Genomic DNA, 72,089 nt, shown 5'->3' with positions numbered 1-72,089 from the left:
TCAATGGGCAGGGACTATCTCTATTTGTTGCCGATTTGTACATTCCATGCACTTAGTATAGAGCTCTGCACATAGTAAGCGCTCAATAAATACTATTGAATGAATGAATGTCTGTTGCTGCAGATCCTGGAGAACCAGTTTGGTTCAACACCAATCCAGACTGTGTTCCTTGTTCGATCCAGGATTCCTGATCTACTCCAACCTGCTGCAGAGGGGACCTTAACCTGCAGCTTAGATTTCTGAACCATCCCAGACTTCCATCAACCAGTAGATTTCAGAACCATTCCAGACTTCCCTCAACCAGTCAGTCAATTGTATTAACTGTATACCATACTAAGCACTTGGGAGAGTACAACATAACAGACACATTCCCTTCCCAAGATGAGTTTGCATTCTAGAGCGAGAAGACTGGCATTAATATAAATAAATTATAGACATATACATAAGTGCTGTGGGGCTGGGCAGGGGACGATGTATGCAGGGAGCAAGTCAAGGTGGGGCAAAAGGGAATGGGAAAAAAGGAAAGCAGGGCTTAGTTATGGAAGGCCTCTTGGAGGAGATGTGCTTTCAATAAGGCTTTGAAGGTAAGGCCGTCTGGAGTCCCTCGGGCTGGGGTTGGCAGTCTTAAACAACAACCCCCAACAATGGGGAATAAAATGTTTGCCAGCCCCCATGAAATATTGGTTGGGGGTTGTTGCTTAAGACTCTTAGAATCTCTATCCTCTGCCCTTGAATAAATACAATAGAAAGATGATTTAGATCTGCTTTGTGGGAGGCAAGGTCAAAGGAGGGGAAAAATGTTTAAAACTGGAAGATGGAAAGAAAGATTGCAAAGAATGATCAGAGCAAAGACCAATCAGGTTTTACCACATTTGGTTCCAAGAGACTGAGAAAAGAATTATCCTGTGACTCTCTGATGACATCAGTTTGCACAGATATACAAAGATTGTATTCCAATAATCATTCTGGCATCGCAGAAGATCAACGGTCCTAAGGAACATGATTTTCTAAGGCAAAAATGGTCTTGGTCAGTTGAGGTTAAATCTACTTAAATATTTTACTGTCCAAGGAAATGCCCCTAAGGAATTCCCCAGATAAGGAGAATGACATGTAAGAGAACTACAACAATGGGCTACATCGAGATGAGTTACATTATGTAGCTAATAAATTGCACATAAGCGGCTTTCTCTCTGATTCAGACTTCTCCTATCTTGTTGCAAGATAAGTGCTTCTATTTCAAGTTGTAACAAAAAGTATAATCATTTATCATTTATTATCATTTATTCTGAAATGTTCACAGTGACTTTTTTGAAAAATTTCAACTCAGAATCACTCATTATTCTCCTGAGGTTTGGACATAGACATCGTCCTGCTTTCTTATGCAGCTAGCAATTAGTCACTGACCGTGACTTACTGCTCACATTTGGATAGAAAAAAGCATCTTAGATCCTGGTGGACTAAAAGCATTTCCAAGAGCTTTCAAGAAAGCTTTTCAGGTTTCTTACATTAAAAAAAGAAAAACTTCCACACTGAGGAAAAGTCTTTTGCATATAAAATATCTATAATGCACTTTAGTTTCATCAAAAATATTGCTCTGGTCTTTAAGACTGCCAAACTGTCCCCAAGAAAGTAGAACAAAATTTGGATACTATATCTAATGAGAATTAAGTGGTCAAATGAAATACAATACCAAACAGTTGGTATGAATGAAAACAAAAATCTTGATAGAATAAATTTAGGCTAAAACTAGTTATTGGAGTGGGGAATACTTTGTCCATTCACAGATCTACTATAATGTCCCACAATGAATCTTGTTGAAACTAATATCAGAAAACTAAGATTTGACCTGTTCTTGGACATATCCCAGAGGTGAGAAAAAATTACAATCCTTATTCTCATTTTGTTTTTGCAGTTGATTCATCTCCTAACTGTTCCTTCACTTACTATTTAATGCAAAATCCAGAAGTGATTTTTATCCCCTTAGACTGTGAGCCTCATGTGGGACAGGGACTGTATCTTACCTGATTGTCTTGTGTCTACCCCTGCTCTTAGAACAGTGTTTGGAATCTAGTAAGGACTTAACAAATACCTGTTAACAAATAACAAAGAAAATTGAAAGGAGTTGAACTCTCACAAAATATATTTACAATTTGTCACCCATTTCGCAAACAGCAACACCTAAGCTTTTCCTGTCTTTAAGATCTTTCAAGGGACCTCAAGTCTTCTCCCATTTATTCAGAGTGACTCCAGGTTCATGCCCTAGGTCTCCCAACTTTCTCCAGCAATTCATGAAAACAAAAGAGATGTATTCTCACTTTCATTTATCCATAGTGACCCTCTAAAAAGCCAGATTTAGCAGTGGGACCATAATGAAGCAAGTTCTTCTTGGCACAATGTCCCAAATTCTTGCCACAGCCTTAATCTCTTTACTTCTCATATTTTCAACATCAGAAAAGTTACAATAGTCCTCATTCAATAGTATTTATTGAGCGCTTACTATGTGCAGAGCACTGTACTAAGCGCTTGGAATGAACAAGTCGGCAACAGATAGAGACAGTCCCTGCCGTTTGACGGGCTTACAGTCTAAGAAGATTTTAGATTTTAGGAACAAAGGAGTGAGATCTAGGTAACAGCCCTAAACCAAACACCAAGTACAGTGCTCACCACGCAGTAAATGATCACTAAGTAGCACTGACTGATTGATAAGTGAGCCACTATTTAAGGCTCTGCATCAAATCTTCCCATCCTTTAAGTCAACTGTGAGGAGTTTGGATTTGATGAGAAAGAAAAAGAAGTAACTTGTACTGACACTGAAATTCTGCATAACTAGAAAAAACCCAGCATCAGTAGTGCAGAAGGACTCACAGACCCAAAGCTAAGCAAAGGATCCATTTGCCAGGTTGTACCAATCTAAGTGCTAAGTGCAGTTGCTGGATCGATCATATTTATTGAGTGCTTATTATGTGCAGAGTATGAAGCCTCTGGGAGAGCATAATATAGAATTAACAGACACGTTCTCTGTCCACAACAAGCTTAGAGTCTAGATGGGGAGTCAGACGTTAATATGAATAATTTACAATACCTGCGTGGATACGACGCAAGAAGTAATAATAATAATAATTATGTTGGTATTTGTTAAGCACTTACTATGTGCACAGCACTGTTCTAAGCGCTGAGGTAGATACAGGGCAATCAGGTTGTCCCACGTGAGGCTCACAGTCTTCATCTCCATTTTACAGATGAGGGAACTGACGCCCAGAGAAGTTAAGTGACTTGCCCACAGTCACATAGCTGACAAGTGGCAGAGCTGAGATTCAAACTCATGACCTCTGACTCCCAAGCCCGGGCTCTTTCCACTGAGCCACGCTGCTTCTCTAAGAGCTTGGATGAAAAATGAAATGGTTCGGTTGCCAAGGGCACTAGCCAATGGAACAGATTTCTCTCCTTCAGAAGAGTCGACCGTGGAGCTGCCGGAATTTCACGGATTTTTGTTTAGGATGGAGAAGAGGGGAAAAGTATCTCCTATTACCAGCAGCAGTCACGCTGGAGCAATCTTTGCTGCATGGTGATCAATCCATCAATGCTATTTATTCCTCTTTACTTGCTATTAAGAGATTAAATTAAAAGTGACACCCATCTAAATTCAGAATAATCTTCCCCATTATTTCTATCTGAGAACAGTAGAATCCTACTCAAACTTCCCAGTGTTGAGGATTTTCAGTAAATACTGTGGTCTATGAGTACAATTTAGGTCTTAATTCCATTAGTTGTGTATAGCTATGTTATCTCCATTACATTTCTAATTTTATTTTCAAATTTGGCAGAGATCTAACTATTCTCAACCATTTACACATTTTGTTAAAAGAGGTAATGAAAATAACTACTTTGTTTTCTCAATGAAATACCCATTACATTAATGGTAAATGAATACCTCTCCAGAATTCTTAAAGAAAGTAGTATCTAGTTACAATTAAAGCTCGTTAGAGGTATATTGGAGGACGAGTGATGCCAGTTAGTCAAAAATTCCAATTAGCTAAGAGCCAAGGTTGCCCAGGATAGTAAACGCTTAACAAATACCAACATTATTAGGATGCTGTTCCCAGAGTGGAAATTGCATAATCATACAAATAGCTAGCTAATGCTGCAAGATTAGGACTGCAAGCACTTGTAATCAATCAATTGGTGGTATTTACTGAGCGCTTACTATAAGCAGAGCACTGTACTAAGCATTTGGCAGAGTACAATACAGCAGAATTAGCAGTCACGTTCTCTGCCCATAATGAGTTTTATAGGCTGGCAGAAGAGACAGACATAATGTAAATGAACAAGTAATTTATAATATATAATTTAAAGATATGTAGATGGGGAAAGACTCTTAATAATTAAGCACTTAGTAAAATGCATTGTATGCAGTAAGCACCCAATAAATACCACAATTGCTACTATTACTGCCATTACTATTACTACTAGCATTATTAGTGCTAGTACTGCTCCTGAGGCCTGTTAGTCCAGGGAATCAATAAATCAATGATATTAATTAAGCAGTTATTCTATGCAGAGCACTCTATTAAGAGCTTGGGAAAGTACAATACAACAGAATTTGTTGATGTCATCCTCGCCCACGAAGAACTTACAGTCTACAGGGGGACACAGACATTGAAACATTAAATACATTAGGGATAGGGGAAGAGTAAAAGAATGTTTACAGAAGTGCTGTGGGGGTATGGTGAGTATAAAAATGCTTAATTCAGGGGTACACAGCCAACTTCATCAGACCTGCAGGAGTAGGCATCTTTCTTACTGTTTTCTCCTTGCAGAAGAACTATGAGGAACAGATATCAGTAAGAAAGCAGTTTCTGATTAACTGACTACCTGGTTAAAATTCAGAAATTGGATGGCCACACGGTTCCCTTAACCCACCATCAGCCATGGTAGCTGTTAATGAGAGAATAGTTAACATATATCTTCCTGTCTGACTATTCTGTGCTATGCAATATAACTCTGCAAGGACTCCTGGGAATAGCTTTTCCAAGGGACTGTCCCAGGAGAGGGCATCCAACTTGACTTTACTTCTGATCACTGTAAATTTCTTCCCCCACTGTCAGTATTCTCACAGATTTGCTCGTAAATGAAGAGACATCAGAGATGACAGTTACTAGATATTTCCCAGTCAATCAATGGTATTCCTTGAGCGATTACTGTGTGCAGATCACTGCAGATCACTGCAGATCACTGTTTCCCTTCTTCAAAGCCCTACTGAGAGCTCGCCTCCTCCAAGAGGCCTTTCCAGACTGAGCTTCCCCTTTTTCCTCTGCTCCCTTTCTGCCTCCCCTTCACCACCCCTCAGATAAGCCCCCTTTATCTCCCCTTTCCCTCTGCTCTCCCCCCTCTCCCTTCCTCTCCCCTCAGCACTGTGCTCGTCCGCTCATTTGTATATATTTTTATTACCCAATTAATTTTGTTAATGAGATGTACATCCCCTTGATTCTATTTATTGCTACTGTTTTTGTCTGTCTCCCCCAATTAAACTGTAAGCCCATCAATGGGCAGGTATTGTCTCTGTTGCTGAATTGTACATTCCAAGCGCTTAGTACAGTGCTCTGCACATAGTAAGTGCTCAATAAATACTACTGAATGAACGAATGAATGAATGAATGAATAATAAGCACTAGGGAGATTACAGTACAAAAGAGTTGGTAGACGCTCTTGGTAGCCCGCACTTTGAAGCCCTGTCTTCAAAGAGTTTACTGTCTAGAGGGGGAGAGAGACATTACATTTCCCCAGTGGCTCCTTCCCCACTGCTTTCAAGTATGTCAATGTACCACCTATCCTAAAAACAAAACCCTTCCCTTGACCCCAAAACAGCTTCCAGTTATCACCCCATTTCCCTCCTACCATTCCTTGTCTCCACTTGTCTGCTGTGTGATCCTGGGCAAGTCAATTAACATCTCTGTACCTCAGCTACCACATCTGTAAAAGGTTTTTTTAATTTCTTTAATTGTATTTGTTAAGCGCTTACTTTGTGCAAGCACTGTTCTAAGCTCTGGGGTAGATACAAGATAACCAGGTTGTCCCTTAGACTGTGAGCCCCATGTGGGACAAGGACTGTGTCCAACCTGATTAGTGTATATAATAAGAAGAAGAAGAATTTTGGTGCTGTTAAGTGCTTACTATGTGCCAGGCACTTCGATTAGACTGTAAGCCCGTCAAACGGCAGGGACTGTCTCTAACTGTTGCTGACTTGTTCATTCCAAGCACTTAGTACAGTGCTCTGCACATAGTAAGCGCTCAATAAATACTATTGAATGAATAATAATCTTGGTATTTGTTAAGCGCTTACTATGTGCCAAGTACTGTTCTAAGCACTGGGGTAGACACAGGGGAATCAGGATGTCCCACGTGGGGCTCACAGTCTTAATCCCCATTTTACAGATGAGGTAACTGAGGCCCAGAGAAGTTAAGTGACTTGCCCACAGTCACACAGCTGACAAGTGGCAGAGCTGGGATTCGAACTCATGACCTCTGACTCCAAAGCCCGTGCTCTTTCCACTGAGCCTCGCTGCTTCTCTTAGCCATGCTGCTTCTAGTACTGGGGTGGATACAGCAAATCAAGTTGGATACAGTGCTTTGCAAACAGTAAGTACTCAATGAATATGATTGAATAGGGACTGCCCTGTCCCACATGGAGCTCACATTTTAATCCCCATTTTACAGATGAGGTAACAGAGGTAAAGAGAAGTTAAGTGACTTGCCCAGGTTCACACAGCAGAAAAGTGGAGGAGCTGGGATTAGAACCCAGATCATTCTGACTCCCAGGCCTGTTCATTCATTCAATAGTATTTATTGAGCGCTTACTATGTGCAGAGCACTGTACTAAGCGCTTGGGATGAACAAGTCGGCAACAGATAGAGACAGTCCCTGCCGTTTGACGGGCTTACAGTCTAATCGGGGGAGACGGACAGACAAGAACAATGGCAATAAATAGAGTCAAGGGGAAGAACATCTCGTAAAAACAATGGCAACTAAATAGAATCAAGGCGATGTACAATTCATTAACAAAATAAATAGGGTAACGAAAATATATACAGTTGAGCGGACGAGTACAGTGCTGTGGGGATGGGAAGGGAGAGGTGGAGGAGCAGAGGGAAAAGGGGAAAAAGAGGGTTTAGCTGCGGAGTTGTAAAGGGGGGATGGCAGAGGGAGTAGAGGGGGAAGAGGAGCTCAGTCTGGGAACGCCTCTTGGAGGAGGTGAGTTTTAAGTAGGGTTTTGAAGAGGGAAAGAGAATCAGTTTGGTGGAGGTGAGGAGGGAGGGCGTTCCAGGACCACGGGAGGACGTGACCCAGGGGTCGGCGGCGGGATAGGCCTGTTCTTTATCCATTATGCCAAACTGCTACCCATTAGACTGTGAGCCCGTTATTGGGCAGGGATTGTCTCTAGCTTTTCCTCTCCCGCTCTCTCCTCCTCCTCGCCCTTTCGGAAACGTGGCTCTCTCCCGAAGACACGGTCTCCGCCGCCGCTCTCTCCAGCGGAGGCCTCTCCTTCTCCCACTCCCCCAGACTCACCGGTAAGGGAGGAGGCGTCGGCTTCCTCCTCTCGCCCCGATGCCGCTTCCGCACTATCCCTCCTCCCCCCTCCCTCTCCTTCCCCTCCTTCGAAGCCCATATCATTCACCTCTACCACCCACTCCAGTTACTTGTCGCCGTCATCTACCGCCCTCCCGGTCCCACCTCCGACTTCTTCAACCACCTTGACCCCTTTCTCACCTTCCTCCTCTCCTTCTCTCTGCCCACTCTGATCCTTGGAGACTTCAACATCCATACGGATGTACCCGACGACTCCTCTGCCGCCCGCCTGCTATCCCTCCTCGACTCTGCCGACCTCCTCCTCCACCATACCGCGCCCACTCACCGACTCGGTCACACCCTGGATCTCGTCATCTCCTACCGCTGCACTATCTCCTCACTCACCAACTCTGAAATCCCTCTCTCTGACCATAACCTTCTCACCTGCCTCATCTCTCACACTCCCTCCCCCTGCAAATCTTCGCTACTGCCCCACAGAGACCTCCGCTCTCTCGATCCCATCCGTCTTTCCAATAGCATCTCGCCTCACCTTGCCGCCCTGTCCTCTCTTCCCACTCTCGACGAGCGGGTCTCCGCTCTCAACTCCACCCTCTCTACTCATCTCGACTCTCTCGCCCCCCTTTCCCTCCGCCGCTCTCGCTCCACTAACCCACAGCCCTGGATCACCTCCTCCGTCCACCTCCTACGCTCCTATGCTCGAGCTGCTGAGCGCTGCTGGCGAAAGTCCAAGCACCGAGCCGACCTCACACACTTCAAATTTATCCTTTCCTGCCTTAACTCTGCCCTCTCCTCCGCCAGGCAAAGCTTCTTCTCCTCCCTCATCGACACCCATGCCCGTCACCCCCGCCAATTGTTCCGGACCTTTAACTCTCTCCTTAGGCCCCCTGTTCCTCCCCCTCCCCCATCTCTCACCCCTAATGATCTGGCCACCTATTTCCTCACGAAAATCAACACGATCAGGTCTGAGCTCCCCAAAGTCACCCCTCCGCCTCTCCCCTCCCCCCCAACAACCCCCTCCCCTACTTTCCCATCCTTCCCTGCAGTATCCTCAGAGGAGATCTCCTCCCTCCTCGCAAGTGCCACCCCCTCCACCTGCGCCTCGGACCTCATTCCCTCTCACCTTCTTAAAACCATCGCCCCTGCCCTCCTCCCTTCCTTAACTTCTATTTTTAACCACTCGATCTCCAAGGGCTCCTTCCCCTCTGCCTTCAAACATGCCCACGTCTCCCCCATCCTAAAAAAACCCGCTCTTGACCCCACTTCCCCCTCCAGTTATCGTCCTATCTCCCTACTACCCTTCCTTTCCAAAATCTTAGAACGAGTCGTCTACAATCGATGCCTAGAATTCCTTAACTCCCATTCTCTCCTAGACCCCCTCCAATCTGGCTTCCGTCCCCTCCACTATACCGAGACTGCTCTCTCTAAGGTCACCCATGACCTCCTTCTTGCCAAATCTAATGGCTCCTACTCCATTCTGATCCTCCTTGACCTCTCTGCTGCCTTTGACACTGTCGACCATCCCCTCCTCCTCCATACCTTATCTCACCTTGGCTTCACGGACTCTGTCCTCTTCTGGTTCTCCTCTTACCTCTCTGGCCTATCATTCTTGGTCTCCTACGCTGGAGCCTCCTCCCCCTCCCATCCTTTAACTGTTGGAGTTCCTCAAGGGTCAGTTCTTGGCCCTCTTCTGTTCTCCATTTACACTCACTCCCTCGGTGAACTCATCCGCTCTCACGGCTTTGACTACCATCTCTACGCAGATGACACGCAGATCTACATCTCCGCCCCTGTCTTCTCCCCCTCCCTTCAGGCTCGCATCTCCTCCTGCCTCCGGGACGTCTCCACCTGGATGTCGGCCCGCCACCTAAAACTCAACATGAGCAAGACTGAGCTCCTCATCTTCCCTCCCAAGCCCGGTCCGCTCCCAGACTTCTCCATCACCGTGGATGGCACGACCATCCTTCCCGTCCCGCAGGCCCGCAATCTCAGTGTCATCCTTGACTCGTCCCTCTCGTTCACCCCACACATCCTATCCGTTACCAAGACCTGCCGGTTTCACCTCTACAATATCGCCAAGATCCGCCCTTTCCTCTCCACCCAAACGGCTACCTTACTATTACGGGCTCTCGTTATATCCCGGCTAGACTACTGTGTCAGCCTTCTCTCTGACCTCCCTTCCTCCTCTCTCGCCGCACTCCGATCTATTCTTCACTCCGCTGCCCGGCTCATCTTCCTGCAGAAACGATCTGGGCATGTCACTCCCCTTCTTAAACAACTCCAGTGGTTGCCTATCGACCTCCGCTCCAAACAAAAACTCCTCACTCTAGGCTTCAAGGCTCTCCATCACCTTGCCCCTTCCTACCTCTCCTCCCTTCTCTCTTTCTACCGCCCACCCCGCACGCTCCGCTCCTCTGCCGCCCACCTCCTCGCCGTCCCTCGGTCTCGCCTATCCCGCCGTCGACCCCTGGGTCACGTCCTCCCGCGGTCCTGGAACGCCCTCCCTCCTCACCTCCGCCAAACTGATTCTCTTTCCCTCTTCAAAACCTTACTTAAAAATCACCTCCTCCAAGAGGCGTTCCCAGATTGAGCTCCTCTTCCCCCTCTACTCCCTCTGCCATCCCCCCTTTACCTCTCCGCAGCTAAAGCCTCATTTTCTCCTTTTCCCTCTGCTCCTCCACCTCTCCCTTCCCATCCCCACAGCACTGTACTCGTCCGCTCAACTGTATATATTTTCGTTACCCTATTTATTTTGTTAATGAATTGTACATCGCCTTGATTCTATTGTTTTTCTATTGTATTGTTTTCTATTGTTGCCATTGTTTTTACGAGATGTTCTTCCCCTTGACGCTGTTTAGTGCCATTGTTCTTGTCTGTCCGTCTCCCCCAATTAGACTGTAAGCCCGTCAAACGGCAGGGACTGTCTCTATCTGTTGCCGACTTGTTCATCCCAAGCGCTTAGTACAGTGCTCTGCACATAGTAAGCGCTCAATAAATACTATTGAATGAATGAATGAATGAATTGTACGTTCCAAGTGCTTTGTACAGTGCTCTGCACATAGTAGGTGCTCAATAAATACTATTGAATGAATGAATGAATATTTAGTACAGTGCCTGCATAAAGTAACTTAACAAATATCAAAAAAATTCTTTCCCCTCCTTGACATTCCCATCAGTGTAGACAATACCCCTAAACTCCCTGTCTCACCTCCTGTAACCTTGACATTATCCTCATCTCTCTAACTCGACCTGCATATTCAATCTGTCCTCAAATTCTGTCATTTATATCTTCACAATATCTCTAGAATTCACCTGTTCCTCTCCATCCAAAGTGCAACCTTGCTTTAAAGCACTTAATCGCCTCTCCCCTCCTATTTTACTTCTCTGATTTCCTAAACCTCACTCCTCACACTTTTCACCTCTAACACCAACCTATTCACTGTACTTCAATCTTGTCTATCTCGCCGCCAACCCCTTGCCCACATCTTCCCTCTAGTCTAGACTTCCTTCACCCCCATATCAATTAATTAATGGTATTTAGTGAGCACATACTGTGTACAGAACACTACACTTAGCACATGGGAGAGAGTTGGTAGACACATACCCTGCCCATAATTAGCTTATTATTAGTAGTATTGGTAATAATAATAATTATTATTATCATAAAGGTACTTGTTAAGCACTCACTATGTGTTAAGCACTGTTCTAAGCACTGAGGGAGATACAAGGTAATTATGTCAAACATAGTCCCTGCCCCACATGGGGCTCACAGTCTAAGTAGGAGGGAAAACAGGGATTGTCTCCCCATTTTACACATGAGGAAACTAAGGTACAAAGAAGTTAGGTGACTTGTCCAAGGTGACACAGCAGGCAAGTGGCAGAGCTGGGATTAAAACCCAGTTCCTCTGACATCCGGGCATGTAAGCCTTCAGTATAGAGAAAGAGACAGAAATATAAATAAATTATTTACATATATACATTCTTATGTAATATATATAGGAATAATTGCCATTTGCAAATGATATCCTGTCAAAATCTTCCTTTAAAACATATTTTACAACAGGATTATTGATTGCCAGAAGTTTTCATTTTAACTTCACCTATAAAACATCCCATATTTATGAGGGGTATGTTTGATGTGAATTCTGACCATGCCCTAGCTTTAATACCATTTCTCACTTGCCATCAAAGAAGAAAATAACCCTAACCCAAGTTGGAAGTACCAGAAAGGCATATATCAGCTACCATGATATACAAATAGATAGTATTATGATGAGTATGCAGAAACATTCCATTTTATGCTATTGCCTCATTTTTGTATTTCTAATCAGTCATATACTGCATTTCCTCACTACATGCCCCAATTATTCATTCTTTCATTCTTTCAATAGTATTTATTGAGCACGTACTGTGGGAAGAGCACTGTACTAAGCGCTTGGAAAGTACAATTCGGCAACAGATAGAGACAATCCCTACCCAACCACAGGCTCCCGGTCTATAAATTAGTATATAATCTGAAAATGTGCATGATTATTTGCACTGGGATAAAATTTTAATCGCTCATTTTTCTAAGGATCCATACACCAGCCAAGAAAATAAGCACTGGCCCCAGTTACAGGGACCTAAAAGGCATGAGAGAAGAACTGATGGAAACCAAGAAGAAGATCTAACAGAAACTTGACACTGTGCCTCTCATCTTTATTCTTTTGGTTCATTTCCTTTGGGATCTATATTTGTGGATGCTCCCTAAGTGTGTTTGGTGTAGACAAATGCTTGTGTTTTTGTGTCCTAGTAACACAGAGAATGGTGGAGGAATAACACATCTTAAAGAGGGAGAGGGTTGTATTAACGTTTGCAAGCAAGACCAATTACAGCCCGATCTAAATTTTAGAAGGCCAAATAACTTACGAAAATCATAGTACTTAGAATCAATAAATCAATCAGTGGTATTTATTCATCCATTCGATTAGTCATATTTATGGAGTGCTTACTGTGTCCAAAACACTGTACTAAGCCTTTGGGAGAGTACAGTGTAACAATAAATGGACACATTCGCCGCCCATAATGATCCTGAGTTCCTATTCATTCATTCATTCAATAGTATTTACTGAGCGCTTACTATGTGCAGAGCACTGTACTAAGCACTTGAAATGTACAATTCGGCAACAGATAGAGACAATCCCTGCCCACTGACAGGCTTACTGCCTAGTTGGGGGAGACAGACAAAAACAAGACAACTTAATCGCAATAAATAGAATCAAGGGGATTCATTCATTCAATAGTATTTATTGAGCGCTTACTATGTGCAGAGCACTGTACTAAGCGCTTGGGATGAACAAGTCGGCAACAGATAGAGACAGTCCCTGCCGTTTGACGGGCTTACAGTCTAATCGGGGGAGACGGACAGACAAGAACAATGGCAATAAACAGAGTCAAGGGGAAGAACATCTCGTAAAAACAATGGCAACTAAATAGATGTACACCTTATTAACAAAATAAATAGTGTAATAAAAATATATACAAATGAGTACAGTGCTGGGGAGGGGCAGAAGGGAAGGGGGAGGAGCAGAAGGAAAGGGGGAAAGGGAGCTTAGCTGAGGGGAGGTGAAGGGAGGGACAGAGAGGGAGCAGAGGGAGCAGAGGGTAAAGGGGAAGCTCAGTCTGGGAAGGCCTCTTGGAAGAGGTGAGCTCTCAGTAGGGCTTTGAAGAAGGGAAGAGAGTTAGTTTGGCAGAGGTGAGGAGGGAGGGCATTCGAGGACAGCAGGAGGACGTGGGCCAGGGGCAGACGGCGGGATAGGCGAGAACAGGGGATGGTGAGAAGGTGAGTGGCAGAGGAGCGGAGTGTTCGGGGTGGGCAGTAGAAAGAGAGAAGGGAGGAGAGGTAGGAAGGGCAAGGTGATGGAGAGCCTTGAAGCCCAGAGTGAGAAGTTTTTGTTTCGTGCAGAGGTTGATAGGCAACCACTGGAGGATTTTAAGGAGGGGAATGACATGCCCAGAGCGTTTCTGCAGGAAGATGACCCGGGCAGCTGAATGAAGAATAGACTGGAGCGGGGAGAGACAGGAGGAAGGGAGATCAGAGAGAAGGCTGACACAATAATGCAACCGAGATATAATGAGAGCCTGTACCAGTAAGCTAGCCGTTTGGATGGAGAGGAAAGGGCAGATCTTGGCGATATTGTAAAGGTGAGACCAGCAGGCCTTGGTGACAGATTGGATGTGTGGGGTGAATGAGAGAGCTGAGTCAAGGATGACACCAAGGTTGCGGGCTTGAGAGACGGGAAGGATGGTCATGCCATCCAAAGTGACAGGGAAGTCAGGAAGAGGACAGGGCTTGAGGGGGAAGATAAGGAGCTCAGTTTTGGACATGTTGAGTTTTAGGTGGCCGGCAGACATCCAGGTGGAGACATCCTGGAGGCAGGAGGAGATACGAGCCTGAAGGGAGGGGGAGAGAACAGGGGCGGAGATGTAGATTTGTGTGTCATCTGCATAGAGATGATAGTTGAAGCCGTGGGAGCGAACGAGTTCACCAAGGGAGTGAGTAGCACTTGGGAGAGTACAAGAGAGTTGGTAGACATGTTCCCTACTCACAATGAGAAGATTATTGTCTGTTTTATATGAGCTAAATTAATCTAAAATTTAGTGGATGTTTTATCCATATAGGAACCATAGAACCATGTCATGAAGCAACGATAAAGAACATTAAACCCCAACCCCTGCTTTAATTAGACTCTTTGGAAGTAGGAGAGTACTTCCATAAAAAAAATCAACCTCTTAGGTTGGGAAATTGTAAACTGCAGTCTAGAGCCTAAGGAGTTTGGTAATTATTGATCATTCTTCACCTTCTTCTTTCTCTTCATACTAAAATCTTCTTGATATATGAAAATCAATTATGGCAGGCACCTGCATAAAAAAACCATGGAGTGAATAAAATTTGTGGCTGTAAATACTTTAATTCTATTTTGGAGTGCTGCTGGTTCAAAAATTTTTGTGCATTCCAATTTCCTATAGCATGTTTATATACTTCTGATCATTATGTTGTTTTTGTGTTCCTAGTAATTCTCATGTTGCAATATTGCAGACACATCCATTTACTGATTAATTGCTTGTTTTGTATTTGTCCTATCTGCCCCAGTTAGACTCTAAATTCCTTGAGAGGAGAGACTTTATCTTTATCCCTTTTCTGTGGCTCCCTCTCTGCTGTGTCTGCTGTGTGACCTTGGGCAAGTCATTTCACTTCTCTGTGCCTCAGTTACCTCATCTGTAAAATGAGAATTGAAACTGTGAGCCCCATGTGGGACAAGGACTGTGTCCAACCTGATTTGCTTGTATCCACCCAGCACTTAGTAGAGTGCCTGGCACATAGTAAGCATTTAACAAATACCATAATTATCATTCATTATTATTATTAACCTCTCAGGACCTCACTTTCCTCATCTATAAAATGGGAATAAGATAGGTTGTGAGGCCCATGTGGGACAGAGACCATGACAGAGAAGCAGTCTAGCCTAGTGGAAAGAGCATAGGTCTGGGAGTCAGAGGATCTGGGTCTACCTGGCTCCACCACGTGCCTGCTGTGTGACCTTGAGCAAGTCACTTAATTCTTCTATGCCTCAGTTTTCTCATCTGCAAAATGGAAATTCACTGCCTGTTACCCCTACTTAGACAGTGAGCCCCATTACCCCTCCTACTTAGACTGTGAGCCTCATGTGGAACCCAATTATCTTATATCTACCCCAGAGCATAGTACAGTGCTTGACACATAATAAAGAGCACAATAATAATAATAGTAATAATGTTATGTGTTAAGTGCTTACTATGTGCCAAGCACTGTATTGAGCCCTGGGATAGATACAAGCAAATCAGGTTGGACACAGTGCCTGTTCCCGTTTTACAGATGAAGTAACTGAGGCCCAGAGAAGTGAAGTGCCTTGCCCAAGGTCACACAGCAGACATATGGAGGAGTGGGGATTAGAACTCATGACCTTCTGACTTCCAGGCCCAGGTTCTATTCACCACACCAAGTAGTCACCATCACAATCACTATTACTGTTATCTCATAACTTTGAATCCATCCCAGCATTCAGCACATAGTAGTTGCTTTATAAATGCCAAAAGTTGTTCTAAGCACATATGGGCTCCTAGTTCAGGGCTTGAATAATGGTCTGTGCATATACCCATTAGACCTTGGGAATCACCTGCTGATGTTAGGGTCAGTAAGGCTGCTGCTGAGCTATTTTCATCCCCAAAGGGCTGGTGAGTTCCCCTAGGCAAACACTAATGTGACTCATGTTCTGCCACTGGTTAAGAATAATAATAATGTTGGTATCTGTTAAGCGCTTACTATGTGCAGAGCACTGTTCTAAGCGCCGGGGTAGATACAGGGTAATCAGGTTGTCCCACGTGAGGCTCACAGATAATCCCCATTTTACAGATGAGGTAACTGAGGCACAGGGAAGTGAAGTGACTTGCCCAGAGTCACACAGCCGACAAGTGGCAGAGCCGGGATTCCAACCCATGACCTCTGACTCCAAAGCCCGGGCTCTTTCCACTGAGCCACTCTGCTTCTCTGAAGAGGCTTGAAGAGGTGGGGCTCTTGAGAGGATTTAAAGGAGAGGCCTTCTGGGGAAAGAGGGGAGGGAAGGAGGGAGAGAGGAGCCATAAAAAAAGAGAAGCCATGAAAAAAGATGAAAGTAGGAGGGAAAGAGAATTTTGTGGGAAGCAGTGTGGCTTAGTGAAAGAAGCAGAGGCTTTGGATCTAATTCCCACTCCACCACTTTCCTGCTTTGAGACCGTGGACAAATCAAAACATCTTTGCTCTTCAGTTTCCTCTTCTGTAAAATGGGAACTCAAAGCCTGTTCACCACAGAAATTATGATACTTGTGAAGTGTTTACTTACTGCTTTAAGAGTTGGGATAGCTGCAAGTTAATCAGGTTGGACACCATCCCCATCCCACATGGGGTTTACATTCATCCCCATTTCACAGATGGGGTAACTGAGGCACAGAGAAGATAAGTGACTTGCCCAAGGTCACACAGCAGACATGTGGCAGAGAGGGGATTAAAACCCAGGTCCTCCCAACCCCCAGGCCCGTGCTCTATCCACTAAGCCATGCTGAGAGTTAGTACACACTCCCTGCCCACAAGGTGTTGATGAACTAGTGGGGGAGACAGATTTTCGGATCATTTAGACAGCCTTTCCAGGCCAAAGAGTAGGTCCCCCTGACATGCCAGCTGAGGGCCCCAAAGTACACAACCCTCACTGTTGCTTCCAGCCTGGCCTGATGGGGTTGGCAGCAAAGGGACCCTGGAGCTTCAGGCCTCTCCTTCAACAGTGAGATCCCTGGTGTTGGGGATTCTCTGCATCAGTGATGGATTGGTTTCGCTCTCCTTGACTATTCATTTTTATGCTAGGCTCTGGTTGAGGAGATGTGGCAGATTCTACAGTGTTGAAGAAATGGTGTTGGGAAAAACAAGTGAACCAATAAAATTGCCTTGTCTTGGACTTTTCTGCTCTCTGTACTTCCAATTTGCATTTGCATCAGAGAAGCAGTGTGAATCAGTGGAAAGAGCCCAGGCTTGGGAGTCAGGGTTCATGGATTCAAATCCTGGCTCTGCCACTTGTCAGCTATGTAACTGTGGGCAAGTCACTTAACTTCTCTGTGACTCAGTTACCTCATCTGTAAAATGGGGATTAAGACTGTGAGCCTCACATGGGACAACCTGGTTGCCCTGTATCTCCCCCAGTGCTTAGAATAGTGCTCTGCACATAGTAAGCACTTAACAAATAGCAACATTATTATTATTATTATTATTATTATTATTAATTCTGAGTACCTTCCACCAGTGATCCTGATAGCTCCTGTTACCGGTTTTTTGCCTGCTTCCCAAGAGAAACGTACATCTTTAAAGAAGCACAGTCTATCAGAAAGGCAAACAGTTAACATTTGCATCCTCAGAGACTACAAAATGTATCTCACTGACTCTAACATTTTAATTTCCCTCAGAATAAAACAGTGTGAAATACATTTAGTTAAAAGCAAGCAGACACACTAGCCACATTTGGCTCACTACCCTGGCTGTGTTCTGGCTATCGGACTTCAATCTTGCTGTAATGAATATTGGGTTGTTTTGGGATTTTTTAATTGCAGAAGCCTGCAGATGGATGGGATAAACACTGTACTTTACTAGCGCAAAAAGGGGCATACCTTTCCAACTCTCCTGATTTCTGTGCTTCGCTCCTGCCCACCACCATCCAGGGACACGCTGCCTTTAATCGTTTTCACTGATAGTAGCCATCCCGGGGAGGGAGATGTGAGATTCATCTCGTCCTCTCTCCTGCTTTGACTCTGGATGCTACTGCAGAGGCAGGGTTGCCAGCAATGTCTCAGCCTGCATTGCTGCTTTCCAGAGCCACAGAGCCGTTCCGCTGAGACAGTGTACCTAGCCAGAAAGATTTAGGGGAGGCTGTTTCCTAAAAGAGTGATAGCTGAATGGAGAAAACCAAATTAAAAAAGAGCTGTTTGGCCGCATTCCTCCAATGACTAGCATAATTGTACAGTGCAGAGAGAGTCAGCCTGTAGGAAGTTAGGGCAAGGGGGAGGGGGCATTGTCATCTTTGAAGAGTCATTTGGAGCAGTTCAGTTGGGCATTAAAGTTTGTGTGGGAGTGTTTTCCCTTTGTCAATAATTAATCATTAGGCTCAGCCTAACAGGAGCTGGTTCTAAGCAATAGAGGCTGGGGTGGAGCTGTAAGAATCCTAGCTCAGAGACGGTCAGCAGCGCTCTATGCAGTGAGGAGTCACACAGCTCAGCAGATACAGCTCACCCTACCCAGAACAAGAGGTAAGTGCTTTCTCCTATTTATTTGGATTGTCTGATCCCTTGAGAGGACTAGCTTTGGGTCATTAAAAGTAAAACACTCTTGCTTCTATAAAATAATTTAAGAAGCTTATTCTAGCTAACTGATTTAATTAAGTGATGAAAAGATCATCTGGATTTTTCTTTAAAGATCTAGAACCATTATTTTCATTCATTCAATAGTATTTATTGAGCGTTTACTATGTGCAGAGCACTGTACTAAGCACTTGGAATGTACAAATCGGCTAAAGCAGAAACCAACCTAATATGCTAAATGCTGATACTTTATCCAAAGGGAAGATGCTAGAAGGGTACCTCTAAGCATTTCTACTTAGATATGAAGGGTCTCTTTCCGGAAACAAAAGTTGGTTTACTATAGCTTTCTGAGGAAAAACAAGGCAAATAAGGCATGTATTTGAAATTCTCTGGTGAACCTGTAATACTTTCTGTTGCCTTGTATGATTTTTTTTAGTGACTTAGGGAATACACTGGTGGCAAAACTTAAAAAAAAGATATTTCAGAGACTAAATTTCAGGATGCTCCTGTACATTGTTTTTGTTTGTTTTTTAGTAACTTCAGGTAATACACTGGTGGCAAAACTTAAAAAAAAAAAAGAAATTTCAAGGACTAAACTTCAGGACTTTTACAAAGTCAGTAACATAGTAAGCCCTTTGAGAGGCATGTCTACTAACTCTGTTGTATCTTCCTAAGTGCTTAGAGTAAGTGCTCAATAAATACTGCTGATTTTTTTTCTCACAATTTTCTGGTTAGGATTTGTCTTTAGGGACTGTAATTTGATTCAAAGACTCCAGGATTGATTAGTTTCTAGGTATCCCTTTGCCTAGCTCTATTACAAAGATAATTCAGCTGGTTGCCACTCTTTGTAGTGGTTCCACTGAGCCACCCATTGACTCCATTTCACACTAAGTTGTCTGGATGGTCATTCTGCAGGTTATCTGCTTAAAAGTTAGCAAGGACATATTGTCAAGAAGTCTACAGGAAGATGTTGTGATCCAGGAAACTGTTTTCAGCATCAGGCTTCTCTGTGTAGTTAATGTCTGGCGGACTCCCCATCTAAACTGTAAACTCTTGTGGACAGGAAATGTGTCTGCCAATTCTGTTGTATTGTACTCTCCCAAGTGCTTAGTAAACTGTTCTGAACATAGTAAGTGCTCAATTAATACCACTGATGATGACGATGATTACAAGACCTTCCTTCTTCCGAGAGCTCTCCCCCTGAATTTGTAGATTGAAGAGGTCTGCCTAATTTGGGACCAGTATCTGAATTGTTTGAATGCTTTCTTAAATTTATTTCTGACTCAGGGAGTACTGCTGCTGGGAAAACTCACTTATTCCACTATCAGTAGTCAACAAGCTTGGAGATACAATTCCAGACTCACTAATGTTCCGTGCATTAACATATAACCATTTAGGAACAGTGAATTCAAACTTTATGACCAAACCAAAAATGAGAGAGGAAAATTTAAGTACTGTGTAATTTATCATTACTGTTTGTGATTGGAAAGAACAAATTAAAATGAGCCCAAAATTGAGGCAGTAAGTCAGAAAGGCCTTGTCCACTAGCATAAGTATTTATTTATGTGAATATCTCATTCGTAATTCTTCACCACACCCAAGCAACATACATAGGTATTAACTATCTTGCAGATGTGGCAACAAAGAAACAAAAAGATAAAAGCATCTATTAGCCCAAAGAAACACTGTAATAACTAGAAGAGCTGCCAGTAGAATTCACTCTCAAAATCCAGCATTTAACCTATTTAACTAGATCTCTGTTTGGATTCTCCTAAAAGCCCTAGGGCTCAGGTGTTTGAAATACAAGATGGCCACAGATGTGCCCATCCAAAAAGCTGTGAGAATTTGCATCTACACACTCAAAAGCATGTAGTCTTTCCCCAGGCAATTTTCAAGTTAAAAATCTTCTCATGGTTTCCCTGGAGAATGTTCTTTACTCTTTGCTATTATTTCTCACCAAGAAAAATGCATTTTAGTACCCTGGGGGAATCATAAAATAGCATGACACTTTTCTCAATGAGATAGCCTCCAGGGAATCAATGCTAGGCCATTGAGTGTCTAAGGCAAAAACCATCAGTGTGGCTGATGATACAAGGATTCCTTTATTCACCATTCATTATTCAATCATATTTATTGACCGCTTATTGTGTGCAGAGCACTGTACTAAACGCTTGGAACGTACAATTCACTAGACCCATCACTCCCTCGGGTGTGTATTCAGGGAACCTAGGACACAGCAGGCCTAGAGAAAGCTGGGGGAACACACAGGTGCCCCGTTTAGTGGGCAGGGAACATATCTTCCTGCTCTGTTGTACCGTACTCTCCCAGAAGCTTAGTATAGTTCCCTGCACACAGTAAGTGTTCAGTAAATGCAATTTATTTATTTAGGAGATAGGTTCTATCCTTGAAGCAGGTTCCCTGCTCAGGCTGAGTCCCTTCGCATCTCTTTGGATGGCAGTGAACCAATGGAATCTGGGAGGCCAGAAAAATTATATCAAGTCCTGTGACCTCTGAGGAACTGGTGCCCTGAGGTGACCGCAGGATGAAATGGATTCCACAGTGCTCAGTCTCCCCTTTCAGGGTGGTATAGAATTTAGGAATGCAAGCCAGAAACACCACTTTAGTTGTGGAGTGTCCCTCTGGTCTGAATTTTGTCTTGCTGGCAGTCATGAACACTGAAGTCTTGTTTGGGGCCACCCGAAAATTTCAATTGTTTCTGCATCCTTCCCACCTCTCACTGACACAGAGCTACTGGGTCTGAAATGAAGGACAGGAAGGAATGGACGATATTAAAGAAAGGCAAAAAGGGGTGAGGGGAGGACAGTCCTAGAGAACTCTGGCCCCTCCAATATCTTCCAGATATACTGTACTCACACTTCAAAACCCACAGAGTTCTTTGGCCTGTTCATTCCACTAATTCATTCGTCATTTCTTAGAGCACCCACAGGGTATTAGTCCTGTATTAAGTCCTCAGAGATGTGGGTATGAGACAAAATTACCTGTCTGCAGCAAATTAATGAGTTTTAAAAGTAATCCCTTTTGGATTGGAGAATGGAGAATGCTATGTTGAACTGTGCTAAGGGAATAGGATAACTACCTTCATGGGCTTTGAGTAAACTCTGGTGGCCTGGGACCTAATAGATTTTCTAATAGAATTGTTTGATTCCATGATCTGATGATCTAGCCTTATGTACACATTCCAAGTGCTCAGTACAGGGCTCTGCACATAGCAAGCGCTCAATAAATATGATTGAATGAATGAATGAATGACTGTGATAGTAGTATTTATTGAGCACCCACTTGGGGCAGTGTACTATACAGGTGCCAGGAAAGTACAAAATAAAGAGGTGACACAGTCTCTGCCCATCAAGATCTTAAACTAACTGGGGGGAAGACAGAGAATAGAGAGAGCAAACACTTTCACTTTTCACTGGCCAAGTCTTCAAAACCAAATCATATCTCCCATTCAGAAGAATGCTTTGTTGAGGTAAAATAATAATAATAATAAAGAAAATGTTGGTATTTGTTAAGTGATTACTATGTGCAGAGCACTGTTCTAAGCACTGGGGTAGCTACAGGGTAATCAGGTTGTTCCACGTGAGGCTCATTGTCTTAATCTCCATCTTACAGATGAGGTAACTGAGTCACAGAGAAGTGAACTGACTGGCCCACAGTCACACAACTGCCAAGTGGCAGAGACGGGATTTGAACCCATGACCTCTGACTCCCAAGCCCGTGCTCTTTCCACTGAACCACACTGCTCTGGAGTAGCTATTTTTTATTGAGTCAAAGCAATCCAAGGACCAGAATCAAGGAGAGAAATATCAAGTAGAGATAAAATATCAACCAAGTAGAACAGCAACTAGAATGAACAGTCTTTCTCTTTCCCTTGGCACCACTTTCTTACTAGATTTACAGAAAAGGTTTTAGAATTAGCTGTCTTTCCTAAACACCAAGAATTTTCTACATTAGCATTTGACCTACACCACCTTTTTAATTGCTTCAAGGTGGGATAGTATTAAAGAAATGCAAATTTGCCTCATAGAAACCAGTTTATCTCCAACTTACATCCCAGGCATCTTTTCCACTGAATTTTCTTTGGTCTTTAATCCTATCAATAGGGAAACAATGTCTCTAAATTTCAGAAAGTAATAGAAGCTAAAGTGAGTAGTTTTATGGACCTATACCTTGTTGCAGGTCAGGGAAGGTGTCCACCAACTTGTTACATTTTACGCTCCCAAGTGCTTAGTACTGTGCTCTGCACACAGTAAGCATTTAATAAATATGATTACTTGGGGTGGGGGCCTTCGAAGTTGGCTGCTTAAGAGGAAAGCATGGCAGAAGAAGGAAGAGAATAAGAGGAAGTGGGGGGAGGGGAATGAGAGAAAGAGAGAAAGAAATTAGGCCAAAATTGAAACTGTGTCTGCCTTCTAACGAATGGGAATATGCTGGCTATATGGCAACAAAAGTGACAACTACCACTGACTGCATTCTTTGACTTCCCAGAAATTTGTATAGAGGAACTTTGCTTCCAGTCTTAGATAATGGAGGGCTGAGTTGTCAACTTTATCCAGAAGGAAATTTTAGAGAATGGATTTGAGAGGATCATCTGATTTATTATATCAGAAAGAGAAGCTATTCCAGGATTGAAGTCCTTAAGAAAATGTGCATGAATGATGAAAAAGAACTCTGATAATTTGGTCAGAATAAAGGAAACATGGAAAATAAAAAAGATCATTAAAAATCAGAACAAAATAATAGAAGGGCACAATGGTGAAAGCAAAAAAAAACTCTATTACATAATGACCAGGCCCCTTTAAAGCTTCAATTCACAGTTGCCTGTTTCATTTTATGTGTCAGAAGAGTAGATAGAGCATAGGTTACAACAGGGTTAGAGTTTCATTCAGGAAGCCAAAAGTCACCTATGGATCTATGGAATTTTAGGGAGTTCATTCTTACTGTTAGCAGCAAGACCTTAAAGTGCAATTTTTCCAGTCCTACTTACAGCACCTTCTTACCAGGTTGGTAAGGCCCCCAGCTGTTGATTGGCTCTTAAAGTCGCGTGGAGTTTGGCTTCTTGGAAAGGGGAATGGGTGAATCAGGATCGGCCTCCGGTTAACGACCCTGACTGGACAAAACGGAGCTATGTTTGGAGGCTTCCTTTTGTTGCAGAGCTCTACAATAGAAAGTCAATGCAAATGAATCGCATTTTGTACGTACAGCATTCTAATCTCCCCAGGGTCTTTCCCAGCATCTCTGGCTCATGCGTCTTCTCCTTCCATTCTAGACTGTACGCTTGTTGGGGGCAGGGAACAAGTCTACCGACTCTGTTATACTGTATTCTCCCAGGCACTTAGTTCTGGGCTATGCACACAGCAAATGCTCAATAAATATCATTGATTGATTTCCCTCTTTTCTGCGAGCCATAGACCAGTAGACACATGACAAAAAGGGTGCAACATCTTCTTTCACTACCATCATTTCCCCTCTCTGATGGTACCTGTTATTAAGCCCATCTAACTGGGATTCATGGGCTCCCAGGGTTTCGTCTCGTCTCAGCACACATCCCTCTCTCATCCTCCTTTCCATGCTCACTCAAGGGGCGCTTGTGAACTTCAAGGGCTTTAAGGACAATGGAATAGGCAGTTGGACTTTAAGCTCTTTGAGGGGAAGTACTATGTTTTGTTTTTTGTATTTTTTTAATACTTTTTATTCCTAGGTCCCTAGTATAATGCTCTCCACACAGTAGCATTCAGTAAGAAAAACTGATCAAGAAGACAAAGAGTTAAGAGCACTTTTTTTAAAATGTAGGCAAGAAAGGGATTGATAATCAATGAAAAGATTGGAGGGGTGATAGAAACAGCATCATCCTGATTTTTTTTTTAATTCTAGATACAAAGAGTAAGCACTCAATAAATCTGGTTGATTGATGTGGTTTTTGTAACTAAAGTCCTTGAGGTCAGAAAGCGTTCATATCTGCATTCTGAAAATATCCATAATGCCTCAGTTTCATATCCCTGACAAATATTGATGACAAAAGTGAAAAAGCGAAGGACATTAGGTGTGTAGGGGGTAGTTTTCTGAATCTTTGGGAATTCTTCATCATCCTTGTCTTCCCTGTGAGAAACCTACCACCGGTAGAAAAACTAAATTCAGGTTCATACCCTGTCTCATTACCAAAAATACTATGCAAGTTGCTATGCAAGAATGTTGGTTATTCTGTTACTGAAGCAGGAACAGCAGCTGTATCTTGACAGTATTCTGAGTATCAGAGGAGTTCCATTTAAGGAACACACAATTTCCCCAGAAAGGGACCCTAAAAATCATGTACTTCATTCAGAACAAGCTCGACTAATACTGAGGATGGTGGGCCAATAAAACCAATTGTATTTTCCATCAGTAATATTTATACCCCCAGATACACATTATGAGTCTCACCTTTAGGTCTGTTTGTGACTCTGTCTCTCTCCTTGGAGCATTGCCTAGTAGGATGATCACAAGCTCGTTGACTCAGAGGACCTGGGTTCTAATCCCTGCTCTGCCACTTGTCTGCTATGTGACCTTAGGTAAGTTACTTAACTTCCCTGTGCCTCAGCTACCTCATCTGTAAAATGGAGAGTAATATTGTGAGCTCCATGTGTGACGGGCTGTGTCCAATCTGATTTACTTTTAGACTGTGAGCCCATTGTTGAGCAGGGATTGTCTCTATCTGTTGCCAAATCATACCTTCCAAGCACTTAGTACAGTGCTCTGCACACAGTAAGCACTCAATAAATACGATTGAATAATAATATTAATAATGTTGGTATTTGTTAAGCGCTTACTATGTGCAGAGCACTGTTCTAAGCGCTGGGGTAGATATAGAGTGATCAGGTTGTCCCACGTGGGGCTCACAGTTTTAATCCCCATTTTACAGATGAGGTAACTGAGGCCTAGAGAAGTTAAGTGACTTGCCCACAGTCACACAACTGACCAGTGGCAGAGCCGGGATTCAAACCCATAACCTCTGACTCCCAAGCCCATGCTCTTTCCACTGAGCTATGCTGCACTGTCTCCACCCTAGCACCAGTACAGTGCCTGACACATACCAAAAGTTTAACAAATACAAATAAATAATAAATTATATAATATATATTACATTGTATAATTATTATAAGCATATATTTATATTATATACCATATTATAATATTATAAATTATATTATATAATATTATTGATTATAAGATTATAATTATAATATTATAATTAATTTTGTATTGTTATTATCACTACAAGAAAATTCCAAAATTGACAAGTATAAGGAGCATGATCTGTGAGAATTATTAATTGTGGTATGAGTCTACTATATGCCAAGAATTGCACTAAGCACTAGGGCATATAGAATATAATCAGATTAGTCAGACTTTCTGTCACACACAATGCTCACAGTCTGAGGGAGGAAGAACAGTTATTTAATCTCCGTTTAACTAATGAGGAAATTGTGGCGCAGAAAAATTAAGTGACTTGCCCCAGTTCACAAAGCAGGCAAGTAACAGAGATTTGAATAGAACTATGATCCCCTAACTCCCAGGTTCACACTATTTTCACTCGGCCACACTGCTTCCCAATCAGTCAGTAGTATTTGTTGAATTCCTACTATGCACAAAAACTATACTCAACAGTTGAGAAAGTTCCACAAAATTAGAATACATGCTCTCTGTTCTCAAATAAGTTTAATGGTAATTTATCTTCATATAATATGCAATGTCTTGTGTGAAGCACTGTGATAGACACTCTAATCTACCACATACACTACATATAGATATGCTCTAATAAGTACCACATAGGTACGTGGCTCAGTGGAAAGAGCCTGGGCTTCGGAGTCAGAGGTCATGAGTTCGACTCCTGGCTCTGCCACTTGTCAGCTGTGTGACTGTGGGCAAGTCACTTAACTTCTCTGTGCCTCAGTTACCTCATCTGGAAAATGGGGATTAACTGTGAGCCTCATGTGGGACGACCTGTTTACCCTGTATCTACCCCAGCGCTTAGAACAGTGCTTGGCATATAGTAAGCACTTAACAAATACCAACATTACATAGGTCTCACAGTCTAGGGAAGAAGTAGAACAGAAATTTAAACCCATTTTACAGTTAAGGAAACTGAGACACCCAGAAGTTGTTACTTGCCCAAAGTCACTCGGCAGGCAAATGGAAGATATGGGATTATAGGCTGGTCCCTCACTGGGCTTTTTCCACTAGCTGCTACTTTAGAGTCTAGCTGGGGAGTTAGTCAGTCAGAGCGCTTATTGTGTGTAGAGGGAGTCAGTCACTTGTATTTATTGGGCGTTTACTGTGTGTACAGCACCGTACTAAGCACTTGGGAGAGTGCAATACAACAATAAACAGATGCACTCCCTACGCACAGAGCTTAGACTCTAGGTGGTAGTAGGATAGGGGATGTTGCCCTGAAATCGACATCTCTTCCAGGATTAATCTGTCATCACCCCACTCTCAACCCCCACTTCACTGCTTTGGTGTCATGCCAGCACATGAGGGCTCACCATGCTCCCTCACCCCCACCACTGTAGCAATTTGGCAAATCTATTTTTCTTCATCTTGTGTTGGCCTTCATTGCTAGACCATAAAAACTCCTTGAAGGCAGAGATCCTGTCTCATAATCAATCAATGGTAATTATACTGTACTCTCCCAAATACTTAGTACAGTGCTCTGCACATAGGTGCCCAGTGCATACCTTCCAATGACTTATGAGTTTATGCTTATGTAAGATATATGCTAAAATGTTACAGGTGGTGTTGACCAGGCAGTGGGTGGAGATATCATTATTCAATAGAATCTCATAATTGTTTGGTACTTTGATTCCAACCTAACAATTGCAATTTCATCTGGCAGATGTTGTTTTCCTATGTAAAGTTTTTATGAATTTTGGACAACTGTCATTGTGATTCTGGATCCTCTGTATATGAGTTTAGCAGGTAATTGTGAATTTTAAGTTAGACAGGTGTTAGTTGGGATGGCCACCCCTTATACTCAAAGATATTGGACCAGGAGAAGCAGGCGACCACACATGCATGCACTGACCCGGTCACATAGATGCCCAACTGCACTTAGTACACTAAGTTCCCCTGAGTCTCTTGTACTGAGTCCCCGTGTACTCTCCAAAGCACTTAGTACAGTGGTTTGCACACAGGAAGCGCTCAATAAATAAGATTGAATGAATGAGTCCAGGGTGAGGGTCCCATGCCCTACCCACTTGCTCCAGAGCAATTGGAGCCAGGCCGTATCTCCACCACATGCCTGCTGTGTGACCTTATGCAAGTCACTTCATTTCTCTGGGCCTCAATTACCTCATCTGGAAAATGGGGATTAAGAGTGTGAGTCCCATGTGAGACATGAACTGTGTCCAATATGATTGATTTGTACCTACCCGGGTGCTTAGAACAGTGATTGGCACATAGTAAGTGCTTAACAAATATCATAATAATTATTATTATTAAGGATGCTCTCCCAAGCCACCAAGTCAATCATATTTATTGAGTGCTACTATGTGCAGAGCACTGTAGTAAGCGCTTGGGAGAGTACAATAGTAACAGTAAAGAAACACATTCCCTGCACACAACGAGCTTACATTCTAGAAGTAGGGGTACTTAGCAAATGCCATTGTTTAAAAAAAAAAAAGCTTTGGGATAAGAGCTAAGACTGAGAGAAGGCGGGTACTTGAAGTTAAAATTCCAGTCAGAGGCATCCAGTGCCTTATCTGAACTGGAAAGGGAACAGAACAGACAAAGTTAATGTCCAGCATAAAATTGTGTAAATGGTCACCCAGGTCTAGCTATATACCTTTAACTTTGACTGGCAGGTAACAACCAGGAATATAAAATGATGACTGAAGTTACCCAAATTAATGATTTCTTCTCTTCGTGACCCGCCAATATTTCCTGGCTCAGCCAAGAATTGCAAAGTGGATAAACCAGTTTAGCCAGAAACTAACTAGTTTCAAGCTGCTTCAACCTGAAATCTCAGATAATATTAATAAGATTGAACTAGGCTAAAGACTTCTGTCTAAAGACTAGACTAAAAAACCTGCTCAACTGGAGCATCAGTAAACAGAAAACCAAGCCCACTGAAGTTTCTATTTTAAGATTTTACAAAGAAATGACATACTTTTTAATCATAATTTTGAATTTCACTCAATTGTCTTACCTCTGTGAATCAAAATGGTAGAGCCACATATTTTTTCTTAACTATACAATTAAAAATATTTCACAGATAACCCAGATCAGAAATTTGATAGTAGCATAACTACAAGAAATTCTCCTCCAAGCCACATTTTTTAATCTCATCTTTGAAAATTATAATAATAATTGTGGTATTGGTTAAGCGCTTACTATGTGCCAAGCACTGTACTAAGCACTAGGGTGGATATAAGTAAATCGGGCTGGAAACAGTCCCTCTCTCTCTTGAGGCTCACAGTCTTAATTCCCACTTTACAGATGGGGTAACTGAGGCCCAGAGAGGTGAAGTGACTTGACCAAGGCCACACAGCAGATAGGTGGTGAAGCCCGGATTAGAACTCATTACCTTCTGACTCCCAGGCCCATGCTCTATCCACTACATTATGCTTTGCTTACTCCAGTTATTAAAGTGACATGAAGCATTTAATAATATATGACTGATATTTATCATTAATTATAACAATATAATTGTATTATTTAAGTGCTTAGTATTACATATCTACTAAACACTGGGCTAAATACAAAATAATCAGGGCAGATGCAGTCCCTGTTCCACATGGAGCTAACAATCTAAGTAGGAGGGAGAACAGGTTTTGAATTCCCATTTTATAGATGAGGAAATTGAGGCACAAAAAAGTTAAAAGACGGACCCAAGGTCACACAGCAGGCAAGTGGCAGAGCCAGGTTTAGGTCCTCTGACTCCCAAGGACTGTGTGTGTACTTTCCACTAGACCACCCTCTTTCTCTAAGAAATTAATAACACTAATGCAGAATATTTGATGAAACAGAATAAATTAAAACATCTTCCATTGCAGAGGCAAAATCATTTATATTCCCATAAGCCAAGTTTCAAAAAAGAAGTATTTTACAACTGAAGGATGGGTTATGAAACTGCAGGGGAAGCAGATTTCAAAAAAGAAATTTTTTATGCTTAAAAAAATAGCATTTATTTTAAGAAAAAAATGTCCTAAATTGAACGGTGTACTTTTTTCAAGTATTTGAAAATTAATTCTTTTAGTATTTAGAAACATTCTTGTGTGGGGAATTTTCTTTGCCTACAATTTCTGGTACCAATATTACTCATTGTACTTTTTCCAAGAATGACAATGTTTTGCAAACTCATTGATCTTAACTGCAGATGCTTAGTTGGGGGCCTAAAAGGTGGACAAAAAGTACTACTAACTCTATTTTATCCATGAAATAACTAAGGCAAAGAGATGTTAATTCCCTATCCTAAATTGGCCAGAAACCAATTCCATCTCCTAAATTATGTCAGTCATTAAACACTTGCTCCCTGTGAAAATTCTGGACAAACAATCCTAGGAGAATGTACTATTGCTTAAAACATGCAACCAACAACACCAAAAAAAATTAGGCTGATCTGGTCCTAGTCTGGCTGGGCAGGAAAATCAGGTTTAAATTTAGGACAAGGAAAGCTGCTCCTCTGGTTTCTCCTATTAGAAGGTGATACAATCAGTGAGATCATAACAGGAGATAACGTGGTATACCATTCTTTACTCTTGGTGAATTCTTCTCCCTCCCTCATGGAAGATAAAATGCAACATTCTCTCACCTCAAGATAGTGGGTTTCAATAAGGGCAAATGCAGATGGGGAAAACAAAGGTTTAATTAAGCAGCATGTAAGCAGCATGGCCTATTGAAAAGAGCCCAGGACTAGGAGTTGGAAGACCTGGGTTCTAATCCTGGCTCACCACTTGCCTGCTGTGTGGTCTTGGGCAAGTCACTTTACTTTTCTGTGCTTCAGTTCCTCAGCTGCAAAATGGGGACTGAATACCCGTTCTCCCTCCTACTTAGGTTGTGAGCTCCATGTGGGACAGGGACAGTAACCAGCCTGATTTGCATTGCCCCAGCACGTAGAATAGTGCTTGATATGTAGTAAGCACTTAACAAATTCCATATAAAATAAGTACCATAGAATAAATCAAAGAATTATTTTTTCCCCCAAGGTCCAGGAATATTTAGATAGCTATTTTTTCTAACCATCCCCTCCAAGTTAGAGTGAACTTCTCCAGCATGGCAAAGATGTTCTACTCTGCTTCATCAGTATTTTCCAATGTATTAATTAATGCTATTTATTGTGTACACACCCTTGAACTAAGCACTTGGAGGATTATAGTAAAATAAAGTTGGTAGACATGTTCCTTGCCCATAAAAAGCTTACAGTCTAGTAATCATTCATTCTTCAATCATTTTTATTGAGTGCTTACTGTGTGCAGAGCACTGTACTAAACACTTGAAAGAGTACAAGGTAAAAGACACATTCCCTGCCCACCCCAAGGTTACAGTCTAGAGGAGAGACAGACATTAATTTAAATAAATAAATTACAGATATGTACATTAGCGTTGTGGCGCTGGGAGAGGGAATGAGTAAAGAGAGCAAGTCAGAGTGACGCAGAAGGGAGTGGGAGAAGAGGAAAGGAGGACTTAGTCAAGGAAGATCTCTTGGAGGAGATGTGCCTTCAATAAGGCTTTGCACAGAGGGAAAGTAACTGTCAGATTTGAGGAGGAAGGGCATTCCAAGCCAGAGGCAGGACGTGCGTGATGGGTCGGTGGTGAGATAGATAAGATTGAGGTACAGTGAGAAGGTTGGCATTAAAGGAGCATAGTGATGTGAAGTAGGAGGGGGCAAGATGATTGACTACTTTAAAGTCAGTAGTGAGGAGTTTTTGTTTGAGGCGGAGGTGGATGGGTAACCACTGGAGTTTCTTGACAAGTGGGGAAACTTGTCCTGAACGTTTTTGTAGAAAAATGATCTGGGCAGCAGAATGAAGTAAGGACTGGAGTGAGGAGGGATAGGAGGCAGGGAGGTCAGCATGGAAGCTGATACAGTAATCAAGGTGGGATAGGATGAGTGATTGTGTTAACCTAGTAGCAGTTTGGATGGAGAGGAAAGAGTGGATTTTAATGATGTTGTGAAGGTGGAACTGATAGGATTTAGTGATGGATTGAATATGTGGGTTGAATGAGACAGAGTAGTCAAGGTTAATGCCAAGGTTATGGGCTTGTGAGACAGGAAAGATGGTGGTGCTGTCTACAGTGATGAGAAAGTCATGGGGAGGACAGGGTTTGAGTGGGAATAAAAGCAGTTCTGTTTTGGACATGTTAATCTTGAAGTGGTGGGAGGACATCCAAGTAGAGATGTCTTGAAGGCAGGAGGAAATGCGAGACTGTAGAGAGGGAGAGAGATCAGGGCTGAAGTTGTAGATTTAGGTAGTTTTATAGCTTACAGTAGTATACAGTACGTATTGAGCTCCATTCTGACTACTATATTTCTGCCCTGCCAGCATTCTTAAGAACACAGATGTTTTCAAAGTAATAAACCTCCTGTGGTGGAGATTCCTAGAAACATAGGCCTTTTCAAATGGACTTTAGTACAGGTGTTAATACCAGAGTAATACAAACAGGGCCTAATATATTATTTATGGACCCATGAGCTCAAGGCAACTTCTGTTTCTGCTCTATGTACCTTTCTTAGTAAATTATTTAAATGGAACACCATTTCATCCTGAATTGCCCTGGATCCTAGCAAGGAATGTATCTTTCAATAAACCTTACATTCAGAAGACAGCACAAATTAAGAGGGGTTGGTGGTATAACAAAAAATGATTTAATAATTCATAGCTGATGGCCTGCCCTTAGAAATCCAGATAAATTTAGTATTGATATTAGTACAGCATTCTTACCTTCTTTTACAAAGACAGGCAGAGTTACAAGTCTAGTTAGAGTTAAAACAGTGCTCAGCACTTAAAACTGTGCTTGGCACATAGTAAACTCTTAACAAATACCATCATTATTATTAGAGTTGAGAACAAAGACTGAATCGATCACTCAGTGCTTACTCTGTGCAAAGCTCAGTACTAAGCACTTGGAAGAGTATAAGATCATCAAATGTTTATCTTTACTTCCAGTTGACCATTTTTTAAATGATATTTTTTAAGCACTTACTATATGCCAGGCACTGCACTAATAATTATGGTATTTGTTAAGCGCTTGCATAGTGGTAGTAAGCTCTGGGGTACTCACACGCTATTCATTCATTAATTCATTCAATAGTATTTATTGAGTGCTTACTACGTGCAGAGCACTGTACTAAGCACTTGGAAGGTACAATTCGGCAACAGATAAGAGACAATCTCTGCCCAATGATCAAGTCAGACAGAGTCTATGTCCCACATGAGGGCTCACAGTCTTAATCCCCATTTTACAGATGAGGTAACTGAGTCACAGAGAAGTTCATTTATTCAACGATATTTGTTGAACGTTTACTGTGTGCAGAGCACAGTACTAAGCACTTGGGAGAGTACAGTACAACAATAAACAGACACGATTCCCTGCCCACAATGAGCTTAATGACTTGCCCAAGATCACACAGCAGACAAGTGGCAGAGATGGGATTAGAACCCAGGTCCTTCTGACTCCCAAGCCCGTGCTCTATCCACGAGGCTACACTGCTTTCTGTTCAATCCAGCCTTTATAAACTTCCCTCTGGACTCCTTGTAACTGGGTATTTGTAATGCAGACATTACAATAATTGCATTTGTTAAACACTAACTCTGAGCCAAGCACTGTACTAAGTGCTGGGGGAGATACACAATAGTTTGGATATAGTTCCTGTCTTAACTTGGTTACTCAGGCCCGTTGCCCATTCATGAATTGTGGCAGAAAATGCACCTATGTTCTCCCTGGGGCTTCTCACCTCCGTCTCCTCTGGGCCCATCTAAAAATTACCTAACCCATGCCAGGGACTGCCCCAATCTCCTCTGAGAAGCAACATGTTCTAATGAAAAGAACACGGTCCTGGGAGTCAGAGAGCCTGGATTCTAATCACAGTCCTGCCACTAGCCTGCTGTATGACCTTGGGCAAGTCATTTCACTCCTCTGTGCCTCAATTACCTCATCTGTAAAATGGGGATTAAATACCTGTTCTCCCTCCCTCTTAGAATGTGAGCCCATGTAGAATAGGGACTGAGTCTGGATCTGTTTATGTTATGTCTAACCTAGAGCTGAGAACAGTGCTTTGTGCATATATAGAGCTTGAGACCCAAATTCTTATTATACCTGAGGCGTAGGAGGTAAGGAGAAAAGTGGGGAAGTGATACTGTAGATGGAGGAGACAGGACTAGAATTTTTCCCAATCACCTTCCCGAATCAGGGTTGGGTAGCAAGAGAAACTGGGATCAGGGCAAGGGAACAATTTCAGTCCTATGGACAACAGTTTTCTGAGGAGGCAGCAGGGCATCCCCTTTCCTCTGAAAGCAGTGACTGCTATCATTTTTTCAAATGTTTTAAACTCATCTCTAGACTGTAAGCTTGTTGTGGGCAGGGAATGTGTTTCTTGTTATATTGTAATAATAATTATGGTACTTCTTAAGTGCTTACTATTTGCCAAGCACTGTTCTAAATACTGGTGTAGACATAAAGTAGGTTGGACAAGTGCCTGTCCCACACAGGGCTCTTACTCTTCATCCCCATTTTACAGATGAGGGAACTGAAGCCCAGAGAAGTGAAATGACCTACCCAAGTTCACATAGCAGAGCCGCTATTAGAACCCATGACCTTCTGACTCCTAGGCCCTTGCTCTATCCACTAAGCCACACTGCTTGGACTCTTCCAAATGGTTAGTACAGTGCTCTGCACAGAGTAATGGTCAATAAATCTGATTGAATGAACCACTCTGAGAGTATAATCCTTCTGGGCAGGAAACATGTTTTGTGTTTGTAATCTTATCCTAAGATCCATTGCATCCAGTGGATGTTCAACTACAAATACTATTATTAAATCATTCAGCAGCTAAGGAAATGTTTATCTAACTTGTTTGGTGCATGAACCAAATTAGTTTATATTATATGGTCTAGACCTGGGCCAAGTACCCAGGAGACAGCCAATAATTTCTGAGTGGTGACTGCAAGCATCTTAAGGCATATATATATATATATTATCAGGCCCGTTGCCCATTCATGAATTGTGGCAGAAAATGCACCTATGTTCTCCCTGGGGCTTCTCACCTCCGTCTCCTCTGTCCCCATCTAAAAATTACCTATCCCATGTAATATATATATATATTAATCTATAAAGTGTCATCTTTGCCAAAATAAATACTAATTTCAATATTCCTATGTTATTTCTTTTAATAATGATTTCTCATTTATCTCTGGAATTGTACTATAAAGGAAGGAAAAGGAATGATCGTATTGGGGAAATTGAACCTTTTCTCATTTGAATGTTCTTCCTTTAAATATGCTTTTTACAAAATAATTTGGGAAAAATAGTTCTTATTCAGTAATGTTTGACCCCGGTTCCTGGCATTCGTACTTCAGAATTAAAAAGGGTGATGATGATAAAGCAAACTGCTTATAACTCGGTTTATCTTCTGAATCTTGTTTTATATCTTGGTTTCTAATGACATAACATACTACATAAGTGCAGCTCAAAGAAAACATCATCCTGGAGTCTAATTTACAAGGAGATTTTATCCTTGGTACTGAGGTTGTGTCCCTGCCTGTTTCATGTTTTTGTTCTGTGTTTTTCTGGCAGCCATTCCAGAGTTAACTCTACCAAAGGAAGATATATGTCTTCATTACATACTGCCAAGTCCTACAGTCTGCAAATTTCACAAACTGTGCCTTAAATCATCCTGGATTCATCAAATCCAGCCACTCCTGTTATAATAATTACAATATTTATTAATAATTTTACTATGTGCCCAGCACTGTGTGGGCTAGATATGAAATAATCATATTTGACATAGTCTCTCTTCCACATGGGGCTCAGAGCCTAAGGGGAGGAAGAACTGATATACCCATTTTACAGGTGAAGAGACTGAGACATTGAGAATTGTTTTCCCTAAGGTTACCCAAGAGCTTTTTGCTACTATTTTGAGTACTCTACCATGCATTTAAAAAACCCCTAACACAGGACTGACTCTGTGTTAAATTAAGGCAGACATAGGGGACTGAACATTCTACCTGGAAATTTCCTTCAAATGACTTAATTTATGAGTCATAATTATTCATAAGGAAGAATTAACAGGGCATTCAATCCAATTTAGTCTTTTAGTTTCCAAAAGTTCATCAGCTAAAAGCATATGTTCCCAGGTTGCCAACTTTCTCCAATCTTCGCCACACCTGGAAATGCTGTTTGTTTTTTGTATTTTTCCCAAAGGGCAGAAAAGTGTCTTTAAACAATTCAACAGACTGTATGTTTTGAGGAAAATTCATCTTGTGGCTCGATACCTCCCTGCTAAACTGCCCCAGGGCAAACAGACTAATGCATGAGATTGGGGGTTCATTCGTTCATTTAATCGTATTTATTGAGTGCTTACTGTGTGCAACTATGCTAAGTGCTTGGAAAGTACAATTCAGCAATAAAGAGAAACAATCCCTGCCCACACCCGGTTTATAGTCTAGGATTGCAGAAGAGAAACAGAGGACACTGGTGAAATCCCTATCTCCAGCAGGGCCAACAATGATTGGTCTGTGACAACCAGTCCTGGAGGATGAAAATAAAGATTTCCCATCAATTCCTTCCTTTCACCCATTTCTCAAAACCACAACCAGCCACCATTGTTTCCTGGCTCATGAATGTGGCTCCATATAACCACAAAACGGCTGAGAAACAGCATTGCCTAATGGTTAAAGCACAGACCTGCACATAGTAAGTGCTTAAGAAATACGATTTTTAAAAAAATTGAACCTCCAGAATCACTTCATGTTGGGATTCTCTGGATTCAACCCCTGAACCTTTGAGCTGTTCTGGAGCTCTGACACTTTGCGGAGAGTTCCAGCGCTTTTTTCTGGATGATCTGAGATGGGCTGACCAGCCCAAGGCAAGACATTCGTCAGGAGAGGTCATAGCAAGGAGGGGTTTCCAGCATGATGGCCTGACATATAGCAGAATTTCTAGCCCCTTTCTGCCCCCATCCCAAACCTTCTTTGAGGACATTTCAGTGTCCAGGACCCTGAAAGAGAAGAGATGTCAGGTTGAAGTTTCCTGGCACCTTCTCCAGAGCATAGAAGCCTAGTGGCCTAGGAGTTAGAGAACCTGGGTTCTAATACCATCTCTACCTCTTGCCTGTGTGGGACCTTGGGCCTGTCACTTCTCTGTGCCTCAATTCCCTAATCTGTAAAATGGGGATTAAGATCGTGAGTCCCACATGGGATGTGAACAGTGTCCAACCTGATTAGTTAGTATCTATCCCAGCACTTAGTACAGTGACTGGCACATAGTAAGCGCTTAACAAATATAAAAAAAGAATTAAATGCTGGTGACTGGCCCAACCCCATTGGGCCAGTTGCTCACATAGAAGAACTTTGGTCTTCTTCACGACCTCCATGTCTGGTCCAATACCCTGGGTCTATCCAACAGAGACTCAGACATGCTGGAAAATGTCTGGGAGTGCCAGAGCAGCAAAAGGCCGATGGTGGCTGTTATTTTTCAAAGTTGGGATCCTCGAAAATTAAAAATTTCATTCATTCATTCAATAGTATTTATTGAGCGTTTACTATGTGCAGAGCACTGTACTAAGCACTTGGAATGTACAAATCGGTAACAGATACAGTCCCTGCCCTTTGACGGGCTAATCGGGGGAGACGGACAGACAAGAACAATAGAAATAAATAGAATCAAGGGGATGAACAGATGAACATCTCATTAAAACAATAGCAAATAAATAGAATCAAGGCGATGTATATTTCATTAACAAAATAAATAGGGTAATAACCTAAAATCAAAAACAGAACTTTTCTCTCCCTTGTTATGTAACAGGAAATCCAGAACCCTGGACCACAGAACGCATAGGAAGAGTCCATCTGCTCAATATTACTTTAAAAGAAATCCACTGAGGGCAAATGAATAGGTGAGGAATATGAATTATTCAAGAACTCCAGGGAAGAGTCCTTACAACAGGGAATCCCTTTGCCTTGGCCACTGAGAATTCTCCTATGAAAAATACAAACAATGAGCTTCCAGAGAATGTACTCTTGGCCACCAGGTTTCCTGGCTAAATGTCTCTCAAACCAGTGTGCATTCAGAATGAAAGTGCTCACTTTTTTCAAGGTGCTTATGCACCTTAAATCAACTTATATGTACCTTATATTAAATGCACTCAAACACAGACCATATATCACTGAAACAGCTGGTCAACAAGTATCTGGGTCCTAGAGAAGGCAGATGATTGGAAGCCAGACAAGAAGTTTTATTTCACTGAAGGGTAATAATAATAATAATGTTGGTATTTGTTAAGCGCTTATTATGTGCAGAGCACTGTTCTAAGCGCTGGGGGAGATACAGGGGAATCAGGTCGTCCCACGTGAGGCTCACAGTTAATCCCCATTTTACAGATGAGGGAACTGAGGCCCAGAGAAGTGAAGTGACTTGCCCACAGTCACACAGCTGCCAAGTGGCAGAGCCGGGATTTGAACCCCTGAGTTTGGTGAGTTTGGTGATCCACTTGGAGTGTGGGGAAGAAATAATAGTGGTATTTTTAAGCACTTATTATGTGCCAAACACTGTTCTAAGGGCTGGGGTAGATAAATTATAATCAGGTCTCAAATGAGGCTCAGACTAAGTAGGAGAAAGAACAGGTTTTGAATTCCCATTTTGCAGATGAGGAAACTGAGAAACAGAGAAGTTAAAAGACTTGCCCGAGGTCTCACAGCCGGTAAGTGACAGAGCCAGAATTAGAACCCAGGACCTCTAACTCCTAGGCCCATACTCTTTCCACTAAGCCGTGCTGGCTTGGGCAGGTGTTGTACAAGAGGATGTGAAATGCAATCTTTAAGGTGGAGAGAGGAGACAGAAGTTATTTGACCAAGACAGCATAGCTGCTAGCCATTTTGACTATCTATGCCACTTCTCTGGCCATTAAGATGGCATGTACTCTACCTCAAATTGTCCTTTTTTTCACCACATGTGCATGCTGGTCAGATACAGTTCAACATCCCATTGGACATTATGCACCAGCCATTGATTCTTGTCACTTTTGAGAGAATTTTTGATTGTTCGATTGTTTGCCTACTGTTTAGATGAGCTTATATGGGTGATTTTTTTTCTCAATATTGAAATGTCCCAATGCCCAGTGAGGTGGGGTGGAGGGTGGGAGAACCTCTTTCCTTATCACTTTAATCAACTAGATTATCAAAGCTCCAGACCAGCGAAGCTACTTTGTTTTCTCAATTGTTGCCTCCAAAAATAATTGGCCCTGGCCTGAGTGTCCCCCCCACCAAAAAAAAACAATTTTATGAAAAACCAAATTTTATCAGCTAATTAGAGAAGCAGCGTGGCTCAGTGAAAAGAGCCCGGGCTTGGGAGTCAGAGGTCATGGGTTCAAATCCCAGCTCTGCCACTTGTCAGCTGTGTGACAGTGGACAAGTCACTTCACTTCTCTGTGCCTCAGTTACCTCACCTGCAAAATAGGGATGAAGACTGTGAGCCTCATGTGGGACAACCTGATGACCTTGTATCTACCCCAGCGCTTAGAACAGTGCTCTGCACATAGTAAGTGCTTAACAAATACCAATAGTATTATTATTATTATTAATTCATGTCTTTTTTTTCCCTTCTAGCACATGGGCATGGAGACTGCCATTGAAAAATAGACTCTAGAGCTTGTCTCCCCCACTATTACTAGAAATAAATTAAGGAACTTTAATCATTCCCAAATCACACTCTGAAAAGACACTAAGAACAAAATAACAAGTTTCAGGCATCTTTTGTAAAAATTGACAAGTGCAGCCACCACCACCACTATATGCCTTTATTTTTATTTTTGTGTAAATAAAAATTACGGCTTCTTTTCTAAATGAAAGCATCTATAATTAAACTGACTGGTTCTGAACTCACTCCATTACATAAGACCACTGTGAACTTTTCCATTAAAAGAAAAACTTGCACTGTCAGCCCAAAAGGTTGATCATTCAACCTTCACAAACATGTCAAAACAAGTTAGCTAGAATCAAAAATTGTGTTACAGGTCCAACTGACCAATTTCTGAACTTCCACAACAGTATCGACAGTGAGATCGACCATTTGAATGAGTATTTGGGATTGTGCATGCTATTAGTTTAATGAGTGATAATTCATATAATAGTTCAGAGGATTTCAGATCACATCTTACTACATTTCTGTAGTATCCACCCTAGCTTTGTAATCAGGTGATTAATTGTGTTATGGGCATCTTCTAGCCTACTAACAAAACACCCATGCTAGGCCTGGGTATGGGTAGATGCAGATCTGTTTTTCCCCTTCTTTTCTGGCCCTTTTACTTTTCTTTCTTCTTTTTCATTCTCCCTAGCACTATTACCCTCTCTCCCATATCCCTGTCTTGAGTCCACTGTGACACACTGTGCTATATCCTATGTGGGACAGGGAATGTGTCCAACCCGATTGTCTTGTATCTACCCCAGTGATTAGTACAGTGCCTGGCACATAGTAAGTGTTTAATAAATACCACTCTTAGTAATATTATTATGAGCTTGTCTTCTTATGCCATTGAATTGTCTCCGACCCATAGCCAAATCTCTCCCAGAACAACTTGCCTCCATCAGCAATTGCTCTAGGAGTGTATCCATAGAGTTTTTTTGGTAAAAATACAGAAGTGGTTTACAACTACTTTCTTCCATGCAGTAAACTTGAGTCTCCGCCCTTGAATCTCTCGCATGCCATTGCTGCTCAGTACAGGTGATTTTTGACTTGTAGCAGATTGCCTTCCACTCCCTAGCCACTGCCCAAGCTAGGAATGGAATGGATATGCCTCTGCTTGATTCTCCCTCCTGTAGTTGAGACTGGTAGAATACTGGAAACTCTCCAGTGCAACCCTGAGAGGGGATTATGAGCTTGGGTGGATATAAAATAATCAGGTCCCAAATGGGACTCCCAATTTAATTAGGAGATAAAATAGGTATTTAATCCCCATTCTCCAGATGAGGAAACTAAGGCACAGGGCAGTTAAATAACTTGCCCAAGATCACTCGACAGGCAAGGGGCAGGGTGAGATTAGAGCCCAGATCCTCTGACTCCCAGGCCCATGCTCTTTCTATTAGGCCACTCTGCTTCTTTCCTCTATTCTTACCTATGTTTTTATTTATATGTCCTTTCTCCTGTCTCTCTATTCTGTGTATCTTTTTTTACTTCTTCTCGTGCTTGATCATCACCATTCAATTTTTCTTTCTGGCTTTCACAACTGCTATAAATTTGTGTCATTCTTATCACTCTACTCCCCCTTTTTTCCCCTCTCCATCTTCCCTAGGTGTTCTTGGTCTATCCTTCTTGTCTATAGCTTTTTTCAATATTTATGTCTCTCTCTCTCTCTCTCCCCAACCTCTCCCCACACCAGGCTTGAACTTGATCCTCTTGTTATAATGAACAGAAAAGCCATCCTTCTATCCAGGCCAGAATTGACTGGGCAGAACAGGGAAATGGAGAGTTGGAAAGAGAAGATGAAGATGACTTCCAGGGGGCCTCTGAGGAAGCCAGAAAACCCTTCCCTGAGATATTGCAGAGAGATAGAGGGATAAAGATAGTCTTAACCTGCTGGAATTGAGGAAGGGGTGAGGTAGGGGATGAGAAAAACTAGTCCTAGCAGGAAAATAAAGCAAGAGGCAGAAGAAACCCAGCTTTAAAGAAAAGCGGGAAATCGAGATATGGGGAGTTTGTCAAGATCTAGTAGGTGTCAAGTAGTTTTAATCCAAACTGTGTAAAACTTCCCATTTAGTATGCTTAGAAAAATTTCTCTCTTGAAATAGGACTAACTTGGCAGCCACAGTCAGTTTTTGTTTAAATATATTAGCCTAGTTTAAACTTAATTGGTTTGTTTTCTACTGGCTTTATTTCTCTTTCCTATAAATATTAAGACCACCTGTGATTGCTATAACCTCTTCCAAAGAGCTCAAGGGCACCACAAAATGTATCCTACCAGCGTCACTTTGAAGTGATGCTGGGAGGGACAGGTATTTTTTTCATCCCAACTTACGAGGGAGCAACAAAGGCACGAAAGAGTTAAGCTACCTTGCACAGGCCATACAGCAATAAGAACAACAGGATTATAACCCTGCCCTTCAGTCCATGCTTGGTCCAGTAAAGCAGGCATGGCTCACACATCAAAAATTAATACCTGCAGTGAGTGAGTGGGCGATTAGCTACTTCCCAGTTCCCAGAAGTATTTCCCAATAAATTTCAGGGTTTTGCACACCCCACATAGTGAATAATAATAATTATTATGGTATTTACTAAGTGCTTACTACGTGTCAAGCATTGTACAAAGTGCTGAGGTACATCAATCAATGGTATTTATTGAGCGCTTACTGTGTACAGACAGGATCACACCTGGAGAGTTTCCAGGACTCTACCAGTCTTGGCTAAGGGAGGGAGAGTCGAGCAGAGGCTTACCCATTCCATTCCTAGCTTGGGCAGTGGCTAAGCAAGTGGAAGGCAATCTGCTACAAGTCAAAACTCACCTTTTCTGGGCAGCAGGGGCATGGGGGAGATTCTAGGGCAGAGACCCAAGTTTACCGCGTGGAAGGAGGCGATGGTAAACCACTTTGGTATATTTACAAAGAAAACTCTATGGTTACACTACCGGAATGATTGCAAGTAGAGGTGGGGAGTTCTGGGAGAAATGTGTCCATGGAATCTCTATAGGTTGGAAATGACTCAACAGCATAAGGCAAGATGAGACAACCTACAAGACAGGAGCTAAGAGGCCCAAAATGCTTGTAAAACATAAATCACACATCTCTGATGAAACTTCCATATAAAGATGTTGAAGATAGGCTTAGCCAATTTTAATAGGCCTTTGGATATACTCTATAAGTATATATAGTGCTTATAGTATATATATATATAAGTACGTTTCAGAGAAGAAATGTGACTCAGTGGAAAGAGCCAGGACTTGGGAGTGAGAGGTCATGGATTCTAAACCCGGCTCCACCGCTTGTCAGCTGTGTGACTTTGGGCAAGTCACTTAACTTCTCTGTGCCTCAGCTACCTCATCTGTAAAATAGGGATTAAGACTGTGAGCCCCACGTAGGACAAACTGATCACCTTGTATTCCCTCCCAGCACTTAGAACAGTGCTTTGCACATAGTAAGTGCTTAACAAATACCATCATCATCATATAGTTTTTGATAGTTTTTCCCACCTAAGTAAAATTGATATTGAAGTCATATGGAGTCTTCCCCACTCTTTGCCCTCCAAGCTTTCCATTTCCCTCCTCCATTTACCTGAACAGCATCAGGATAGCATTGTCATATTTTGGTTTTGAGAATACAGAACACTGCTTTCATCCAGTTTTACTCTACTTTTACCTAGAGATGGGGATTGCACTACTTGAAAACTGTACAATTATGCATTCGGTCTTGTCAGATGTCTCCAGAAAACAAGAGAAGACAGTAAAATAAGGGCAATCCCATGTGTATAAGGACACTCTCTAAACTGTAAGTTTCCTCTTGACTGTAAGCTCATTGTGAGCAGGGAACATATCTGCCAACTCCATTATATTATAGTCTCCCAAGCATTTAGTACAGTGCTCTGTACACAGTAAGCACTCAATAAATACCAATGATTGATTGACCACCGCCCCCAGCAATGACTAATCAATAAATCTATGTCCAGCACTTAGTACAGTGTGTGGCATGTAGTAAGTGCTTAAAAAATACCATTGTTATTATCATTATTATTATGTCATCACCACGCATTTAAAAAAAAAAAAGTTCCACTGTTGAATCTTGAGGGCAGGAATCATGTCTACCTACTCTACTGTATTGTACTCTCTTAGGGCTTTAGTACAGTGCTCTGCATACACAGTGAGAGCTCAGTAAATACCACTGATTGATTGAAAGAAGCTTCAAGAACCAACCTGCTCTACCTACTCCCTGCAGATCAAAGTCTACCTAAATCAGCCAATTCAGATCATAACTCTACATCCTCCAACTGACTTTCCCCCATTCAATCTCTATTCCTCAAGACATCGCATTCACCAGCTACCTCCAATTCTTATTAATTCCCAGCCTATCATTTGGGTAGCTATGTTTAGTCATTATTTTGTATGTAAATATTTGTTGGTGTGTCTTCCCATTAAAATGAGAACAGCTGACAGGCAGGGAACATATGTATTTATACCTGTCCCTGTTTTTTATGTTGTTTTGTAATTCTGATTTTATCTTTCCTTCTGGATTTGTTGCCAATCTCTTTTCTTCTTTTAGATTTCCCCCCTTAGATTGTGAGCCCCTATGTATTTTTTCCTAGTCCTTAATTCAGTGTGTTACACTCAGTAAATACGTAATACTTTCACTACTTGTTTTTATTGTACCTTTTCAAGAACTTCACACACAGTGCTTTGCACACAGTGAACACTCAAAGAAAATAACTACAACTGGAAATAGCCCAGCTACTCCAAATTTCAAAACAGTGCCTGGAACATAGTAAGGGCTTTACAAATACCATAAAGAAAGAAAAATGAACAGTGAAGTTTGAGAATGTAGTTCGTCTCCTGGCATTGAGAGACTATGCTCAACTAAGCCTCTCTGGGTGGCCCAGGCTAGTAGAATGAGAAACAACAGGAAATCCAAATGATTGCTAAGTGGAGAGTTGAAATGAGAAACCAAATACAAGGAGGGCATAAGAATCAGTCAATCAATCAATGTTATTTATTGACAACACACTTTGTGGAGACCACTGTACTAAGTGCTTGAGAGAATGTCACCTCCCTGTGGGCAGGGAATGTGTCTACCAATTCTATCCATTCATTTGTTTATTCAGTCACATTTATCGAGCACTTACTGTGTGCAGAGCACTGTACTAAGTGCTTGAAAAAGTACAATTTGGCAACAAATAGAGACAATCCCTACCCAACAACGGGTTCACAGTCTTGTTGTATTGCACTCTCCCAAGCTTTGAATACAGTACTCTGCACATAGTAAGTACTCAGTAAATACGATTGATTGACTGAGCTGTGTGGTTCACTGCCAACAAGAAAGGATTGGCTCTTTTGGAACCATCATTAGAAGCTGGTTGAGCTGTTCCACTGGTCTCCCTGCTCCCAGGGTCCAGGGTTCAGCCGTGCAGGATTCCACTGGTCTCCTTGCTGAGAGTCCCCGAGATCCAGCTATGCAGGAAGAGCACTACCCCTCCTCCAGGACACGATCTCCTGATCCAGACGAGGGCAGGACTCAGCACACTGTGATGAACGTTTTGAATTTTTAGAATGCTGAGAATGGCCACCATCCCTGTGACTTCCGTGACCATTACTCTGCACTGTGAGGAGCCTAAGATCTTGCAGCTCTTTTCACGTTTGGCTTCACCTACACCTTTCTTATCTTTGCTCGCCTGTCCTTACTTTTCCTTACTATGACCTCTTCCACCTCTCCTCATTTTTAATAATAATGTTGGTATTGGTTAAGCGCTTACTATGTGCAGAGCACTGTTCTAAGCACTGGGGTAGATACAAGGTCATCAGGTTGTCCCTCGTGAGGCTCATAGTCTTCATCCCCCTTTTACAGATGAGGTTACTGAGGCACAGAGAAGTGAAGTGACTTGCTCACAGTCATACAGCTGATAAGTAGAGGGTAGAGAAGCAGTGTGGCTCGTTGGAAAGAGCCCAGGCTTGGGAGTCAGAGGTCATGGGTTCGAATCCTGGCTCTGCCACTTGTCAGCTGTGTGACTATGGGCAAGTCACTTAACTTCTCTGTGCCTCAGTTACCTCATTTGTAAAATGGGGAGGAAGACTGTGAGCCTCACATGGGACAACCTGATTACCCTGTATCCACCCCAGCACTGAGAACAGTGCTCTGCAAATAGTAAGTGCTTAACAAATACAAATACTAACATTATTAAATCCCTTGAGACCAGGGACCGCATCTGTAGCTCATCTCTATATTCTCTCCCAGCGTTTAGTACAGTGCCGTGCACATAGTAAGGTGGTAAATAAGCCCATCCTCTAGACTATAAGCCAGTTGTGGGCGGAGATTGTCTCTCTTTATTGCTGTATTTCACTTTCCAAGTGCTTAGTACAATTCTCTGCACACGGTAAGTGCTCAATAAATACGGGTGACTGACTAACTGACTGACTGACTGAATGAATGAATGAATAAGTACTATTACTACTATAACTACCAAAAGACAAAGAGGAAAGAGAGTAAACAGCACCAAGCACTGCAACCATTGAACAAAATAAAACAACCTTTCTGTGTGCAGAATGTGGTTGTGAAAGGTGATTTCACATTATCCTTTGAGCTCCTCATGAACTTCATCAACCAGAGGTCATGGGTTCTAATCCCAGCTCCGCCGCTTGTCAGCTGTGTGACTTTGGGCAAGTCAGTTAACTTTTCTGCGCCTCAGTTCCCTCATCTGTAAAATGGGTATTAAGACTGTGAGCCCCAAGTGAGACAACCTGATCACCTTGTATCCCCCCCAGCACTTAGAACAGTGTTTTGCACATAGTAATCGCGTAATACCATCATCATCATCATCATTATTATTATTATTATTGGTGCCTGCTTCCAATAAAAAGGTCAAATAGATATAAATATATATACATATTATATAGATAGAGAAATCAGTAAAAGCATAATGAAATTATTATTGGAAGCAGTTCATTCATTCAGTCATTCAGTCATATTTATTGAGCGCTTATTGTATACAGAACACTGTACTAAGCACTTGGAAAGTACAATTCATCAACAGATAGAGACAATCCCTACCCAAAAATGGCTCACAGTCTAGAAGGGGGAGACAAACAACAAAACAAAACAAGAAGACAAGCAACACTACCATCAAAGTGGTGTAGTGGATAAAGCAAGAGTCTGAGAGCCAGAAGAGCGGGGTTCTAATCCCAGCTCTGCTACTTGCCTTCTGTGTGACCTCAGACAAGTCACTTAACTTCTCTGTGCCTCAGTTTTCTCAACTGCAAAATGAGTATTAAATACCCATTCTCCCTCCAAGATGATGACCCTCCTCTGGAACATAAACTATATCTAGCCTGATTGATTCGTATTAACCCCAGTGCTTAGAACAGTACTTAACATGTCGACAACACTTAAATACCATTTAAAAAAAGTGCTTACTATGGGCTACACACTAAGCCCTAGGATAAATACAAGATCATCAGAGCGGGCACAGGGCCCATGTTGTACAGAGCTCACAGTCTAGAATGGAGGGAGAACAGGTATTTAATCCCAATTTCACAGATGAGGAAACTGAGGCTCAGAAGGGTCAAGTAATATAACCAATTAAGGGTTGCTTCAAGTTTCTCTGAGTAAGTTAAATAGAGGCATTCGTTTCTCCCCTAGGCACTAAATCTCCAAGGAATTTTCAAACTTTCATTCATTTCAATCGTATTTATTGAAACTTTACTGTGTGTAAAGCACTGTTCTAAGCACTTGGGAGGGTACATATAACAATAAACAGAAACATTCCCTGCCCACAAAGAGGTATTTGTTCCCCAGTGGCTATTGTGAAGTCCAGAGTTTGAACATCCTTCTCTCCTCAATTGCAGAAATTCCTCTTTTAAATGTGTATAGCCCATTAAACTTTTCCAAAGGAAAACTGCTTTCCAAATGCAAATACTACCCCTCTAAATATCATAGCATCCCAGCAGGAGACTATTACTGTTTCTCAGCATTATAAAGTGCAAAATCTGAAACCCAGAAAAAGCTAAATGACTTGCCTAAGGACACGGAACGAGGCAGCAAGAGCAGAGCAAGGAATAGAGCCCAGATCTTATGGCTCGCTCTCATAACAGTTCAACCTAAAACCCAGGCTTTTGTTTTTCAGGAACAGCCACAGAAGGGAAATTGCAGCTTCATCTATATTTTACAGAGGAAAGAAATCTATTTTTAAGAGAACTCCCAACATTCTGGAAATTTTTCCACCAAAGGACGCTATTAATTCACCCAGCATATTCTAAGGTAAAAGCCTGGCTGCCTTCCAGAAGTACTTTTCTTGCATTCTAACTGCACAAATTTCTCCTTGCCCTTTCCCTCAGACAACAATTAATACTCATTCAAATCCTTAAACTCCCTTGAGTTCTGAGTCAAATGGAGGATGGGATGTTGGCCAGGGCTAACATTACCTTTCTCTCTATGTTCTCCTCATCTTCTTTCCACCCCACAGCTCAAGGACATGTATCTTTGGAAGACTTTTTTCTCTTTCTTACTGCTAATATTTTTTCTCCTTATCTCTGTATTTGGAACTAGACGACCCACATCCCTTCAAAAAATTGGTCATGTCATAACATGCTTCTTTCTTACAACTCACAGAACATGATGGAAGGTATCCCTAAAGGGTCTTGACTTTTTGGTCTTTCAACGGACAGGACAGAATCCAAAATGGGCAAGACCACACTTTCTAAATGCAAACTGTATTATCACCTGATCACTACCACCTACTCTGGCCTGAAACCAGGAGAGTCCTCTCACTTGTTAGAAATCTCCAATGTTGTTTTCTCTCTCTGCCTCATCAGTTATGCCCACCTGTGAAAATGAGACTGCCTGCCTAGTTGGGCTGTTAAGTAGCTCTCAGTGCTAATAGACTGAGGAATTAACAACTCAATCAATCAATAAGAAGCAGCATGGTGCAGTGGATAGAGCATGGAACTGGGAGTCAGAATGGTGTGGGTTCTAATCCTGGCTCCAGCACATGTCTGCTGTGTGTCCTTGAACAAGTCACTTCACTTCTGTGTGCCTCAGTTACCTCATCTATAAAATGGGGATTGAGACTTTGTACCCCACTTGGGACAGGGACTGTATCCAACTCGATTTGCTTCTATCCACCCCAGCGCTTAGTACAGTGCCTGGCACACAGTAAGGGTTTAACAAATACCATCATTTAGTATTTACTGAATACTTACTGTGTGCAGAGCACTGTACAAGTGTTTGGGAGACTACACTACTATAGAATTGATAGACAAGAACCCTGCCCACAAGAAGTTTACAGCCTAATGAGAGAGACAGACATTAATATAAATTACAGATAGGAGAAGGAACAGAAGATTAGAATCTTAAATCGTAAATGCTGTGAGACTGGGAGAGCAGTGAGTATCAAAGTTAAAGACATAAGTGCATAGGTGTGGCCAAAGAGAGAGGTATCAGTGGAATTTGAGTGATGTTGATAACATTTATTAAATGCCAAGCACTATACTAAACGCAGGGAAGGAGACAAAGCAAATCCAGCTGGACACAGTCCCTACCCATGTGAGAATCGCAGTATCTATCCCCATTTTACAGATGAGGTAAGTAAGGCACAGAGAAGTGAAGTGACTTGCCCAAGGTCACACAGCAGACAAGTGGCAGAAATGGGATTAGAGACCAGATCCTCTGACTCCCAGGCCCATGTTCCTTCCACTATGCCTGTTGTTCCTCTAATATAATACAACAGAGTTGGGAAGGAGAGTTGGGTAGATAAAAAGAGAGATTAGTCAGGGAAGGATTTTTGGAGGTGAAATGATCTCTATAGGACTTTGAAGATGGGAAAAGTAGTGATTTGTCTGAATGAAGGGGGAAAGAGTTACAGGACAGAGGGAGTTCCAAACCACTGGTCGAATGTCTCACTTTTGTTTCAAGGCTTACTTCTTCTTCCTCAGATTTAATTTGCTGCTCATTTCCCCCTCCTAATTCTCCTAGAATTTTTATTTTAGTTATGTCAGGAGAAGTGACAGTAATTTGACCTCAAATGCAATCAAGTGGTACTTATATTAATTTTACCACTTAGTGGCATAAAGAAGAAATGCATGAAATCAAAATTCTCTGAGTCAAAGGAATCTCCTTTAGTGGATGATGATGATGATGATATTTGTTAAGTTATGCCAACCACTGTTCTAAGCACTGGGGTAGATACAAGGTAATCAGGTTGTCCCATGAGGGGCTCACAGATTTAATCCCCATTTTACAGATGAGGGAATGGAGGCAGAGAGAAGTTAAGTGAGTTGCCTAAAGCCACACAGCTGATGTGGCGGAGCTGGGATTAGAACCCATGACCTCTGACTTCTCTTTCCACTAAGCCAAGCTGCTTCTCCTAAGGATTTGAGAGAATGGATCTTTGGGGACCTTGTAGTGTTACGATCTTTTTGTGGTATTTGTTAAGCTCTTACTATGTGTCAAGCACTGTTCTAAGAGCAGTGATTGATACAAGTTAATCAGGCCAGTAATAATCTAAGGCTTAGAGTCTAAGTAAGAGGGAGAACAGGTAATTAATCCCCATTTTATAGTGAGGAAACTGAGGCCCACAGAAGTTGTGACTTGCCCAAGGCCACACAGCAAGGAATGGGCAGAGCTGGAATTAGATCCCAAGTCCTTTACTCCCAGGCTTGTCCTCTTTCCACTAGGAGACACTGCTTCTGATTGGGTTTGATCAAAATGATACTTGAGGAATATGATTCTATACCTGCAATCCCATTTTAACATGGCTGGCAGCTCTGTCCAAAAGGGTCATTTAGAAGTCAGAGATCAGAAAAGCAGCATGGTCTAGTGGATAGAGCACAGGCCTGGGAGTCAGAAGGTCCTGGATTCTAATACTGGCTCTTCCACATGTCTGCTATGTGAGCTTCGGCAAGTCACTTCACTTCTCTGTCCCTCACTTACCCCATCTGGAAAATGGAGATTAAGATTGTGACCCCCAGGTGGGATTTGGACTGTGTCCAACCTGATTAACATGTATCTATCCCAATACTTAGTACAGTGCCTGGCACGTAATGAGCACTTTACAAAAAAATGTTTAAAACAATCACTTCCCCTTATCACTTAGGGATATGCATGCGCGCGCGCGCACACACACACACACACACACCCCCTCCCCCCAGTGGTCTGTGAAAGAGGATTGTTCCAGAAAGTACAGATACAAAGTTATGATTTTTTCCTGAGTTCTTTGAGTGATAAAGAGAAGGAAGAAATTTTTGTCAGGAAAGTTTGTTTGGCTTTGGAATGGATTACTCAGTGAGGATTTAAAAAGGCTTTGAGGGTGGGGAGAGAAATAACCTGGCAAATGTGAAGAGGGAGGGTGAGAGCAAAAGGTTGGGATGTGGAGAGAGATGAGATCATGGCACAGTGTAAACTGGTATGAGAAGAATGAACTATGCTAAAGAGATGCTGTGGTAGAGTAGTGAGGTTTAATGTGGAAGGGAGAGCTTGATTGAATCCCTTAAAGTCATTGGTCAGGAATTTCTGTTTGATGCAGAAAACAGGGGTAGCATGTTATCCTTCATCTAATTTCCTTATTGATAATCTTTTCAATACTATGAATATCTTTAAATGAAGAGGTTAACATAAAATAAGAGTTTTTTACTTTTTCCATTTCAATTCTCTATATTTCTCTGCTACAGGTTATTCTTCCAGAACCAGAACAAAATGGATTTTAAGAGGGTGAAGGACTACATTTACTGGCTTTACTATCAATACCTCATTATTACCTGTTGCTCTGTCTTGGAACCATGGGAACAATCCATGTTCAACACCATTTTTTTCACCATTGTTGCCATGGTGATATACACAGCCTACGTCTTCATTCCGATCCACATCCGTCTGGCTTTGGAGTTCTTCTCAGAACTATTTGGAAATCAAAGTACAACCTCGGTTTCAAACTGACTTTACCTAAACGAAGTGGCCCCAGCATCCTGAACCCTATGAATTCCCAATGCAAAGTTGAATATTGCTTAATAACGAGCTCATTGTTGCAAAAAATTGTGCCTCTGACCTGAAAAGCAGAATTTTCTCTAAGTATTGCTGTGCAATTGTTGTGTTTTTTTAATAAGATGCATATCTCCTTATGTTCTGGTGAAAATCCACTCTATGCACTTCATTCATTCATTCATTCAATAGTATTTATTGAGCGCTTACTATGTGCACAGCACTGTACCTAAGGGCTTGGGATATACAATTCGGCAACAGATAGAGACAATCCCTGCCCAATGACGGGCTTACAGTCTAATCGGGGTAGACAGACGGACAAAAACAAGACAACATAATTACGATAAATAGAATCAAGGGGATGTACACCTCATTAACAAAATAAATAGGGTAATAAAAATATATACAAATGTATATGCAATATATAAATGTATGTACAATAGTCAATCTACAGAACTGAAACACGTACTTACTCATTCTCATACCTTATAGTCCCTATACAGAAAAATGTTTACATACAGGATGCTGTTTTTCATAGCAAGAATGACATTTGATAAGCAATTTAAAGCAATCTCATTATGCTACCAGAAGGCATTGAACAGTGTTCCTGTATTTCTGTTCCTCTGATCTGTAACTGAGTCTATTTTTACCAGAAAGTCATTTAAGTTCTTTTAAGTTTCTCGTAGAGGCATGTCTGAATTGCAGTTGCATTAAAAAAACCTTTCCTTAGTACTCACTAAAACACCCAACAGGATCAATCTAAATGATTTATTTGGAGCAAATCTCATTAATTTACAACGATCTTGCAGAATGCACATACTAAACAACCCTAGCAGAATCACCTGGTTACCCAGCAAATAAAGGTGGTTTTTTGTCACAGTTAAGGAAGGAAAGCATCAAAAGGCAAGTGTAGCAGATTGGCTTTTGTTTTTTTCCTGTGAGGTTGCATGTCTGCTGAATAGGACAGGAGTCTGTCCCATTCATAGCTGTTGATGGGTGGGTGTAAAAGTGCATTGATCTCTGCCTAGAGCTGACTTGCCTGGGCTCTAGCAACCCTAGAAACAGAGCCCATAGCTGAAAAGCCTGCAATGCTCTGTGACAATGAGGTGAATGTGCCGGCATCAGGAATCTCGAGCCGCAACTCCGGATTCCAGACTTCCAAATCAACATAGTTTGGTCTGTGTGGAACAACCCCTACCTACATGAGGTCGGCTCCTTAAGTCTGGTTTGTGCTATGTAGATTTAGGCAAAAAGTAATCATCCGCTAATCTGTTTTCAGAAACCATGCCCCCACCTTTGCAGACCTAACCACTGCTTCTGAATAGGGTAGAAATGGTTATTTTACGTATCATGCCACTCTATTCTGTCCCCGCTTACGATGCATGAAAAATGTGACTCTGATGCCATGAAAACACCTGAATGTCCCCTAGCATGTTGTTCTTTCTTAAAACTGTTTGACCTCAAATGCAAAAGATTGGTTTGGAAGCGATTGGGTTCATCTTTTCAGAAGCACTGAAGAGGCTGGATTTATTTTTGCTTCAGATCGATGAAAAAAGGTTGTAAATAATCGAACGAGCATTATGATAAAGACAGGGTAAATGCAAGGAACTAAATATACCAAAGCCGAATCAGATATCCTAACTTGTGATGCCTTTTTGCCTTGCACGACGCGGAAAAGAAAAACGGGATTGCTTTCCTTTTACTTTGCTTCTTAATAGAACTGCAGTGGCAAGATCTGCAATGTGTTGAGCTGCAGTTGCAGAATTGAATAGACAGACTGGAAGTAATAGTCCAACAGCAGGAAAGCTAGAGCTTCCAGAAATGTCCTTTGACACAGTGGCTTCGCTGCAAAAAAAAAATTAGAATTATTCAGCTATCTTGGGAATGTTTATCTCACAAATAAAATTTTCTAATTGTCCTGCTGGCTCGAATGTGAATGCTAAAGAGCAAGTTCTGTATTTTGTTTTCTTTCACAGAAGCAGTAGTGTCAGTGAAATTGAAGTAAAAACTGTAAATAATTTTTGAACTATAATTACACAGTTGTACACACCATGAAAAACTTATTTATTCCCAGGGAACATATAGAATCAAGTGTTTGGCATGCTATCTACTCCTAACCAAAACAAAGGCATGTTTTGAAGATGAAAGCTCTGATATGAATTTAGGTTTGCTGAAATAAAGTTTAGTTTGGATTATTTTGAAAAATGTTAACTTCCTGATTAAAATGTTTTCTTATTGTTTTTCAGAACTATAAATTTTATCTCTTCAGTTTAACCAATTTCTACATGCCCTGTTTCCTTCATTGAATCCCCATCAGGTTGGACACAGTCCCTGTCCCAGTGAAGAGTCTGCTTGGTTAGCTGCTTAAATTCATCCTACCCTGGACACAGGTGACGGGCTCATAAAGCCACTCAGAATCATCTTATGTATTATCCCACCTCTTTCACCTGCTCAGAGTTTTTACTGGCAAACATTTTTTAATAATCCCCAATTAAGGGAGGATAGGGAATTTTAAGCACTCCTAACTCATATTAATACTTTCATAGCAATTTATACATAATAATCTGTTAGGCACTTTATAGAATTAAGCACAGAAGACGTGTATCCTGGCTTTTCAAAACTCTCATTCTAAAAATAGCACAGTACTGCAGATATAGAGCTGCCCTGTTGGTCTAGCACTGCTCTGGGAATTAAGAGTCCTGGGTTTTGGTCCTGGCCCCAACTGCAGGGAGTATCACATCAGTGGTGTTGATTTCTGACCAAAAAATCATCTCAGGTATTCTATGAGGTGAACAAGTCCAGGATGAATTCTAAAATACATCTGAGTGATTGTGCGAGGGAATGGACCCTACTGGCTAGCAAGAAAATCACCCAAGTTATAATAATGGTGACATTTATTAGTAATTTACTATCTACCAAAGACTGTCATAGCAGTGAGGTTCAAAAAAAGTATCAGATAGGACACAGTCCCTATCCACCGAACCCATGTCTTAAGAGGGGAAAAAAGAATAGGTATTTTAACTGAGGTACAGAGATGTTAAGTGACTTGTCCAAGATGACAGAGTTGGCAATTGGTGGAGCTGGCCCTAGAACCCAGGTTTCCTGACTCCCAGTCCTCTGCCCTTTCCACTAGTTCACATTTCCACCCCTGCATCAGGAGAAAGCACTGGCACTAGGCTATGGCCACATCATTGATAAATGGGTCCTACATGTAAAAATTTTTTGCACACACTACATAGTGAGCTTGCCTCTGGTCTCCTACTCACTGCCCCAGTGAGAACATGACTGGCAAAAGAGAGAGTGTGAAGGGCATTGTGCCAAGCATTAGGACTAGAATTTCTTGAGCCTGAAGGGTGAAGACTGGGCTCATTTCTCAACACTGACAAGCAATTCCATCATCCTCATCATCATCATCATCATCATCATATGAAGAAATGTAGCTTAGTGGAAAGAGAATGGGCTTGGGAATCAGAGGTCATGGGCTCTAATCCTGGCTCCACCACTTGTCAGCTGTGTGACTTGGGGCAAGTCACTTAACTTCTCTTTGCCTCAGTTACCTCATCTGTAAAATGAAGATTAAGACTGTGAGCCCCATGGAGGACAACCTCATTACCTTTGTATCTACCTCAGCACTAAAAACAGTGCTTGGCACATAGTAAGTGCCTGATAAGTACCATCATCATCATCATCACAGACAAGGCAATACATACAGGAAAATACTAAAGTTGAATCCATGCAACGCACTCTAAAATTTTTCCAAGTTATAATGACCTGACTCTCTTCCTCGAGAATTTTAAAAAGGAAACCTGTACTTGTGTGACCTTGGCTGCCAGTACTTTGGCTTGATAGTTTCTACTGAGCTGCTTGAAAAATCAAACCCTCTAAAATCATTCTAGGGATGGCAGGATGCTCACTATTTGTCCCTACTTAATAAATAAGAAAAATGACACTGTTGTTCTCTGCCAGGGCAGTACTTAAGAATTTTGCAATAGGCACTATGACAACATTTTTTTTTTCCAGAGAGGTTGGGTACCACCTGGAAAGACAATGTAGGCAAAAAACCACACTATGTTCAACCCAAGAATTTATCCAAAACTATTTACTGGCATGTGTCAGCATACTTGCCCCACCCCAGGTCACAACCAATCGCTGTAGAAAATCAATTTCCACCACACCCTCTTGACCCCCACCCTCCCAACTCCCTTTCTCCCTTGTTTCCAACAGTTATCCTGTACCTCTCCCCCCATTCTCAATCCCACACCATGAATTTTGGCCTCAGTCTTCCCACACCCCTACATTCCAGGATTTGATTTTCTACATTTGAACCACAGTGACAGCAAAACTGATGCTGCAGGCCCCACCCCGCCCATTCTCCTCCCTGATTCATAGCCTCACTTTTCCATCCTGGCCCTAGAGGGACTAGGGATAGGAACTGACCCTCAGCAGGAGAGGAGGGCCAGAAAATACTGTCCCCTCCCAAACCCCACCCACCCCTGGTGGGTCATTCAGTCTCTGTCCCCAGAATTGCATTGTTGACCAAGACAGGAAGATGGAGCTACAGTCGGAGATGGGAAGGAGGAAGACAAAGACGGCACTGTAGCTAATGGGGATAAAGAGGGAAGGATTTAGAGTGGATTGTTTCCTTACCTGAAAGATTTGACTGTCACATCAGAGGTGGCCCTGGAATGGATCCCAACTGGATAAATCCACTTAGCCTCCTTCCTCGCTCTCTCATGTTTGTATAGCCTCCTGCTCCTGGGTACGCACTCCCCTCCACCACCAATCAATCAAGCATATTGACTGCTTACTGTGTGCAGAGAACCGTGCTAAGCTCTTGGGAGAGTATAATATAATTGAGTTGATAGGCACATCCCTTGCCCACATCAGAACTTCTGATCTACAGTAGCAGCAGTGGCAGAGATAATTAATAGCTGGGAGACAGGGAATATCCTGAAGGGAATTCTTGGCAGTTCCAGAAGGGTCCTTGCTACCAGGAGAAGTTCCAATGATCCTCCAATTTGGCACTTTCTCCCAAGATAAACTATGCTGGAGCTTATCAATCAGTCAGTCAATTGTATTTATTGAGCGCTTACTGTGTGCAGAACACTGTACTAAGCACTTGGAAGAGTACAATATAACAAAATAACAGACACATTCCCTGCCGACATAATAATAATAATAATAATGTTGGTATTTGTTAAGTGCTTACTATGTGCAAAGCACTGTTCTAAGCATTGGGGTAAATACAAGTTAATCAGGTTGTTCCACAAAGGGCTCACAGTCTTCATCCCCATTATACAGATGAGGTAGCTGAGGCACAGAGAAGTTAAGTGACTTGACCAAGGTTACACAGCTGACAAGCAGAGGAGTCAGGATTAGAACCCATGACCTCTAACTTCCAAGCCCTGGCTCTTGCCACTGAGTCACGCTGCTACATCAAGTTTACAGTCTAAATGGAGAGACAGACATTAATATAAATAAAGAAATTACAGATATATAGATAAGTGTCATAGGGCTGGGAAAGAGGAATGAATAAAGAGAGCAAGTCAGGACAATGCAGAAGAAAATGGAAGAAGAGGAAAGAAGGGCTTAGTCACGGAAGGCCTCTTGAAGGAGATGTGCCTTCAATAAGATTTTGAAGGGGGAAAAGTAAGATATCAAGGCAACTATTCCTTTAAAAATTATCATAATAGTAATAGTTGTTAAGCACTAACTCTATGCTAAGCTCTGCTCTAAGTGCTGGGATATATGCAAGAAAAACAGCTCAGACTTAGTCCCTGTCCCTAGCCTAAGTAGGGAGGGAGAACAGGTATTTCATCCTTATTTTATAGATGAGAAAGCTGAGGCAAAGAAAAGTTAAGTGACTTGCCCACAATCCCACAACAGGGAAGTAGTGGAGCTGAGATTAGAACCCAGGTTCGCTGGCTCCCAGGCCTGTGCTCTTTCCACAGGGCCATGCTGAGTTTCATGTCCACTAAAGGTTGGTTCCAGCCCTGCTAATAAAGAGGGTATAGGACTGGGGTTAAAGTAAGGGTGGACCTCTCTGAGCAGCCAAGTCAAGGGGGTGTATCTGAATCATTCCCGAGAGGGCAGGGCTTTTCTGTTTGATCGCAGTGCCTTTAATGGTCCCTGGTATCCCCTCTGACAGTCAATCAATTCATCAATCAATAAGCATATATTAAGTTCTTACTATATACAAAACATTGTACCGAGTTCTTGGGAGAATACAAAAGAATACAAAAAGTGGAAAGAACTCAATCAATTGATCTACTGGGGAATTGAGGAAGCAGTGTGGCTCAGTGGAAAGAGCCTGGGCTTCGGAGTTAGAGGTCATGGGTTCGACTTCCGGCTCTGCCACTTCAGCTGTGTGACTGTGGGCAAGTCACTTAACTTCTCTGTGCCTCAGTTACCTCATCTGTAAAATGGGGATTAAGACTGTGAGCCTCACTTGGGACAACCTGATTACCCTGTATCTACCCCAGCGCTTAGAACAGTGCTCTGAACATAGTAAGCGCTTAACAAATACCAACATTATTATTATTATTATTATTATCAATCACCCGTATTTATTGAGTACTTAATGGCATTTATTGAGTTCTTACTGTGTACAGAGCACTATACTAAGCTCTTGGGAGAGTACAATATAAAAAAGTTGGTAGACATGTTCCCTGCCCACAGTGAATTTACGAGACCAGAGGGGCAGACAGACATTAATATGAATAGACAAATTAAATTATGGATAGTCATTCATTCAATCAGTCAAATTTATTAAGTGCTTACTATGTGCAGAGCACTATACTAAGTGTTTGGGAAACTACAGAGAAGCAGCGTGGCTCAGTGGAAAGAGCACGGGCTTGGGAGTCAGAGATCGTGGGTTCTAATCCCAGCTCCAGCACTTGTCAGCTGTCGGACTTTGGGCAAGTCACTTAATTTCTCTGTGCCTCAGTGACTTCATCTGTAAAATGGGGATTAAGAATGTGAGCCCAACGTGAGACAACCTGATTACCTTGTATCTTCCCCCAGTGCTTAGAACAGTGCTTGGCACATAGTAAGCGCTTAACAAATGCCATCATTATTATTATTATTACAATACAACAATAAACAGTAGCATTCCCTGCCCACAACGAGCTCACAGTCTAGATGGGTGGAGACAGACATCAATGCAAATAAATAAAATTGCAGATATATATATAAGGCAGTGGGGCCGGGAGTAGGGGAAAAAGCAAAGAGAGCAAGTCAAGGCAACACAGAAGGGAGTGGAAGATGAGGAAAAGTGGGGCTTAGTCTGGGAAGGCCTCTTTTAGGAGATGTGCCTTCAGTAAGGCTTTGAAGGAGGTGAGAGTAATTGTCTGTCAGATTTGAAGAAGGAGAACAATTGAGGCCAGAGGCAGGATGTGGGCCAGGACTCAGTGGTGAAACAGGAAAGACTGAAGCACAGTGAGAAGTTTAGCATCAGAGGAGTAAAGTATGCAGGCTGGATTGTAGAAGGAGAGAAGTGAGGTGAGGTTGAAGGGGCAAGGTGATGGAGAGCTTTAAAGTCAATGGTGAGGAGTTTTTGTTTGATACAGAACCACTGAAGATTTTTGAGGAGGGTGGGGGAGAAATCACATCCTGAACATTTCTGTAAAAAGATAATCTGGGCAGGGGAGTGAAGTAGGGGCTAGAATGGGGAGAGACAGGAGATTGGGAGGTCAGCAAGGAGGCTGATGCAGTAATCTGGGCGGGATAGGATGAGTGACTATATCAACATGGTAGCAGTTTGGATGAAGAGGAAAGTGCGGGTTTTAGCGTTGTTGGGAAGGTGGGACTGACAGGATTCTTTTGATGGTTTGAATATGTGGGTTGAATGAGAGACGGGAGTCAAGGATAATGCCAAGGTTACAGGCTTTTGAGATGGGAAGGAAGATGGTGCCATGTATAGTGATGGGAAAGTCCAGGAGAGAAGAGGGTTTGGGTGGGAAGATAAAGAGCTCTGTTCTGAACATGTTAAGTTTGAGTTCATTCATTCAATAGTATTTATTGAGCGCTTACTATGTGCAGAGCACTGTACTAAGCGCTTGGGATGAACAAGTCGGCAACAGATAGAGACAGTCCCTGCCGTTTGACGGGCTTACAGTCTAATCGGGGGAGACGGACAGACAAGAACAATGGCAATAGAGTCGAGGGGAAGAACATCTCGTAAAAACAATGGCAACTAAATAGAATCGAGGCGATGTACAATTCATTAACAAAATAAATAGGGTAACGAAAAATATATACAGTTGAGCGGACGAGTACAGTGCTGTGGGGATGGGAAGGGAGAGGTGGAGGAGCAGAGGGAAAAGGGGAAAAGTTGACCTGAGGACATCCAAGCACTCTCCCAAGCTCTCAAAAAATACAATTGAATGAATGAGAGATATGAGTCGAGGATAACACTAAGGTTATGGACACGTGAGACAGGGAGGATGGTGCTGCTGCCTACAGTAATGGGAAAGTCAGGGGCAGGGACAGAGTTTGGGTGGGAGGGTGAGGAGTTTTGTTTTGGACATGTTTAGTTTGAGGTGTTGGCGGCATATCTAAGTAGAGATATCCTTAAGGCAGGAGAAAATATGAAACTGCAAAGAAGGAGAGAGATCACGGCTGGAGATGAAGATTTGGGAATCATCCCCCATACAGAGATGATATTTGGTCAAGGGAGCAAATGAGATCCCCAAAGGCAGTGGGTGTAGATGAAGAATAGAAGGGGAGCCAGAACTGAGCCTTGAGGAGCTTCCACTTTTAGGAGGTGAGAGGCAGAGGAGCTGGCAAAAGAGACTGAGAATGAGCAGCAGAGAGAGAGGAGGAGAGCCAGGAGAGGTCAGTGAAGCCAAGGTTAGATAGTATTTCCAGGAGACGAGGTTGGTTGGCAGTGTCAGAGGTAGCTGAGGGGTCATGAAGGATTAGGATGGAGTAGAGGATGTTGGATTTGGCAAGAAGGAGATCATTGGTGACTTTTGAGAAGGCGGTTTCCATAGAATAAAGGGGTCAGAAGCCAGATTGGAGAGGGTCTAGGAGAGACTTGGAGAGGAACTTGAGACAGGAGGTGTAGAGAACTCACTCAAGGAGTTTGGAAAGGAATGGTAAGAGGGATATGGGGTGATAACTGGAGGGATCCATGGGATCAAAGGAAGGCATTTGGGATTTTTTATGATAGGGGAGACATTGGCATGTTTTAGAGTAGTGGGGGAGAAGCTGTTGGAGAGTGAACAGTTGAAGGTGGCAGTCAGGGACAAACAACTTCCTCAACTTCTGGAAATACAAGGAAATCCTAGTTTAGACACACATCTCTACCCATTAACTAGTTTTTACATTTGAACTAATTACATGAGAAGCAACATGGTCTGGCGGATGGAGCACAGGCCAAGGAGTCAGAAGGACCTAGGTTCTAATCCAGGCTCTGCCACTTGTCTGCTTTGTGACCTGGGGCAAGTCACTTAACTTCTCTGTACCTCAGTTATCTCATCTGTCAAATGGAGATTAAAGACTGCGAGCTTCATGTGGGAATGGGACCGTATCCAAATCTGACTGGCTTGTGTCCACTCGAGTGCTTAGTACAGTGCCTGGAACATAGTAAGCACTTAACAAATATAACTTTTTTTAAAAAATCTCTGAATAAGTCCGATCGTTATTTTGTTTTTCTAAGGAAAGAAAGTGAATCAAGTCTGCTTGTCAATTGTCATGTAACAATACTCATTAACATGTCATTATCTAAAGTTTCCTCTCTTAGGGTTGCACCTGGAGAGTTTCCAGTTCCCTACCATTCTTGACTATGGGGGGGAGAGTCAAGAGAGGCATTTCCATTCCTAGCTTGGGCAGTGGCTAGCGAGAGGAAGGCAATCTGCTACAAGTCAAAGCTCAGCTGTGCTGGGCAGCAAGGGCACCAAGAGAGTCGAGGGTGGAGACTCAAGTTTACTGTGTGGAAGGAGGCATTGGTAAACCACCTCTGGATTTCTACAAAGAAAACTCTATGGATCCACTACCAGAACGATTGCAGATGGAGGTGGAGTGTTCTGGGAGAAACGTGTCTATGGCATCACTAAGCGTTGAAGACGGCTCGACGGATTAGACAAGACAATCTAAACATTTCTGTTCAGCAAGTATTTGCAGTACAAAACTCACTTGAAAGGCTTTTCTTCCAACTTTATTGTGCCATATGTTAGGTCTGTTGGGTGGGATGCATGAATTGCTAAAGTAGGGGAACTTCCTATTAATACACATTAGGCAAATTAAAATATATATGGCCCATAATCAACACCAGAAGCAATAAACCGAAACAAAAACAACAAAAGAAAACCTGTGAGTTAGCCCAGATGGTGAACTTTCAAAGACAGTCATCATGAAAATCCGAGTGTAATATTTAATTAGGTACCCAAAAACTACAGAACTGAAGTAGCCCAAAGCATGTCGCTTTTATTTAAAATTCATTTTCTTAATTTAGTTTCATCAACTGTAGGCATTTTTACAGCACTAAAGATTTCCTAGCCAATTTCATGGATCATCTCACACAGCCATTATCGCTGATTATGAACCTCGTCTCTCTCCTGAAAACAAACTTCTAGGATGGCCCCAGTTAGATAAATACCAACTCAATAAAGAAAATTCCCTAGCTTCCTTATACAGACACTAAACAATTATTATAAAATGACTATTTACTGTAGGTTTTAGATTGTGAGCCCCTGAGAGACAGGGATCATGTCTGATTGCCAGCTGTGTATTCTCTCCCAGGGTTGGGTATAGTGCTCTGCACATAGTAATGGCTTAATAAATACTATTTCTATGATTATTTTTCCTCCAAAAGGCCCATATCACCTATATTCTCAGTAAACCTCCAAACATTCCCAAGAAATAGATAGCAAAGATCATTTCCTCAGTTTTACTGCTTGCCATAGTATAACTGCAACTCACCAAGCAGTGTGGCCTGGGGGAAAGAGCATGACCTAGGAGTGAGAGGACTTTGGTTCTAACCCCAGCTCTGCCACTTGTCTGCTGTGTGAGCTACGGCACTTTGAGCCTCAGTTTCTTCACATGTAAAATGTGAATTCAATACCTGTTCTCCCTTCTACTTGGATTGTGAGGACCACAAGGGTCAGGAAGTGGGTTCCATCTGATCAGTTGCTTGGCACACTAGTAAGAGCTTAATATCACAATTATGATTACTATTCATCTACAGGCATAAGTACTCTATGGTCTGGAACAACTTCAGAAGAGTGGAGAAACAGTGTGGTCTAGTGGATAGACCTCGGACTTGGGAGTCAGAGGACTTGGGTTCTAATCCCAGCTCTGCCATTTATCTGCTGGTGACCCTGGACAAGTGACTTGACTTCTCTGTGCCTCATTTACCTTTTCTCTAAAATGGGGATTGTGAACTCCATGTGAGACAGGGATTATGTCCAACACGATTAGCTTGCATCTACCCCAGTGCTTAATACAGTGCTTGGATTAACAAGTGCTTAACAAATACCATTAAAAAAACTCAGATTATAAAAATTAAGGATGCATTTATCTTCTATTTTTTTCTTTGTCTAGATTACTAAGTATTGCAGGTGCAAAGAGCCTGGACTTTCTTTTACAAAAATAGATAGAATAATGGATCCAGTGAATTGAGTGAATGTTTTCCCAGAGGTTATTCCCTCTTTAAGAGGATTAGGTCTCTCAGTGATACAGTGCAAATGTTACAATCAAACTTGCACGACTGAAACAGCTTGAACGGCAAAAGAATAAAACAGTCTTTATTCTTTAGTATACAGCATCACTGAAGCCCATAAAAAACAGCTTCATTTAATCACCCCCAAATGGCAAAGTAGGAACAATTCTATAAAAGAATGCAAAAAGAACAGTCCTTATTAGACCTTAATGAATGACAGTGTCTCCTGTCAGGAACATGCCATGAGCCCCAGGCGGGAGGCTTCAAGACTGAGACTCTGAGCAGAGGAATTGATTTTAGTGTCAGTGCCTTGCAACATGCCCTCCCACACTCTCCTTCCCTCTCAGGTTCCTATGGTGGTGTTCCTGCTGAGGCCCAGACCATGGCCACGTGGGCAGTGGGGATGGCTCATTGATGATGATGTTGATGGTATTTGTTAAGCATTTACTATGTGCCAGGCACTCTATTAAGCAAGTGCTGGGATGGATGCAAGCGAATCGGGTTGGACAGAGTCCCAGGCCCACATGGGGCTCACAGTCTCAATCCCCATTTTACAGATGAGGTAAGTGAAGCCCAGAGAAGTGAAGTGACTTACCCAAGGTCACACAGCAGATAAATGCTGGAGCGGGGATTCAAACCCATGACCTTCTGACTCCCAGGCCCGTGCTTTATCCATTACGTCATGCTGCTTCCCATTGCCTGGCAGAGTCAGATACAAGCAGAACCAGGACAAAAACTCAAGACTCCTGATTCCCAGAGCCACGTTCCTTCCACTGGGCATCCACAGGATCCAATGTGCAATTAATAAGATCTGGAAGAATCCTGGGTGACTAAATGTTGCTGGGGCCACTGACCAGATAGTTCGCTTCATAACCTACAGTGGTCACTTCAGCAAATTAGAACTAGTAAAGCCTGAATCAGCTTATGAATTAAGAATTTATTTCAGCATCAAAGCGTTAATAAATGGCAAATATTTTAGAATTGGTTTTCAGGTGCCTCCCTAACTGAAGCGGCAAGGCCTAGTGGATAAAGCAAGGGCCTGGGAACCAGAGGACCTGGGTTTGGATCCTGGTTCCGCCACTTGTCTGCTCTGTGACCTTAGGAAAGTTACTTAACTTCTCTATGCCTGAGTTTCCTCAGGTGCAAAATAGGGTTTCAATACCTGTTCTCCCTCTTACTTAGACTGTAAGCCCCATGTTGGACAGGGATTGTGTCTGACCTGATTAACTTGTATCTACAAGTCAAAACTCACCTGTGCTGGGCAGCAGCGACGTGGGAGAGTCAAGGAAGGAGACTCAAGTTTACTGTGCGGAAGGAGGCAATGGTAAACCACTTCTGTATTTTTACCAAGAAAACTCTATAGATACATTACCAAAATGATTGCAGATGGAGGTGGGGTGTTCTGGGAGGGATCTGTCCATGGCGTCGCTATGGGTCGGAATCCCAGTGCTTAAAACAAAGCTTGACAGTTAGTATGCATTTAACAAAAAACATAAAAAAGAAGGAATGACCAGCAGGGCTCAAGGGTACAGGGGTTGGGAGGTCAACAAGCCAGTGGACACAAGGATGAGGAGGAGGGGATGAAGAAAGAAAAGGGCAACAAAGGAAAAGAAAGCAGCATATCCTAGTGGATAGAGCTTGGGCCTGGGAATCAAAAGGACCTAGCTTCTAATCCAGGCTGCTCCACTTGCTTGATGTGTGACCTTGGGCAAGTCACTTCACTTCTTTGGACCTCATGTACCTCATCTGTAAAATGGGGATTAAGACTGGGAGTGGTATGTGGGACAGGGACTGTGTCCAACCTGAGTACCTTCTAACTACCCCAGCACTTAGAACAGTGCCTGGCTCATAGTAAGCAATTAAATACATTTTTAAAAAGACAGCACGGAAACAAAGAGGCAGACCCAAGGTGAAGACTTTAAGCTCCTTTCGCCTGTAAGCTTCTTTTGGGCAGGGAACTTGTCTACCAATTCTGTTATAATGTACTCGCCCAAGTGTTTAGTACAGTACTCTGCACACTGCGAGCACTCAATAAATATATAGGCAGGGAATGGCAAGAAAAATAGATACCTCCCCCCAGCCCTCAAGATTCATTCCTTCATTCATTCATTCATTCAATAGTATTTATTGAGCACTTACTATGTGCAGAGCACTGCACTAAGCGCTTGGAATGTACAAATCGGCAACAGATAGAGACAGTCTAATCGGGGGAGACAGACAGACAAGAACAATGGCAATAAATAGAGTCAAGGGGAAGAGCATCTCATTAAAACAATGGCAAATAAATAGAATCAGGGTGATGTACATCTCATTAAACAAAATAAATAGGGTGATGAAGATATATACAGTTGAGGGAACAAGTACAGTGCTGAGGGGATGGGACGGGAGAGGGGGAGGAGGAGAGGAAAATGGGGGAGAAGAGGGCTTAGCTGCGCAGAGGTGAAGGGGGGTAGAGGGAGCAGAGGGAAAAGGGGGGAGGTCAGTCTGGGAAGGCCTCTTGGAGGAGGTGGGCTTTAAGTAGGGATTTGAAGAGGGGAAGAGAATTAGATTGTCTGAGGTGAGGAGGGAGGGCATTCCAGGACTGCGGGAGGACACGGCCCAGGGATCGACGGCGGGATAGGCGAGACCGAGGGACGGTGAGGAGGTGGTGCAGGGTGGGCAGTAGAAAGAGAGAAGGGAGGAGAGGTAGGAAGGGGCAAGGAGATGGAGAGCCTCAAAGCCTAGAGTGAGGAGTTTTTGTTTGGAGCGGAGGTTGATAGGCAACCACTGGAGGTTTTTAAGAAGGGGAGTGACATGCCCAGAGCGTTTCTGCAGGAAGATGAGTCAGGCAGTGGAGTGAAGAATAGACTAGAGTGGGGCTAGAGAGGAGGAAGGGAGATCAGAGAGAAGGCTGCCACAGTAGTCTAGCCGGGATATAACGAAAGCCCGTAGCAGTAAGGTAGCCGTTTGGGTGGAGAGGAAAGGGCGGATCTTGGCGATGTTATAAAGGACTCATACCTTTTCAGTTTCATATGAAAATACATCCAACTAATAATAATAATTGTGGTATTTGTTAAGCACTTACAATGTGCTAGGCACTGTAATAATAATAATAATGTTGGTATTTGTTAAGCGCTTACTATGTGCAGAGCACTGTTCTAAGCACTGGGGTAGATACAGGGTCATCAGGTTGTCCCACGTGAGGCTCACAGTCTTCATCCCCATTTTAGAGATGAGGGACTGAGGCACCGAGAAGTGAGGCAATTTGCCCACAGTCACACAGCTGACAAGTGGCAGAGCTGGGATTCGAACCCATGACCTCTGACTCCCAAGCCTGGGCTCTTTCCACTAAGCCACGCTGCTTCTCATAATATATACATAATTGCTGAGAGGGTTGGACAGAGGCTGAGTGCTTAAATGCTCGAAGGTATGATCTCAAGTCTAATAGGGTGGGAAGGTGGGAGATTAGTCAGGAAAGGCCCCCCTACTAAATCCTCATTTCCTCTTTTCCCACTCCTTTCTGCATTAACCTTGCACTTGACTTTACTCCCTTTATTCACCCCTCTCTCATCCCTACAGCATTTATGTACATATCAATAATTTTTTTATTTATATTAGTGTCTGTCACCCCCTCTAGATTTTAAGATCGTGTGGGCAGGGAACCTGTTTGTTCTACTCTACCAAGTGCTTAGTACAGTGCTCTGCACACAGAAAGTGCTCAATCAATACAATTGATTGATGGATTTTTTTATGGTATTTATAAAGCACTTACTGTGTGGCAGGCACCATACAAAACTCTGAGGTAGATATAAAATAATCAGATTGGACACAATCCCTGTCCCACATTGGACTCACAGTCTTAATCCCCATTTTACAGATGAGGTAACTGAAACACAGAAAAGTGAAGTGACTCACCCAAGGTCACACAGCAGACAAGTGACACAGCTGGATAGGAATCCAGGTCCTTCTGACTCAATTCATTCATCCAATCATTCAGTCATATATTGAGTGCTTACTGTGTGTAAAACACTGTGTTAGGCACTTAGGAAAGTACAACCCAACAATAAACAGTGACTCCCAGGCCCATGCTCTCTCCACAGGCCAAATTGTTTCTCAGCCTGGTTGACTGATTGAATCCTGAAGGAAATATGATTTTATTAGAGCTTCAAAGATGGGACACTTCTGTTCCATTGGATGTGAAGAGGGAGGAAATTCCAGACAGGAGAAAGGATGTGAGCAAGGGGTGAACAGGAAGAGAAACGGAATCAAGGTACAGTAAGTAGGTTGGTGTTGGAGGAGCAAAGAATGCAGGCTGGATTGTAGAAGGAGAGAAGTAAGGAGAGGCAAAGCCAGTGGTGATGAGTTTCTACTTGATGTGGAGGTGGACGGGCAACCATTGACAACCCCACCCATCGAAGTTCCTCACTTCTTCTTCTAGCACTCCCTTCCCACTCCCTTCCCACACCCAGAGCAACATGGCAGATTTCATAAGAAGGGTGGAAGCACGGTTATTAAATGGGCCTTCTGGTCTTGCTCCAGAGCTGACAGATCTACTCTTAGCTCAGCCAGCCACTCCACAGATGTCTCTCTCCCAAAGGAGTTGGCTCTGGGTCTCAATCACCTGCTGACACCCCTAGGAACAGTCTCTCAGCTTGAGCTTCTTCCTCCATGAGATCAGGTCTTTTCTTAGAGGAAGGACAAATAAGCAAGCTAAAGATACATTGGGGATATAAACCTCTGTCCCTACTCCTCTTCATTATATATCTAGCAGTGACTATCCAGAGGCAATTCAACTGTTTGTGGTTTAATTTCTACAGTGTGTTAGTCGTTGAAAAGATCCATAAGTGCCTTCCCTCTAAGAATTTAACTTCTAAAATAAGATGACTTTTTTATATATATTTCAATTACTTGCTAATACCATTGCCATCCATTAACATTGATCCCTATGAGTAATTTTACCTTTAGCTTTTCCAGTTTGGGGAAAGTCACTTAACTCTTCTATGCCTCATTTAGCTCTGTGAAATGGGGATTAAGACTATGAATCCCATGTGAGACAGACACTGTGTCCAACCTGATTATATTGTATCTACCCTAGTGCTTAATATAGGGCTTGGCACATAGTAAATGCTAAAGTGCCATTACAAAAAAAGAAAACTCAGTCACACTACAACCTAGACAGTGCTACATCCCAGTTGCCTATAGAGTTGATTGCTGAGGGCAGACCTGCAAGATACATTACCATCAGGAAGGAAGTGGCTCCCATTGAGCAAAAACTTCATGTGGAAGAAGAGACGAGGAGATAAGTAAGAGAAAACAGGGCCAAGCACTGCAAACATAAAACACAATAACATGAAGGACAACCTTTCCATATGCCCAAAATGGCCATAAGTGTGGCTCCTATGTTGTCTTTTCAACCACACATGTAGGCCTAGATAAACTTCACTGTCATTGGGGTAGATGCAAGATAATCAGGTTGGACACAGACCCTGTCCACAAGGGGCCCACATTCTCAATAGGAAGAAGTAGGGTTTAATCCCCATTTTACAGATGAAACTAAGGCTCAGAGAAGTGAAGTAACTTTCCCCCGTATCCCACAGCAGACAAGTGGCAGAACTAGGATTATAACCCAGGTCCTCTGATTCCCAGACCTGTACTCTAACCACTAGGCCATGCTGCTTCTCTTCGTTGAGGCATTTCGACTCACTAAGGAAATCAAGGTGAGCCCAGGCCATTTGGTAGGCCTGGGGGAATCAACAATCTTGGCTAACCCACATGCTTCCCTGTTAGAGTCTGGAAACAGAGATCCCTTTCAATGCATGGCCTAGTGAATAGAGCACCAGCCTGGGCCCTAATCCTGCCTCCGCCACTTGTCTGCGGGCTGACCTTGGGCAAGTCACTTCACTTCTCTGAACTTCAATTACCTCATCTGTAAAATGGGGATAAAGACTATGAACCTGATTAACATGCATCTACCTCAGTGCTTAGTTCAGTGTCTGGCATATGATGATAATAATAATATTTGTGGGATTTATTAAGCACTTATTATATGCCAGGCACTTTACTAAGTGCTGGTGTGGGTGCAAGCAAATGGGCTTGGATATAGTCCCTGTCCCACATGGGGCTCACATTTTTACAGATGAGGTAACTAAGGCGCAGAGAAGTGAAATGATTTGCCCAAGGGGTAGAGACAGAGTTAGAACCCGGTTCCTTCTGACTCCCAGACCCATGCTCTAGCCACTAGGTCACTGTGCTTAAAAATACCATTAATAATAATAATAATAATAGTTATGGTACTTGTTGTTCACTTACTATGTGCCAAACATTGTTCTAAGTATTGGGGTAGATTCAAGTTAGGTTGGGCACAGTCCCTGGCTCACAAAGGGTTCACACTCTTAATCCCCATTTTACAGATGAGGTAACTGAGGCCCAGGGAAGTGAGGGAAGTGAAGTGATTTGCCCAGGGTCATAAAGCAGACATGTGGCGGAGCCAGAATTGGAACCCATGACCTTCTGACTCCCAGGCCCGTGCACTAAGCCACAGAATTGGGACACCTGAGTAACACCCTACTCTTTCCATACTCTGCCCCAAATTAATTACTTTCCACAAAATCTTCCCAAAAGTTTCTTTTTCTCTGGCCCTGCAGACTAACCCAAAATCATGATGGTGCTTATTAATCACTTTCTATGTGCCAAGAACTGTGCAAAATCCTGGGGTCGGTACAAGATAATCAGATTAGACATGGTACCTGTCCCACATGGACTTCGCAGTCTAAGAGGGAGAGACTATAGGTATTTTATTCCTACTTTACAGATTAAGAAACTGAGGTATAGAGAAGTTGTGTGACTCGTCCAAGGCCTTGCAGCAGGTAAGTGGCAGAACCAGGATTAACCAGGATTTCTGATTCCCAATCCCATTCTTTTTCACTATACCAAAGATAGCAGCGTGGCTCAGTGGAAAGAGCCCAGGCTTGGGAGTCAGAGGTCATGGGTTCGACTCCTGGCTCTGCCATTTGTCAGCTGTGTGACTGTGGGCAAGTCACTTAATTTCTCTGTGCCTCAGTTACCTCATCTGTAAAATGGGGATTAACTGTGAACCTTATGTAGGACAACCTGATGACCCTGTATCTACCCCAGTGCTTAGAACAGTGCTCTGCACTTAGTAAGTGCTTAACAATTGCCAACATTATTATTCTAGTCATCTTTCTGTTTTCACTATTATATTGTGTTTGTTCTTTGACAACCATTTATTCTTTTTAACAAATTCCTTAGGATCAAACGTAAAGCTTCAAAAATTGTTTGCTCCCTTGTACACATCCTAGTTCTGTTTAAACCTAAACCTAGAACTAAAGATATCTTTGCCAATAATTCCTCTATCTGTATTTCTCATCTCTTTTAATCTTAAATCCATTTGTAAACTATCTTCTTTCTTTCTTCCATATTACTGTGTTTCTCTAGGCAAGAAAACTATCAGACAATTCTCTTGCTTGACTCAAAGCAGGTATTTGCTTTCCTGGTCGATAATTTTGGACTGTTCCAAGAGGCACACTGATACTAAACAGCTATACGATAGGGATCCCTTATCCAAACATGCAACAACTACTGTTCTAGCTAGAAGTTACCCAAGGGATATATATATATATATATAAAAAAAGGTTGTCTTACTTAAAAAGAACAGCTGCAGGCCAAAAGGAAATAGCTTCAATAACAAAACCAGAGAGTTACCAATTACTGGGAATTAGCAATAAGCGTGATCCAATTTGTGGACTTTTAGAGGTGGTTAGAAAAATATTCAGGATATATGTGCAATATGCATCAATATTACAGTCCCCAGTAAAAGTAACTTGGATTTCAATTCTGGCAGGTTTCCACAGATGTGGGTAGTATTATTCCATCTTTCCCAATGTGCATGGTGCAAAAAGCCTCACGGTTGTTGTCTACATTGGATCTGACCGAATTTCCAAATCCAGTGAGATCCCGGCTCACTTGTCATTTGCCTACATAGACCTACATTGTTCACCAAGCATAATCTCATCCTGAAGGCAGGGTGATTCATTGATTCAAGCAAGGAACTCAGAAGTTATGCAAACTATTCCAAATGCAGTCACTCATCTGTTTTTCCATTGTCCCTTTTCACAAATGTTGAGGAACACTGATTCCTTTGCTATAATAATAAATAAATAAATAATGATGGTATTTGTTAAGCGCTTACTATATTCCAAGCACTGTTCTAAGTGGGGTAGATACAAGGTAATCAAGCTAGATGCAATTCCTGTCCCATGTGAGGTTCATAATCTTAAAATATGGGGACTCCCTCCCCCAAGAAATGTCCCCAAACTGTCCAGAGCAATGTTAGGAGAGGGGAAGACTGCCTTCAGGGAAGAACTGGAGAGGGGCAGTGGGCATGTTGGAGGGTGAAAGGGAGGATTTGGGAATAGTGATCATAACTCTACGGACCAAAGTCCGTGGGTCTGAGCACCAGTTTGGGGTAAACAAGTAAACTAGATTTCTTTGGACCTCTTTACCTGTCATCTCGTTCCTGGAATGGAAATTATGCCAGGACAGCAGGTGGGTTCTTTCTCTTTTAGGGGTTTTCTAATAATAATAATAATAATAATAATAATGGTATTTTTAAGGGCTTACTATGTGCCAAGCACTGTTCTGAACACTGAGGGACATACAAGGTTATCAGGTTGTCCCACGTTAGGCTCACAGGTTTAATCCCATTTTACAGATGAAGTAACTGAGGCATAAAGAAGTTAAGTGACTTGCCCAAAGTCACACAGCTGACAAGTGGCGGCACTGGGATTAGAACCCATGACCTCTGACTCCCAGGCCTGTGCTCTTTTCACTAAGCCACGCTGTTTTTCTTACAGGAATCTACATACGTTCTTGATGGAAGGCAACTATCAGAGACAAAGTGACTTATCCAGAGTCACACAGCTGTCAAGTGGCAGAGCGGGGACTGGAAATCAGGTCCTCCAACTTCCAGTATTGAGTTTTCTCTACTACGTCACACCGTGTCTTCACTATATGGCATTTGCAATATATATTGCATATGTCCCTTTCCTTATATTACATATTGGCTCAAGGATTCAGAAAAAGAAGCATTT

At 42.4% G+C, this 72,089-nt stretch overlaps 1 protein-coding gene and 1 non-coding gene across 2 annotated transcripts; one reads left to right on the top strand and one right to left on the bottom strand.

Moving 5' to 3' along the window:
* Positions 1-17,918: 17,918 nt before the first annotated feature.
* SPTSSB (serine palmitoyltransferase small subunit B) lies at positions 17,919-51,567 on the top strand. Its single transcript, XM_007659709.2, has 3 exons — positions 17,919-18,423; positions 47,494-47,627; positions 51,035-51,567. Exon 3 carries the CDS (start codon positions 51,060-51,062, stop codon positions 51,294-51,296), a length of 237 nt encoding a protein of 78 aa, XP_007657899.1. The 5' UTR covers positions 17,919-18,423; positions 47,494-47,627; positions 51,035-51,059; the 3' UTR covers positions 51,297-51,567.
* LOC114816947 lies at positions 40,415-40,551 on the bottom strand. Its single transcript, XR_003764766.1, has one exon. It is a non-coding gene; the product is annotated as a small nucleolar RNA SNORA7 (small nucleolar RNA).
* Positions 51,568-72,089: the final 20,522 nt, after the last annotated feature.

Source organism: Ornithorhynchus anatinus, chromosome 1 (assembly GCF_004115215.2).
Source record: "Ornithorhynchus anatinus isolate Pmale09 chromosome 1, mOrnAna1.pri.v4, whole genome shotgun sequence".
NCBI classification, from domain to species: Eukaryota; Metazoa; Chordata; class Mammalia; order Monotremata; family Ornithorhynchidae; genus Ornithorhynchus; species Ornithorhynchus anatinus.
This window is presented reverse-complemented; position numbering and strand designations above follow the sequence as displayed.

Excerpts from the sequence above, each read along its gene's own strand:
- SPTSSB (XM_007659709.2), top strand. The coding sequence starts at position 51,060 with ATGGATTTTAAGAGGGTGAAGGACTACATTTACTGGCTTTACTATCAA.